The sequence below is a fragment of the Ursus americanus genome, chromosome 13 (assembly GCF_024610735.1).
Source record: "Ursus americanus isolate L20-20 chromosome 13, mUrsAme1.1.p, whole genome shotgun sequence".
Lineage (NCBI taxonomy): Eukaryota > Metazoa > Chordata > Mammalia > Carnivora > Ursidae > Ursus > Ursus americanus.
The window spans coordinates 54,291,221-54,363,309 of NC_142139.1; the positions used below are offsets into that span (position 1 = coordinate 54,291,221).

Consider the following 72,089-nt stretch of genomic DNA (forward strand, 5'->3'; position numbering starts at 1 on the left):
ATTGATATTCCTACAGAGATATGATTAGAATAAAAAATATCTGCAAAGGCACTAAAGTAGACTATGTTTCATGTGTGGGTTTTTTTTATAATTTTTATTTTGTTACATTAGTCACCATACAGTACATCCCTAGTTTTTGATGTAAAGTTCCATGATTCATTATTTGCGTATAACACCCAGTGCACCATGCAATACTTGTCCTCCTTAATACCCATCACCAGCCTACCCCAATCCCCCATCCCTCTCCCCTCTGAAGCCCTCAGTTTGTTTCCCAGAGTCCACAGTCTCTCATGGTTCATTCCCCCTTCTGTTTACCCCCTCTTCATTCTTCCCTTCCTTCTCCTACCGATCTTCCTGTTTCATATGTTTAAAAAATACGAGGAAAAGTATAGATAAAATAAATGACCAAAGGAGGAATGGTAGGAAATAAGAACAGATACCTCTTATATGAGGCTAAATCATATAGATCTTAAGACATGGTAATGTTCCAGAGTCTGCATCTGTCATTACATTGCCATACTCCATATGTGTCTGTGTTTATGTCTATTCTCTTCTGCTTATAAGAACCCATCATATTGGTTGAAGTTTCACCCTACTCCAATATGATCTCATCTTAACTAATTACCCCTGAAACGACCCTATTTACAAATAAGGTCACATTCTGAGATACAGGGGGTTAGGACTTCAGCATATATCTTGGGAGGACACAATGTAACCCATAAAAATTATGTTATAAATGAATTAACATAGAGTCCATTCTTAATTTGTTCTAACAATCATCACTCAGATACTATTATAGCTTAATTTTTGTATGTGAGGTAAGTAAAAAGTGTGTTCATAATGTTTAGTATCATTTTCATTCCAAATTTTTTTTATATTTAGTTGGGATTACTCTCCATTTGCCTTAGATTTATTTTAATGACTTTTATAGTGTACCAGTTACTCTCAGATATTGAGGACAAATTATTATCTGACTAGATATACTTTATCTTATTCTTTAAATGAATATCAAGTTTGTAACTAAAGTAGATAAAATAAACCTAACACAAAAATAAATTACTTTCATTCTCAGGCAGTTAACTATTGCGGTTAAAAAAAACATTAGCTTTTTTGAACTAGAGATTGAAATTAAAGTTTCTTTACCAAAAATAAAAAATAAACGGCCTGAAGAGATTAACAAAAATATCAGTTCCCCCACCCTCTTAGGCTTATCAGTTTGGAAAGATGGTTTCTAATTACACCTTGAAATTAATTTGAATTGCACCATCAGATACACCTACCTCCCACAATCAACAACATGTGTACATTGCCTTCAAATTAGAACAACTATTTCATCTGGGCTAAAGAAATATTAATGTTAGAGTATAATGAGCTTATTTACCTGTCCTTACACTTACATAAAGTATACCCAGTGCTACTTTTTTATACCCCTAGGTTATAAATGTGTACTCATTGTTTAATAATCCTACACAATTAGAAAACCAGAATGCAATATTGGTACGAGTTAAAAATAATATGGTCAATTATTAAAACTCACTTAGAGATGAGAAAGACCACAGTTCAACATATTAACATTTTAATGAAATCTTAAAATGAAAATAACCAAAAGCCAGATTGGAAAAGTCATCCAGAAAAAGTGGCATTAGTTTGATGAATTTCTTTAATCCTGGATTGCAGAAATGATGAGTGTCATTCAGCAACCTTCATTTATGATGAGTGTTACTTCAACACGAGAGTATGTCAGAAGACTCAGTCCCCTTTTCTCCAGAGGAGTTCAATTATCTATTGGGGAAAAAACATTTTCTGCATTGCCACTCAGTGAATTGCATGCTTACATTTTACCTGTAACATAAGTCAATCCTAAGTCACTCCAAGTGCCTACTTTAAATATATACTGCTTTTTCTTGGGTTGTTTTTAAATGGATTTACTGTTGCCATTTGATATAGTAAACCACAGCAGATATGTATTGGTCTTAATGGTTAATTTGTAAAGCCTCATTTTGGACATACAGTCAGGGACAGGAACAATGCTTTCAGATGAAGTGAAGATTACAGCTATATTTAACATTTAAACTACATTAATTAAGCAATCTTTGCATTTCAGGAAAATGACCATTAGCTGAACATGCAAAATGTGCCGACAACAAGCTGCACAGGCAGTGTCATTGCAATGTATATTTCCAATAATTCCATAGATAGTTGTCTTAAAAATAGGCAGATTTGCATAGTACTTTTTATAGATGGAGATGGGTCAAAATAACAAGCATCATCACAAAATCTCTCTTAAATTACATTCTCTGTTTTATGAAAAACTGCTGTGAGCTTTTAATATTTTTTAATGTTTAAATGAAATGCAGTATCTTCTAGAAACCTCAGAATTAAGAGAATGGTGACAGGTTGCTTGCACAAGTAAACTCAGATGCTTGAGCCAAATCTTTCTCTTCTCTGTCTAACCTTGACCACTTATATTACTCTTGTACTTACACTGTTATTGTATTACTCAATAGATTGTCCCAGCATAATTTGAAACACACAGGCTAGGAAGTGGCAGCTGATCATGAAACCCAGGCAATGCATTATAGAGTTTCAGAGGTAGCTCTTGCTCTTCTTCTCTTTCTCTTTCTCTTTCTTTCCCTTTCCCCTTCCCTTTCCCTTTTCCTTTCCTTTCGTCTTCTTTCTTTTTCTTCTCTTTCTCTTTCTCTCTTTTTTCTTTCTTTTTCTTTCTTCTCAAAGGCATAAGTAGGTCCTTGATCAGCCAAAAGAAGTTAATGAGAGAAAGTCTTTCTTTCTATCATCTCCAAGATCAAATGTGAACACAGTGGGCCTTAGAAGGTGCTCCTGAGCTGTGTCCCACCAATCATACACATAAAATAATAATAATAATTTTATAAATAAAATAAACAATTATTTATAAATAATTACAATATATAAAAAATATGTGTGAATATATTAATATACAATATATAATATACCTAATTTAATAATATATGTAATATATTATATATAATATATATAATTTAAAATATATTATTTATATTATCTATATTATATTTATATTATATTATATTTATTATTTATATTTTATTTAATATATTATATATTATATATTATGTAATATATAATTATATATGATTATGATATTATATATAATTATATATGATATATAATATATTATATTATATATTATAATTATATAATATATCATATATATTTTTAAATTAATAAGCCACTGTGATATAGCTTTTGGTTACTTATATATATAATTTAATATATTATTAATTATTAATATTATACATATATAATTTAATATATTATATATTTATTTTATTTTTATTTTAATATATTATATATTTATTTTCATTTTTATTTATGTTTATTAAAAATATATTATTTACATATTCATACATGTATTCATATATTTACATACCTACATATGTATGCATTGTATGTTTACATATGTTTACACATTTATTTATATTTACATGTTTATATTTTATATATATTATATGTATTTATATATTATATATTATTTATCTATTTTGTATATTAATATATATTAAATATATATAAATATCTATTATATCTATAAATGAAATTTATGTATATTTTTATTTTTATTAAATATATAATATATAATTTAATAATATATATTTAATGTATTATATGTATTTATATCTATATAAATATATAATTATAAATAAAATATAATTTTATAATAAAATATTATAGTATAATAGTTATAATAATAAAATGTATATTTTATATAATTATATAATAAATATAATAGTAATAAAATCATTATGATTACGATTATGATTATTTCCCTTCTGCTAGACCCTAGTAGGATAATGTTGGCAGAAGTCATCTAGAAGATGTGCCCCCTGGTTGACCATTGAGCTAAATATGGGCAATTGAAGGCACCCGCACCCCCTTCCCTGATAAATGTGCATTCTGCTTGCCTTCCCTGCTCCCAGAAACTGCCCCAAAGATACAGCCTTGAGATAGAAATGTGGTGTTGAGATTATTCGGATAGCATACACATCTGAACATAGTTAAGGCTTTAATATAAACTTTTGAGATTTGGGTGGATAGGTATGGAGATCTGCTCATCTTGGGGCCACCCAAGACAAGACTGGTATGTAGGTTCCCTTGTTTATTAAAACTGCCACCTCCCAATCTTGAATGGCCTGCCTCTTCCTCCAGTCAGTCCTCCCTTGCCCTCCCCATACAGGACCAGATTCAGATTATACCTAGGGAGCTCCCAAGGAGTTTGCGACCCAATAGATGAGCAAACAATGACGATACTCCTTACTTGTTCTCCTTATTTTTGTTGTATGTGTTTAGAGTATTTGTTTAAATTTATAGTTATCTGTTTGTAGTAAAACTTCATTTATTCTTCACTGTGGTAAGTAAGCCATTTCACTTGTGGCAATTCTTTGGATAAGTGGAATGTGCTTCTGCGAACAGCAAATGTAAAAGGGATAAAGAAAGGGGGATAATCAGAAGGGGGAATGAAACATGAAAGACTATGGACTATGAGAAACAAACTGAGGGCCCCAGAGGGGAGGGGGGTGGGGGAATGGGATAGACCGGTGATGGGTAGTAAGGAGGGCACGTATTGCATGGTGCACTGGGTGTCATATGCAACTAATGAATCATCTAACTTTACATCGGAAACTGGGGATGTACTGTATGGTGACTAACATAATATAATAAAAAATCATTAAAAAAATAAATAAATAAATAAATAAATAAATAAATAAATAAATAAATAAAATAAAATTATTTCCTAATTAAAAAAAAGATAAAAAATGTATTTTGATAGACATGCTTCTAACATATTATATGTACTATACACTAGTCTGCCTTTGAAAACAGTATGCAGTTTAAGGAGATCTCAGAATTTTTGGAGCAGTAATAGCCTATCTTCTTGAAAATTCTTCTTATTTTCTTGCTTAAATTATTACCATATAAAACAAGGATAGGTGGGGCTCCTGGGTGGCCCAGTCAGTTAAACATCTGATTCTTGGTTTCAGCTCAAGTCATGATCTCAGAGTTGTGCGATCAAGTCCCGGGTTGGGCTCTGCGCTTAGTAAGGAGTCTCCTAGAACTTCTCTCCTTCTCCCTCTGCCCCTCCTGCTCGTGCTCTCTCTCTCTCTCTCTCTATCCAATAAATAAATAAATCTTTAAAAAAAATAAAAACAAGGATAGGGAATTGCTGTGACTAGTCTGACAGTTTTCTCTGCCTAATCACAATCTTGTTGGGGATGAGAGCTCTCACTGGTTGTGTGGGCTTGTTATGCATGATGGATGGAGTTGGGCATGAGGAGAGATGGAAGCCTGACATGAGTAAAGAAGCCATATGCACTTCTACTTGAGCAAAAGAGAAAGAGAACTGCCTTCCCCCACATATAAGTCTGAAGAAACAGGAGCATGAATAGGCATTTTCAAATTCAAAAGCTTAAGTGAGAATTCTGTGAATGAGTGATCATAAGCCTCTTCCTGACTTAAACCCCAAGGGAGCTTAACTCATTCCTGTGAAAGTATATCCCCCCAAACCAATGAAACCATCAGTAGCATACAAACTAATACAAAGAAGGACTGATGAGAAAGAAGCAAACATAGCACTTACAAAGCTCTCATATTACTGTCAATGGCAAGGTAAGGACAATATATCAACATATTAAGGATGTGGCCCATTCAAAACCACAAGGAAGAAGTAATGGATACGAAGTTCTAATAATTCTACTTTTTAAATCTTAGAAGCATGCAGATCCTTTTTTTTCTTCATCATTTTAGGATGAGGCAAAAATCTGAATAGTCTGGTTTCAGGTTAGTGGAAACTGTAAATCAGCTCTATTCATGTCCCTTGTCACATTCAAGCATATTTGAATCTCTATGTATATCACAAGCTAAAAATCTCCTGCCTTCTCATTCCTGGCATATCATGTCTCTCCAAAAAGCTAGTATTATTCAGAGACAAGATTATTTATTGAGAAAAGATATAAGGGACTAAGGCTCTTCAACAAAAGATAAACAAAAATTTTATAAAACTATTTTAAAGGTTTCAAGTTACCAAAAAAAAAAATTGGTTTGTTATCAGCTCACCTCTGACTTTTCATTTAGGGATTCTAATTTTAGAGACAAATTCTATTTCCAGGCTCTTGATTGCTTTATAAATCTTGAATTTTTTTTCCTGTCAACAAATTTGGTTCTTTGAATTTAACTTATCTGTCTTGAGAGTTTCATGTTGTTTTACAAACCTCAGCGGTCACAAACACCTACCCTCATACAGACAACAACATCTGGTGAAGAATCAATTTGGGCAGTTTAATCATTCTACTCGAGAGATGATGCCTGTAAATCTATGTAACCAAGAGCGTTCCAATCACACATATACACACAGCAGCTTTATCTTGTGAGGTGAAGTTGAGATCTCTTACATATTGTCACGCCATGACAAGTCAATTGAAAATTAGTTCTAGCATGGGAGGAGTTAAGAGGGTGGAGGAGTAGGAGACACCTTTTTCAGCCGGTCCCCCGAGTCGAGCTGGATAGGTACCAGACCAGCCTAAACAACCATGGAACCAGCCTGAGACACAGGAAGACGCATCTGGATCTCTACAAATGAACATCTCCAGCGCTGAGTATTGAGGTTCGAAGCGGGGAGCCGTGAAACCGCGCACAGATATTAGAAGATAAACGGAAGGGGGAGGGAGCCGCCGCGTTCAGGCGCCAGGAAATGGCAGCCACCTGCACGGGGGAGCAGGCCGGACTCACGGACAACACCCGCGAGAGAGCGGACTGAGACCAGTGAGCACTGGTGAGCCAGGAGCGCGCCACCAGGCATCTCGCGGAACACTGGAATCCCGGTGCGTTCACTGGATCCAGACTGAGACCGGGAGCTTCCGGAGCGCAAGCGGGGTAGCTGGCGGCTGGCAGCGTTAGAAACACAAAGCACAGAGATGCACCGGCCCTGGAAGTGAGGGCTGGGAAACCGGGTGTGGGGCGCACATCCTGGGACGCTGCAGAGTTGAGCAGCACCAACAGTAACAGAGTTACAGTGGCCAGAACATTAGTAGAGAACAGGCCGCAATCCCTCTGTTCTGTGACAGAGGCTGAAATTCGGCCGCTGCCGCTCTGACTCTCAGAAGAGGCACAGCAAACCGCCAGGGAAAGCCGCCAGAGAACAAAAGCCTGGAAATACCGGCTCAGGGAGTGCCCATCCCCATCCCCCCTCGCAGGGGACGCCGAGACTCTACCCAAACAGGGTTGCCTGAGTATCGGTGTGGCAGGCCCCTCCCCCAGAACACAGAAGGCAGGCTGAAAAATCAAGAAGCCCACAACCCGGGTGACTGGGTGGCACAGTCATTGAGCGCCTGTCTTCAGCATAGGGCGTGCTCCCGGCGTTCCAGAAAGGAGTCCCTCATCGGGCTCCTCCACTGGGAGCCTGCTTCTTCCTCTCCCACTCCCCTGCTTCTGTTCCCTCTCTCGCTGGTTGGCTGCCACATAAATAAATAAATAAAATCTTTAAAGAAGAAGCCCACATCCCTAAGATCCCTATAAAACAAGGGGCACGGCCTGGGACCCAGTCAATAATTTGGGCTCTGGAAAACCCCACAACCTCTCCTCATCAGAATGACAAGAAGGAGAAGCGCCCCCCCCCCCAGCAAAGACAAGACAGTGAGTCTGTGGCCTCTGCCACAGAAATAATGGATATGGATGTAACCAAAGTATCAGAAATGGAATTCAGAGTAACGATGGTCAAAATGATGAGTAGAATTGAAAAAAGTATTAACGAAAAGGTTACTGAGAATATAGAATCCCTAAGGACAGAAATGAGAGCGAATCTGACAGAAATTAAAAATTCTATGAGCCAAATGCAGGCAAAACTAGAGGCTCTGACGGCCAGGGTCACAGAAGCACAGGAACGGGTTAGTGAATTGGAGGATGGGTTAATAGAGGAAAAAATGAAAATAGAAGATGGTCTTAAAAAAATCCACACCCATGAATGTAGGATACGGGAGATTACTGACTCAATGAAACGATCCAATGTTAGAATCATCGGCATCCCTGAGGGGGTGGAGAAAAACAGAGGTCTAGAAGAGATATTTGAACAAATTGTAGCTGAAAACTTCCCTAATCTAGCAAGGGAAACAAACATTCGTGTCCAAGAGGCAGAGAGGACCCCTTCCAAGCTCAACCACGACAAACCTACGCCACGTCACGTCACAGTGCATTTCGCAAATATTTGATCCAAGGATACAGTATTGAAAGCGGCCAGGGCAAAGAAATTTCTCACGTACCAAGGCAAAGGCAACAGAATTACGTCAGACCTGTCTACACAGACCTGGAATGAGAGAAAGCGTTGGGGGAGCATATTTAAAGCTCATTCAGAGAAAAACATGCAGCCAAGGATCCTTTATCCAGCAAGGCTGTCATTCAGAATTGATGGAGAAATAAAGACATTTCAGAATTGCCAGTCACTAACCAATTTCATAACCATGAAACCAGCCCTACAGGAGATATTACGGGGGGCTCTATAAAAGTAAAAAGGCCCCAAGAGTGATACAGAACAGAAAGTCACAGCCAATACAAACAAAGACTTTACTGGCAACATGGCATCATTAAAATTCTATCTCTCAGTACTCGGTCTTAATGTGAATGGCTTAAATTCTCCCATAAACGACACAGGGTTGGAGATTGGATAAAAAGAAATGACCCATCCATTTGCTGTCTACAAGAGACTCATTTCGAACCCAAAGATGCATTCAGACTGAGAGTAAGGGGATGGAGTACTATCTTTCATGCAAATGGACCTCAAAAGAAAGCTGGGGTAGCAATTCTCATATCAGATAAATTGGATTTTAAACTAGAGACTATAGTTAGAGACGCAGAAGGGCACTATATTATTCTTAAGGGAAGTATTCAACAAGTGGATATGACAATTATAAAAATATATGCCCCCAACAGGGGAGCAGCAAGATACACAAGCCAACTCTTAACCAGAATAAAGAGACATATAAATAAAAATACATTAATAGTAGGGGACCTCAACACTCCACTCTCAGAAATAGACAGAACACCCTGGCAAAAACTAAGCAAAGAATCAAAGGCTTTGAATGCCATACTCAACGAGTTGGACCTCATAGATATATATAGAACACTACACCCCAGAACCAAAGAATACTCATTCTATTCTAATGCCCATGGAACATTCTCAAGAATAGACCATGTTCTGGGACACAAAACAGGTCTCAACCGATACCAAAAGATTGAAATTATCCCCTGCATATTCTCAGACCACAACGCTCTGCAATTGGAACTCAACCACAAGGAAAAATTTGGAAGAAACTCAAACACTTGGAGACTAAGAACCATCCTGCTCAGGAATGACTCGATAAACCAGGAAATCAAAAATCAAATTAAACAATTTATGGAGACCAATGAGAATGAAAATACAACAGTCCAAAACCTATGGGATACTGCAAAGGCAGTCCTAAGGGGGAAATACATAGCCATCCAAGCCTCACTCAAAAGAATAGAAAAATCTAAAATGCAGTTTTTATATTCTCACCTCAAGAAGCTGGAACAGCAACAGAGGGACAGGCCTAATCCATGCACGAGGAAGCAGTTCACCAAAATTAGAGCTGAAATCAATCAAGTAGAAACCAGAAGTACAGTACAGCAGATCAACAGGACTAGAAGCTGGTTCTTTGAGAGAATCAATAAAATTGACAGACCACTGGCAAGACTTATCCAAAAGAAAAGAGAAAGGACCCAGATTATTAAAATTATGAATGAAAAAGGAGAGGTCACGACGAACACCATTGAAATTGGAAGGATTATTAGAAATTTTTATCAGCAGCTATATGCCAATAAACTAAGCAATCTGGAAGAGATGGAATCCTTCCTGGAAACCTATAAACTACCAAGATTGAAACCAGAAGAAATCGATTTCTTAAACAGGCCAATTAATTATGAAGAAATTGAGTCAGTGATAAACAACCTTCCAAATAACAAAACTCCAGGCCCGGACGGTTTTCCTGGGGAATTCTACCAAACATTCAAAGAAGAAATAATACCTATTCTCCTAAAGCTATTTCAAAAAATAGAAACAGAAGGAAAGCTACCAAACTCATTCTATGAGGCCAATATTACCTTGATCCCCAAACCAGGCAAAGACCCCCCTCAAAGAGGAGAATTACAGACCGATTTCCCTAATGAATATGGATGCCAAAATCCTCAACAAGATACTTGCTAATAGAATCCAACAGTACATTAAAAGGATTATCCATCACGATCAAGTGGGATTCATACCTGGGATGCAAGCGTGGTTCAATATTCGCAAATCAATCAGCGTGATACATCATATCAACAAGAAAAGACTCAGGAACCATATGATCCTCTCAATCCATGCCAAAAAAAGCATTTGACAAAATACAGCATCCTTTCCTGATTAAAACCCTTCAGAGTGTAGGAATAGAAGGTACATTTCTCAATCTCATAAAAGCCATCTATGAAAAGCCTACTGCAAATATTATTCTCAATGGGGAAAAGCTGGAAGCCTTTCCCTTAAGATCAGGAACTCGACAAGGATGCCCACTCTCGCCACTATTATTCAACATAGTACTAGAAGTCCTTGCAACAGCAATCAGACGACAAAAAGGGATCAAAGGTATCCAAATCGGCAAAGAAGTCAAAATGTCTCTCTTTGCAGATGACATGATACTGTATTATGGAAAACCCAAAAGAATCCACTCCCAAACTATTAGAAGTTATAGAGCAATTCAGTAACGTGGCGGGATACAAAATCAATGCTCAGAAATCAGTTGCATTTCTGTACACAAATAACGAGACTGAAGAAAGAGAAATTAGGGAATCCATCCCATTTACAATAGCACCAAAAACCATACGTTACCTTGGAATTAACTTAACCAGAGACGTAAAGGACCTATATTCTAGAAACTATAAATCACTCTTGAAAGACATTGAGGAAGACATAAAAAGATGGAAAGATATTCCATGCTCATGGATCGGAAGAATTAACATAGTTAAAATGTCCATGCTACCCAGAGCAATCTACACTTTCAATGCTATCCCGATCAAAATACCGAGGACATTTTTCAAAGAACTGGAACAGAGAGTCCTTAAATTTGTATGGAAACAGAAAAGGCCCCAAATCTCCAAGGAACTGTTGAAAAGGAAAAACAAAGCTGGGGCATCACAATGCCGGATTTCGAGCTGTACTGCAAAGCTGTGATCACAAAGACAGCATGGTACTGGCACAAAAACAGACACATAGACCAACGGAACAGAATAGAGAGCCAAGAAATGGACCCTTGGCTTTGGGCAACTAATCTTTGATAAAGCAGGAAAAAACATCCGGTGGGAAAAAGACAGTCTCTTCAATAAATGGTGCTGGGAAAATTGGGCAGCTACATGCAAAAGACTGAAACTTGACCACTATCTCACACCATACACAAAAATAAACTCCAAATGGATGAAAGACCTCGATGTGAGACAGGAATCCATCAAAATTCTAGAGGAGAACATAGGCAGCAACCTCTACGACATGGGCCAAAGCAACCTTTTTCATGACACATCCCCAAAGGCAAGAGAAACAAAAGATAAAATGAATTTATGGGACTTCATCAAGATTAAAAGTTTCTGCACAGCCAAGGAAACAGTCAGAAAAACTAAGAGGCAGCCAACGGACTGGGAGAAGATATTTGCAAATGACACTACAGATAAAGGACTGGTATCCAAGATCTACAAAGAACTTCTCAAACTCAATACACGAGAAACAAATAAACAAATCAAAAAACGGGCAGAAGATATGAACAGACACTTTTCCAATGAAGACATACAAATGGCTAACAGGCACATGAAAAAAATGTTCAAAATCATTAGCCATCAGGGAAATTCAAATCAAAACCACACTGAGATACCACCTTACGCCAGTTAGAATGGCAAAAACAGACAAGGCAAGAAACAACAATTGTTGGAGAGGATGTGGAGAAAGGGGATCCCTCCTACATTGTTGGTGGGAATGCAAGTTGGTACAGCCACTCTGGAAAACAGTGTGGAGGTCCCTTAAAAAGTTAAAAATTGAGCTACCCTATGATCCAGCCATTGCACTACTGGGTGTTTACCCCAAAGATACAGACGTAGTGAAGAGAAGGGCCATATGCACCCCAATGTTCATAGCAGCAATGTCCACAATAGCTAAATCGTGGAAGGAGCCGAGATGCCCTTCAACAGATGACTGGATTAAGAAGTTGTGGTCCATATATACAATGGAATATTACTCAGCTATCAGAAAGAACGCGTTCTCAACATTTGCTACAACATGGACGGCACTGGAGGAGATAATGCTAAGTGAAATAAGTCAAGCAGAGAAAGACAACTATCATATGATTTCTCTCATCTATGGAACATAAGAACTAGGATGATTGGTAGGGGAAGAAAGGGATAAAGAAAGGGGGGATAATCAGAAGGGGGATTGAAACATGAGAGACTATGGACTATGAGAAACAAACTGAGGACCTCAGAAGGGAGGGGGGTGGGGGAATGGGATAGACTGGTGATGGGTAGTAAGGAGGGCACGTATTGCATGGTGCACTGGGTGTTATACACAACTAATGAATCATTGAGCCTTACATCGGAAACCGGGATGTACTGTATTGTGACTAACATAATATAATAAAAAATCATTAAAAAAATAAAAAAGAAAAAAAAAAGAAAATTAGTTCTAGTGGACAACTGCCAAAACTACCATTTTTCGTTTGCATTTTAAAACATGAAAGAATTGACTTTTGTCATTCCTATGAGACAATATTCACTGAAAATTTTAATGAAAACTGGAACTAAAATCCATAAAAACTCAGAAAGTTTCAGGTGATCTATGCAGGTAAATAATTGATGGAGGTTGTCCTTTGACTCCTGTTTCTTCGCCCCAACAGCCTGATTGGTGCATGTGCTCAAGCTTGCATGGCTACTAGCCACAACAGCTTTCAAACTACCCTTCCCACTTGCATCTCTCTCCTTTCTAAGTTTCTCCACAGACTATCTTTTAGACCCCATGAAATTATTTTCCTGGAAAACATGTTGAAAATGCCAAATTGCTGCTCAAAAACCAGCAATGGCTCATCATTTATTAGGAAAATTTGTTTCCTTCATCACAAGAGTCAATGTAACTTTCCATTATGACAATCCTCTGATATGGAATGTTCTTTCCCAATTTTTTCTGCCAAACCAAAACCTATATGTTATTCACTGTGCACCTCCTGCATTAGACTGTTCCTCTCAAAATTAATCTGATGGTTGTAATTTCTCTCATTTACATTCCTTGAGTACTTCTTTTTTTTAAAAGATTTTATTTATTTGATAGAAAGAAACACAGAGAGAGAGGGAACACAAGCAGAGGGAGTGGAAGAGGGAGAAGCAGGCTTCCCGCTGAGCAGGGAGCCCGATGTGGGGCTTGATCCCAGTCAGACGCTTAACGACTGAGCCACCCAGGCACCCCTCCTTAAGTACTTCTTTCTGCTACATGAGTCTCACTATCTCACAATTTTAGATTTTGGAAACATTCTATCAACTTGTATTTTCTCTCCCAATTTAAATTGGAAATTTCTTCACATCAAAATCACTATATGCTTTTTTAATTTTGCTTTAGGTTTGCCATTTCTCAGTAATACAAGGAGATGTTAGCATGATATATATATGATCCATTTACTTTCAGTCTTTGTCTTTATATTAAAGTGGGTTTCTGGTAGACAACCTATAATTGGGCTGTGTTTTTTATCCACTCTGACAATCTCTGTTTTTTTCAGTTGGTGCATTTAGACCATTGACATTCAACGTGATTATTGATATAGTTGCATTAATAGCTACCATATTTGTTATTCTTTTCTATTTGTTGTCCTTGTTCTTTGTTCCTGTTTTTGTCTTCCATTCTTCTTCTGACTTTTGTAGTTTTAATTAAGGATTTTATGTGAGGCCATTTTCTCTCCTTTCTTAACAAGTGGGTTGTACTTTTTAAATAATTTTTTTAGTGGTGCCATAGAGTTTGTAATATGCATTTACAGCTAATCCAAGTTCACTTTCAAATAACACCATACCACTTAACAGGTGGCATAATTTATAATAACAATAAACCTAATTTCTTCATCTCATCCCTTGTATCATTGCTATCATTCATTTCACTATATATAAGGATAAATAAATAGATACACACATACATACACACACATAAGCATACATAATCAAATACATTGTCGATATTATTTTGAACAAACTGTATATGTTAGATCAATAAAGAATAAGAAACATAAAAATTTTATCAACACTCAGTCCTTCTTGAATGTTCTCCCTTTCTTTCTTTCTTTTTTTTTTTAAGATTTTATTTATTTAACAGAGAGAGAGAGAGACAACACAAGCAGGGGCAGAAGGAGAAGGAGAAGTAAGCCTCCCGCTGAGCAGGGAGCCCAGTGCAGGGCTTGATCCCAGGCCCCCCGGATCATGACCTGAGCTGAAGGCAGATGCTTAACGACTGAGTCACCCAGGTGCCCCTAATGTTCTCCCTTTCTTATGAAGATCTGAGATTCATGATGGGAGTTGCATATATATATTGTTTCATTTCTTATAAGGATTTCTTATAACAACTTTCCCAGGGCAACTCTACTGGCAACAAATTTCCTCTTCTTCTTTTATTTTTTTCCCTGGAAAATATTTCTCCTTCACTTTTGAAGGATAATTTCACAGGATATAAAATTCTGGATATTGTTCTGTTTTTTTGTTTTGTTTTGTTTCTCTCAACACTTGAAGTATTTCACTCTACTCTCTTCTTGTTTCCATGGTTTCTGAGGAGAAGTCAGATGTAATTCTTATCATTTTCTTCTGTAAGTAAAGTATCCCTCCTCCTCCCACTCTGGCTCCTTTAGGGTTTTCTTTTTCCCCCTTTATTCTTGATTTTCTGTCACTTGAAATTATATGCCCATGTGTATGTAGTTTTTTTAGTATATATTCTGCTTGGTGTCCTCTAAGCTTCTGGGATCTGTAGTTTGAGATCGGGCATTAACTGGGGAAAATTCTCAGTCATTTCTGTTTTAAATATTTCTCCTGGTCCTTTCTCTCTTTCTTCTCCTTCTGGTATTCCCATTTTGCATACGTTATACCTGTTCTGGTTGCCCCATAGATCTTGGATATCATGTTTTGTTCTTTTTCAGCCATCTTTCTCTTTCCTTTTTAGTTTTCAAAGATCTATTTATCTTCTAGCTCAGAGATTTTTTTTTCGCCATGTCCCATCTACTAATAATTAGCCTATCAAAGGCATTCTTTGTTTTTGTTACAGTGTAATTTATATCTGGTATTTCTTCTTTTTAATTTTTTGTCAGGATTTCTATCTCTCTGCTTACATTGCCCATGTGCTCATGCATACTAATTTATTCATCAGTGTCCTTGTATATCATAGTTGCTTTAAATTCCCAGTCTGATTATTCCAACATCCTTGCCCTGTCTGGTTCTGATGCTTGTTCTGTCTCTTTGAATTATGTTTTTTGTCTCTTGGTATGCCTTGTAATTTTTTCTTGGTAGCTGGGCATGATGCACTGGGTAAAAGGAAATGCTGTAAATAGGCCTTTAGTAACATCATGATTAGATGTGGGAAGAGAAGTGTTCTCTTGTCCTTTGTTTCAGTCTATCTTTGGGTGAGCCCATGCCTCTGGACTGTGAACTTCACAAGTGTTTCTCATATCTTTCTTCCACATTAGATGTGATAGACCGGACTAGACTTAAGTATTTTCCCATCTCCAGGTCAGTTAGGCTTTGCTAATACCCCATCAAGTTAGGCTCTGGTTAACTAGTTTCCACTGAGGGCAGCCCATGTTAAGAAGAACAGAGGGCTCAGACATATTTTTAAATGGTTCTTCACCCCCCAACCCCTCACACCCACCCAGTTGAATCTGGAGATTTTTCTCCGATATTTACCATAAGAACCTGGTTGGACCTCTGGAGGTAAATCTCACAATATTTGGGGGTCCCCTGTGACTTAGGTCTCCAGGAGTTTTTAATCTCAGACTTGTCCACACTGAGCCTCCAGCAATTCAATTACCATTCAGGTTCTCCAACCTGGCACTGCTTCATGTAGCTCTCACTTCTGGTGAGTCTCTGCTCTGTTAAGCAGTGACCCAGTATTCACCTGTCATTCACTCCAATCCTGTGTCTTCCCTATTCTTATGGATTGCTGATTTCTTAATCTGTTCACTTTCTTAGTTACTGTTAGGAGGGAGTAGGTACTTCCAACCTCCTTACATGGAGAGCCAAAACCTAGAATTTCCCCAAGGGAATTAGTATAGCAAGGAGCATAAAATCAAGCATCCAAAAAAGAAAGATAGCTAAAACCACACCTTAGGTGAACTATTCTGGGTGTGTTGGTAATGTCAAATCAGTGGGTTACCTGAACTGTATTAACCAGTAGGTGTCTTTCAGGGAAAGACAAAGATAGTCAAAAATTCAGGATTCTGATCTAAGGTAAGAGATAAGTCTAAGATTAGAGTTAAGTCTATGCATTTAATTATAATTCCACATTTAATCAGTGCTAAGATATCAATGAGTTTCTAATAAAATTATTTTAATTTTTTGTTTTAATTTCTAATAAATCAACAGATTAAATTATGATTCAGTGACACTGGGATATATATGTTGTATAATAATACATTATTATTATTAATAATAGTATGGTAAGTTACCACATCTAGAGCTCAATATTGTTCACATTGAATTTCAGGCCAATGTTGTTCTAACCCTGTCTGTACACACAGATAAGGACTTTTTCTATGTGACAGCTGAACACCATTAGGAGGCAGAGCAAGAAGAGGAAAGAAAAGGGTAGCATACTCAGTGAAGAAAATAAATTGAACATAAAATATTTCAGGACCCAGGGACAAATCGGAAACTTCTAAATTCTTAACTGAGCCTGTTTTTCCCTAATGATCTACTCCACTTCAAGTTCAGCTCTTGTGACCAAGCCCTCTTTCCCATACTGTCTCTCATTCCATTTGCCTTTTTTTTTGACATATAACATTATATCAGCTCCAGATTTACAACATAATGATTCAATGTATTCATATACTGTAAAATGATCACCACAGTAGTCTACTTAGCATCCATCACCACATATAGTTATAATTATTTTACTCATGAGAAGAACTTTTAAGTTCTACTTGCTTGGAAACTTTCAAATATGCAATACAGTATTATTACCTATAGTGATGCTGTACATTACATCCCATTTGTCTTTAGTTTCTATTCAGAAAAATAAGCTTTAATACATAATAGCCTAATGTGCTTGCCCACAGCAAAAGAGGATTTTAATTTAAAGAGAATTCTAAGGCAACCATTAGTAAGAGAATGATTTCAATCATCTTGTCTTCAAAACAAATACATAGCACTATGAAATGAGTTGTCTTTATATCACACATGCTACTGGGAAAAAATTTGCCATTGGATGACTATCATTTAAAGGCTATATCTTTGCTCAAATGAAATAATTTGGAGTTTGAAAGAACAAGAGATAATTTGACAATAAAATTTAGAATTGAGTTTGTTCTGAAATGTCCTTATCACACTTGAGAATAATCCTCTCCATCCACTTGAGGTAAAAGCTTCCTTCCACACAAAGAAAAGAAATGGATTTTAAATAAGAGGATTTTCAGACTCTGCTATATCCCATTCTTAGAGAGAACTAAGCAACTACATTAGCACTACAGATTTGGTTCGTTCAAACCAAAGTACAAAAAAAGAGAACAGATAATCAAACAACTTAAATAAACTTCTTAAATAGAAGCAGCACATTTGTATAACTAATTTATTTCTAAAAACAAGCATACAATTAAAACAACACATAAATGACACTTCTATTACTCCTTCAAAATCACACTCATATATTAAAATGATAGAAAAAGACCCATAGACTCACCTGAATCCAGATTTCTTTTTAATCCAGTTGCCCTTGACTTTATAAAACTTTTATTTCAGAATAACTTTATCTTTAAAGATCTATAGACTTTAAGTCATAAAACCATAGGTTTAGACTACACAGGTCCTCATACATTGTATATTTAACGCAAATAGAAGAAATGTCATTTCTCAGTGTTTTAGACACTACAATTGCATTAATCATATACAACCAAAAACTATGAGCTTCTTCCATGTGCAAATCACTGTTTTTGGTGCAGAAATTGTCTTGGTTTAAATTAGTTTTATTTTTACACTTGAAAAGGTATCTGCATAGCTAAATATAATTCAAGACTAAACAAACAAGTGCTGTCATAAAACCATCCACTACTATGGAAGGACAAAGTACTGGAAGTCATTTAAGATACAATTTTTAAACTAAATTGAGCATTTTTCTATGTTTTGGTCCAATTTGCCTTTGCAGTTACATAAATTCTAAGTGTGAACCATTTCATGGATACCTCCTAACACTTACTAGTATTAGGAATGGCCAATTTATCTTTAAAACAACACTAGGGACCTAGAACATCACTCATTTAGCCTCCCTAGCATAAGTTCTTCTACTAGATCTTACTATTTATTAATCTCTTACTTCAGTGTTCCAATGCTTAGCTGAGAATATATCATGATTAATCCTGGTAAACAATCTCAGAAAATATATCATAAATAAAATGCTTATATATACTTATGGAAAAGTGTTATGGACTGCCATTTCAGAAATGGAACAGTACAAAGTAACAAATTAGCCTTTTCTCTTCTGGAAAAAAACAGCCATTTTTATTTATAATTATAATAAAACCTATCTTTTATGGAGTCCTAGGGGCCCTATATGCTTAAAATCAAGCATCTAAAAACCTCAAAAATTTCCTCTTTTTTTTGGACCCTGGAAGGAAAATAACTCTTTCTCTGCCTCTGTGTACCCCATGTTCTCCTGTGAATTTAATCTTTGTTGTCTCTCAAATTCTAGAAGCATTTTATCGGGGTACCTCTCTTATGACATGTGTTTTTTTATTGAACGTTTATTAAATATCTATAATTTTCCAGCAATGTGTTATAGACAGAAACAACTGTCAGAGAATTTTGAAGATAATTTTCATGGTTCCCCTTTGCTAGGATGGAATAAAGCTCAGACACAGTTTAAGTAATTTACTACAGGTTACATAGATAGCAAGCAAAAGACCCAACTATTTAGACATATCTAACACAACATCCTGTGCTCTTCAAAGCTCTATTTAAGAAAAAATACATATCTCCTGAAACATTTGCATATGTGATATCAAAGAGACCAAAGTCTATGGGGATCCTGTCTGTAGGACAAAATGTTCTGGAGGAGAAACTAAGGATCAGACTGTGTCTTACTTGACCACTTCTCCCCAAGAAATAAGCTTTTACTTCAAAGCTAAGGAGGAATTAGAAGTCAAAAATCACAGTGAAGGGCGCCTGCGTGGCTCAGTCGGTTAAGCATCTGCCTTCGGCTCAGGTCATGATCCCAGAGTCCTGGGATCAAGCCCCACGTGGGGCTCCTGGCTCAGCTGGGAGCCTACTTCTCCCTCACCTTCTGCTTCTCTCCACTGCTTGTGCTCTCTCTCTCTCTAATAAATAAATAAAATCTTTTTAAAAAATAAAAAATAAAAATCACAATGAGTAGTAAAAGGTGTGTATGTGTGTGTTTGACTTAAACCTAACCCACAGGTCATTCATAAAAGCCTAGAACCATACTAAATGCCACAGACTGAGCATTGATTAAAGCAATTGTAGCCTTAAGGCTCAAACTACAGTATGTTTACCTATTGAAAGGCAGTGAATGTAGCCAATGTACAGTGAGTGTTATAGCCAATGTACCCAGAACTAGGTTTGGTATTTCAAGTATTCAATAAATAGGTTTTGCATTCAGTTGAATTCAGTGGAATTAAATTTAATATCAAAGTCTTTTCTCCACAACAGATTTTAAAAAGCACCACATTAAATATTTTATTTCTATCAAACATCGAGACATTCCCTATTTTATTATGATGGCAGAAAGTTATAATTTAATTTGCCAGCTGAACACATAGCAGTTTTTTCTTCCAATGCGAGAAGGAACTGCATTGCTAAGTACACTCAAAAATAAAGCAATAATAAGTAACAGAGAATTTTGTGTTTCTAATCGCAACACCTAATTCTTCCCATGCTGAATTTCATTCCATGGGTCTAATATGCAAATACTTCTAGTAATGAGAATATCATTACATAAATTCCTTTTTTTTTCCTGAGAATAATTTAATATGCTAACTTCAACATATGACTATATTCTAATATAATTATTTTAATGTAAAGAAATGGATCCTTACAAGACCAAAATAAGCCAGAGGCCATGAGGTTGGTTTTTATTTTTTCATTTTTTTGTTTAAGTAAATGTGCACCATGATGGTTCAACAAGTAAGGCAAATGCCATGAATGTGAAAGCTGCAGGGCGCCTGGGTGCCTCAGTAGGTTAAGAGACTGCCTTTTGCTCAGGTCATGATCCTGGAGCCCCAGGATCATGTCCCGAGTTGGGGGGGGGGTACCTGCTCAGTGGGCAGTCTGCTTCTCCCTCTGACCCTCCCCCTCTCACGCTCACTCTCTCTCTCTCTCATTCTCTCTCTCTCTCAAATAAATAAATAACATCTCTAAAAAGAAAGAAAAGAAAGCTGCAGTTTCCAATACCCCATCTAGAACCCAGTGGAGGTGAGTTTATACAGAAGCGGTAGTCATTCTAATTAGACAATCAGGTAACGTCATGACAAGTTAGCTTGCAGCAACGAAACTGTCCATTTAAGTTTCCTTTTTCTTAATGATTAGAGGTCCCATGTTGTCTCCAGTATCTTCATTGTGTTTTGTGTTAGATCCATCACAGAATGGAAACTTCCTGGACCTCCAACAATGGCAGTACACAGCTTTGTCTCCCAAATCTTCCATGTCAAAATTTTAGGTTTGTCTTTCTGGATGTGAAGGTTTACCATAGATTTGTTGCAATGGTCTTTAACATAAAATCTTCTGTAAGCTAGATAACCAATCACAGCTGTCCCAGCAGCAATGTTAACTGCTGCGATCCATTCCTACACTGGAAATCGGTCTCACGGTGCCATCGCTTGCAAGGTGTGTGCACAGGACTCTCATGAGGGGCTGGAGTCAAGGTGCAAGAAACAGCCTACTTGCACCGACTCCAGGCTGCCCACCATTACATAAATTCTTACTCGTTCGTCTGAGGCTACTATCAGAGAGGGTAACGTGGCTAGAGGAAAATAAAAGTCTTTGAAGTCAGGGGGCTGGTAGTAGGAATCTCAGCTGTGTTAATTACATTCTTCATGTGTCTGCGCTAATATTCTTTGGGATTGTTATTATTTTATAAATTAATTCTCAATGCTGATCTTTCTTGAGACTGGTGAAATTTGACAGAATTAACAATGAGGTGGTTTAAGACAAAAACAGCCAATTGAAATGGAATCAGAAGAAAGAGCTCCCTGTCACAGAAATCTAGGACTCAGACACACCTTATGTCAGACACTCACCAGCATTCAAGACGATGGTGCTACACTGTCATGGGCATGCTGAGCTCATCCCAGTATTAACTCACACTGTGACAACATTGATGATGTCCTTGGGGATTATACATATTTAGATTCCATCCTTACAGTTCACACTGAATATATAAGAAATATACCGTTTATAAGATGTAGATCTTATTGAATCAGAGTGAGAGATTGTTTTCTTATACATCAAGCACCTGTTTATATGGTGCCATTCAGTGCAAAGTCTATGAAAAGAACTTAGGAGTAGAAACATGATTATTTCCTGTGCCTTCTTTGCTTTTAAGAGGCCATAAATTCCTTTATGGAGGGCTATATTTTCAAATGAACATTTGTTTCATTTTTCTTCTTTACTGTGTGGTGTGATATTTGAGGCATATCTATGAATGAAAGATTCCCAGACAATCATATACCCTTTTAGCCATAGAAATGGATTTGAGTTGCAAAATCCACATCACTAGATACATTTCACAGGATTTTTATGTTTTTTTCCCTCAGTTCTCATTTTAGTCATCCGTTTTGATAACTGAATACTCATCCTTTGTTTTACTTTCTGATTAATGTAGTTGTAACACTTTTCTTGGTGACAGATAGTGAAGCTGGGGAGGACATAAATGTTTTCTCTTCAGCTTTTGAAAGGTAGACATCTGTAAGGAAATTTCTCTCCAAATACTAATATGTATTTTCCAGATGTTCTTTGTTCTATTACTAAAAACCTATATAATTCAATATGTAATCATTTTCCATGTGTTCTATAATTTTTAAACAACAGCCTTGTTTTAGGACTGATGTCAATCCACATCTGACCCACAAGGATCACAATAACTCAAAATATATTTGGTGGTTCCATGTGCCTTGGTGTAATTATGATTTGTATAGATGAAGATAAAGCAAGTGAGCACCCTGCTGTTTAACCTCTCAGCCTCCTATCTGCTGTCCAGATGGGCAACTGATCCTAAACAACAGGCCTAATCTCTCTGGAAGCAAAGTGAACTTCCAAAGAGTTATACATTTTATTTCATTATATCACTTATAAAATAAAAGGCTAATATGTGGAATAATATTTTGTGCAATGAACAATTCTAGGCGCTTTCTAGGTAAGTGTCTCACATTTTGCACAAGATAATAATGTAAATTAGAAATTAAAATCCTGGGCATATTGTTATGCATATAAGAACACTGAAGTTCATGGAATTTAAATAATACAAGATCACATAGTATGAATGAAGAGAAAAACAGTTGGATTCAAACCTAGACCAGTGGGAAGTCAAGGCCTACAGTTTTTCCTGATCAGATCACCACTTCCCATTATCTTACAGTGAAACCTGAAGAGAAATTTTAAAAGAAAATTACTTTTATAAATGTTCTCATTGCTATCATTAACAGGAAGTTTAATAATGACAATATAATTAAAACCTAATTATCTGGCTCTGTTCTCCCACTCCTGTGAGCTTCTGTTCTAGTCTCATATCCTCCAATGCCTTGATGAGCCTTGAAGACTAGGGTTGATTCAAATTGAAAGTGGAACTTAAGATTTAGTCATTATATCTACAAGTGAGCCATAGTGTTGTCCAGTTTTAAGTCTATATAGTAAGTACACAGAGCATAGAGGACCAATGGTGGAATCAAGCTTTATGATTCTGTTCATGGTGGGGAAATTGAACTTCTATTTAAAAAAAAATGTAACCATGACTATTAACACCTGAAATATGCTCAAAATTAATTCAGGGGTATAAATGTGGAGAGACAGGCTAATTTGGGCATAACATCAGGAGACACTTAAGGTGTAAGGTGCTTTATTTTAGTAACATGGGGATTAGAATCATTGCAGGAGCCCTGTGTTTTCCAGGGCTCTGTGAGACATTCAGTTTAATTAATTATACAACTGAACTTGAGGTGAAACCTGACCTGAACCTGAAAACAAGCCAGAATCAATTGGAACTGCTACATTATTTCAAAAGAGCAATCAATAGAAGAGAATTCATCTTTCAAAACCAAGGTTCAATTGTGAAACTAACCTGTTTCTAGTGATTGATAAATTAGAAATTGGAAAGGCAAAGTTCCATTTAACAGTTGGAAAAACAGTAATTTGGAAGATATTGATGACTTTTATAGTTTCACAGATTAAAACCCTGAAATTTTGAGTTGTTTTATGTTGCTACCCTTAAGTAAACATCATGTGACATTTATGAAATTCTAAGTATATCTAAAGATGGAAGTCATAAAACCAAGATAAACATACAGGTTTTGTTCATTATTTAAAAAAAATGAAATACAGCAAGTATGTTTTTACCTACTAATAGAAAGTGGAAACACTTCAACATTGGAGAATAATGATTAGTATTTTAAAAGCACAAAAGGAGTCAATTATCATTTTTTATAGTTTAGAGCAGTAAATTGAAGCTAAAACAATATAAAACAATAATTATCCCGCAGTATCATATGAAAAATAGGTCAAATTGCATTTTAAAACTGACCTTGGATTTCCGAGGAGTTAAGATGGCGGAGGAGTAGGAGACACCTTTTTCAGCCGGTCCCCCGAGTCGAGCTGGATAGGTACCAGACCAGCCTAAACAACCACGGAACCAGCCTGAGACGCAGGAAGACGCATCTGGATCTCTACAAATGAACATCTCCAGTGCTGAGTATTGAGGTACGAAGCGGGGAGCCATGAAACTGTGCACAGATATCAGAAGATAAACGGAAGGGGGAGGGAGCCGCCGCGTTTGGGCGCCGGGAAGCGGTAGCCACTTGCACGGGAGAGCGGGCGGGGCTCGGGTCAGCACCCTCAAAACAGCAGACTGAGACCGTGAGCCGGGTGCGCGCGCCACCAGGCATCTCGCGGAACACCGGAATCCCGGTGCGCTCACGGGATCCAGACTGAGACCGGGAGCTTCCGGAGCGCGCTCAGGGCGGCTGGCGGCTGGCGGCATTAGAAACACAAAGGACAGAGACGCGCCGGCCCTGGAAGTGAGGGCTGGGACGCCGGGTGTGGGGCGCACATCCCGGGACGCTGCAGGGTTGAGCAGCACCAACAGAAACAGAGTTAAAGTGGCCAGAACATTAGTAGAGAACTGGCCGCAATCCCTCTGTTCTGTGACAGAGGCTGAAATTCGGCCGCTGCTGCTCTGACTCTCAGAAGAGGCACAGCAAACCGCCAGGGAAAGCCGCCAGAGAACAAAAGCCTGGAAATACCGGCTCACAGCGTGCCCATCCCCATCCCCCCTCACAGGGGACACGGAGACTCTACCCAAACAGGGTTGCCTGAGTACCGGCCCGGCAGGCCCCTCCCCCAGAAGGCAGGCTGAAAAATCAAGAAGCCCACAACCCGGGCGCCTGGGTGGCGCAGTCATTGAGTGCCTATCTTCAGCTTAGGGCTTGATCCCGGCGTTGCGGAAAGGAGTCCCTCATCGGGCTCCTCCGCTGGAGGCCTGCTTCTTCCTCTCCCACTCCCCTGCTTCTGTTCCCTCTCTCGCTGGTTGGCTGCCACATAAATAAATAAATAAAATCTTTAAAGAAGAAGCCCACATCCCTAAGATCCCTATAAAACAAGGGGCACGGCCTGGGACCCAGACAATAATTTGGGCTCTGGACAACCCCTCAACCTCTCCTCATCAGAATGACAAGAAGGAGAAGCCTCCCCCAGCAAAGAAAAGACAGTGAGTCTGTGGCCTCTGCCACAGAAATAATGGATATGGATGTAACCAAAGTATCAGAAATGGAATTCAGAGTAACGATGGTCAAAATGATGAGTAGAATTGAAAAAAGTATTAACGAAAAGGTTACTGAGAATACAGAATCCCTAAGGACAGAAATGAGAGCGAATCTGACAGAAATTAAAAATTCTATGAGCCAAATGCAGGCAAAACTAGAGGCTCTGACGGCCAGGGTCACCGAAGCAGAGGAAAGGGTTAGTGAATTGGAGGATGGGTTAATAGAGAAAAAATGAAAATAGAAGATGGTCTTAAAAAAATCCACACCCAAGAATGTAGGATACGGGAGATTACTGACTCAGTGAAACGATCCAATGTTAGAATCATCGGCATTCCCGAGGGGGTGGAGAAAAACAGAGGTCTAGAAGAGATATTTGAACAAATTGTAGCTGAAAACTTCCCTAATCTAGCGAGGGAAACAAACATTCGTGTCCAAGAGGCAGAGAGGACCCCTCCCAAGCTCAACCACGACAAACCTACGCCACGTCACGTCATAGTGCATTTAATAAATATTAGATCCAAGGATACAGTATTGAAAGCGGCCAGGGCAAAGAAATTTCTCACGTACCAAGGCAAAGGCATCAGAATTACGTCTGACCTGTCTACACAGACCTGGAATGAGAGAAAGGGTTGGGGGAGCATATTTAAAGCTCTTTCAGAGAAAAACATGCAGCCAAGGATCCTTTATCCAGCAAGGCTTTCATTCAGAATTGATGGAGAAATAAAGACATTTCAGAATCGCCAGTCACTAACCAATTTCATAACCACGAAACCAGCCCTACAGGAGATATTACGGGGGGTTCTATAAAGGTAAAAAGGCCCCAAGAGTGATACAGAACAGAAAGTCACAGCCAATACAAACAAAGACTTTACTGGCAACATGGCATCATTAAAATTCTATCTCTCAGTACTCAGTCTTAATGTAAATGGTTTGAACCATCCCATTAACGCCACAGGCTTGCAGATTGGATAAAAAGAAATGACCCATCCATTTGCTGTCTACAAGAGACTCATTTCGAACCCAAAGATGCATTCAGACTGAGAGTAAGGGGATGGAGTACTATCTTTCATGCAAATGGACCTCAAAAGAAAGCTGGGGTAGCAATTCTCATATCAGATAAATTGGATTTTAAACTACAGACTATAGTTAGAGACGCAGAAGGGCACTATATTATTCTTAAGGGAAGTATTCAACAAGTGGATATGACAATTATAAAAATATATGCCCCCAACAGGGGAGCAGCAAGATACACAAGCCAACTCTTAACCAGAATAAAGAGACATATAAATAAAAATACATTAATAGTAGGGGACCTCAACACTCCACTCTCAGAAATAGACAGAACACCCTGGCAAAAACTAAGCAAAGAATCAAAGGCTTTGAATGCCATACTCAACGAGTTGGACCTCATAGATATATATAGAACACTACACCCCAGAACCAAAGAATACTCATTCTATTCTAATGCCCATGGAACATTCTCAAGAATAGACCATGTTCTGGGACACAAAACAGGTCTCAACCGATACCAAAAGATTGAAATTATCCCCTGCATATTCTCAGACCACAACACTCTGAAATTGGAACTCAACCACAAGGAAAAATTTGGAAGAAACTCAAACACTTGGAGACTAAGAACCATCCTGCTCAGGAATGACTCGATAAACCAGGAAATCAAAAATCAAATTAAACAATTTATGGAGACCAATGAGAATGAAAATACAACAGTCCAAAACCTATGGGATACTGCAAAGGCAGTCCTAAGGGGGAAATACATAGCCATCCAAGCCTCACTCAAAAGAATAGAAAAATCTAAAATGCAGTTTTTATATTCTCACCTCAAGAAGCTGGAACAGCAACAGAGGGACAGGCCTAATCCATGCACGAGGAAGCAGTTGACCAAAATTAGAGCTGAAATCAATCAAGTAGAAACCAGAAGTACAGTAGAGCAGATCAACAGGACTAGAAGCTGGTTCTTTGAGAGAATCAATAAAATTGACAGACCACTGGCAAGACTTATCCAAAAGAAAAGAGAAAGGACCCAGATTATTAAAATTATGAATGAAAAAGGAGAGGTCACGACGAACACCATTGAAATTGGAAGGATTATCAGAAATTTTTATCAGCAGCTATATGCCAATAAACTAAGCAATCTGGAAGAGATGGAATCCTTCCTGGAAACCTATAAACTACCAAGATTGAAACCGGAAGAAATTGATTCCTTAAACAGGCCAATTAATTATGAAGAAATTGAGTCAGTGATAAACAACCTTCCAAATAACAAAACTCCAGGCCCGGACGGTTTTCCTGGGGAATTCTACCAAACATTCAAAGAAGAAATAATACCTATTCTCCTAAAGCTATTTCAAAAAATAGAAACAGAAGGAAAGCTACCAAACTCATTCTATGAGGCCAATATTACCTTGATCCCCAAACCAGGCAAAGACCCCCCTCAAAGAGGAGAATTATAGACCGATTTCCCTAATGAATATGGATGCCAAAATCCTCAACAAGATACTTGCTAATAGAATCCAACAGTACATTAAAAGGATTATCCATCACGATCAAGTGGGATTCATACCTGGGATGCAAGCGTGGTTCAATATTCGCAAATCAATCAGCGTGATACATCATATCAACAAGAAAAGACTCAGGAACCATATGATCCTCTCAATCCATGCCAAAAAAAGCATTTGACAAAATACAGCATCCTTTCCTGATTAAAACCCTTCAGAGTGTAGGAATAGAAGGTACATTTCTCAATCTCATAAAAGCCATCTATGAAAAGCCTACTGCAAATATTATTCTCAATGGGGAAAAGCTGGAAGCCTTTCCCTTAAGATCAGGAACTCGACAAGGATGCCCACTCTCGCCACTATTATTCAACATAGTACTAGAAGTCCTTGCAACAGCAATCAGACGACAAAAAGGGATCAAAGGTATCCAAATCGGCAAAGAAGTCAAAATGTCTCTCTTTGCAGATGACATGATACTGTATTATGGAAAACCCAAAAGAATCCACTCCCAAACTATTAGAAGTTATAGAGCAATTCAGTAACGTGGCGGGATACAAAATCAATGCTCAGAAATCAGTTGCATTTCTGTACACAAATAACGAGACTGAAGAAAGAGAAATTAGGGAATCCATCCCATTTACAATAGCACCAAAAACCATACGTTACCTTGGAATTAACTTAACCAGAGACGTAAAGGACCTATATTCTAGAAACTATAAATCACTCTTGAAAGACATTGAGGAAGACATAAAAAGATGGAAAGATATTCCATGCTCATGGATCGGAAGAATTAACATAGTTAAAATGTCCATGCTACCCAGAGCAATCTACACTTTCAATGCTATCCCGATCAAAATACCGAGGACATTTTTCAAAGAACTGGAACAGAGAGTCCTTAAATTTGTATGGAAACAGAAAAGGCCCCAAATCTCCAAGGAACTGTTGAAAAGGAAAAACAAAGCTGGGGCATCACAATGCCGGATTTCGAGCTGTACTGCAAAGCTGTGATCACAAAGACAGCATGGTACTGGCACAAAAACAGACACATAGACCAACGGAACAGAATAGAGAGCCAAGAAATGGACCCTTGGCTTTGGGCAACTAATCTTTGATAAAGCAGGAAAAAACATCCGGTGGGAAAAAGACAGTCTCTTCAATAAATGGTGCTGGGAAAATTGGGCAGCTACATGCAAAAGACTGAAACTTGACCACTATCTCACACCATACACAAAAATAAACTCCAAATGGATGAAAGACCTCGATGTGAGACAGGAATCCATCAAAATTCTAGAGGAGAACATAGGCAGCAACCTCTACGACATGGGCCAAAGCAACCTTTTTCATGACACATCCCCAAAGGCAAGAGAAACAAAAGATAAAATGAATTTATGGGACTTCATCAAGATTAAAAGTTTCTGCACAGCCAAGGAAACAGTCAGAAAAACTAAGAGGCAGCCAACGGACTGGGAGAAGATATTTGCAAATGACACTACAGATAAAGGACTGGTATCCAAGATCTACAAAGAACTTCTCAAACTCAATACACGAGAAACAAATAAACAAATCAAAAAATGGGCAGAAGATATGAACAGACACTTTTCCAATGAAGACATACAAATGGCTAACAGGCACATGAAAAAAATGTTCAAAATCATTAGCCATCAAGGAAATTCAAATCAAAACCACACTGAGATACCACCTTACGCCAGTTAGAATGGCAAAAACAGACAAGGCAAGAAACAACAATTGCTGGAGAGGTTGTGGAGAAAGGGGATCCCTCCTACATTGTTGGTGGGAATGCAAGTTGGTACAGCCACTCTGGAAAACAGTGTGGAGGTCCCTTAAAAAGTTAAAAATTGAGCTACCCTATGACCCAGCCATTGCACTACTGGGTGTTTACCCCAAAGATACAGACGTAGTGAAGAGAAGGGCCATATGCACCCCAATGTTCATAGCAGCAATGTCCACAATAGCTAAATCGTGGAAGGAGCCGAGATGCCCTTCAACAGATGACTGGATTAAGAAGTTGTGGTCCATATATACAATGGAATATTACTCAGCTATCAGAAAGAACGCGTTCTCAACATTTGCTACAACATGGACGGCACTGGAGGAGATAATGCTAAGTGAAATAAGTCAAGCAGAGAAAGACAACTATCATATGATTTCTCTCATCTATGGAATATAAGAACTAGGATGATTGGTAGGGGAAGAAAGGGATAAAGAAAGGGGTGGTAATCAGAAGGGGGATTGAAACATGAGAGACTATGGACTATGAGAAACAAACTGAGGACCTCAGAAGGGAGGGGGGTGCGGGAATGGGGTAGACCGGTGATGGGTAGTAAGGAGGGCACGTATTGCATGGTGCACTGGGTGTTATACACAACTAATGAATCATCGAGCCTTACATCGGAAACCGGCGATGTACTGTATGGTGACTAACATAATATAATAAAAAATCATTAAAAAAAAAAAACATTTCCAATCAAAAAAAAAAAAACTGACCTTGGGATTCAAGTGTTTTGTTAGTACTACTATATTATAAGAAACGTAGTTTATTGTTAACCTGAATAAGATCTAGTTAACTAAAGAGCACCATTTTAGTTTTAATACACTTGCAATTTTATCTCAATAAGCAATATTAAGAATATTCTATTTAAATAATTTACTTTTTTAAAGATTTTATTAATTTATTTGTCAGAGAGAGAGAGCACAAGCAGGAGGAGTTGCAGGCAGAGGAAGAAGTAGGCTCCTTGCTGAGCAAGGAGCCCGATACAGGACTCCACCCCAGGACCCTGGGATCATGACCTGAGCCCAAGGCAGACACTTAACCAACTGAGCCACCGAGGCATCCCTAAATAATTTATTTTTTAACTCCTTACTTAGCCTTGAGGTATTAAAATTTTGATACCATCAATTATGTCTATAGCATAATCAGTATGATTGTGTAAGAATTACAAGCTGTTTAAAAACTCAGTTTGAATTTATTAAAATTTGCTCAAACATCTATGACCTAGGTTCTTCTAGAGGACAGTCCTCTGTCTCAAAAATTCAGCATGTTAGATGATTTCTTCTTCTTTCTATTTTTTTTATTTTTCTGCTCGCCACTGGGCTATGCCAACAATGCCAGGTTGTGAGTCTTTTTTCAGAAATTTAAAATTACTAACATTCATATTCCTAACAGTACTTCAAAATTTTATACATTTTTTCCATTGGTTACTACCAACATTTAGCTTATCTGAATGCCCTCTGCTAATGTAAATTCAAGATTCATTCATTAAAAATCTTTTGTTTACAAGGGACAAGCGCTCAACTAATGCAGGTTTAAGGAAAAAGGAAATATTTTTTCCCCAAAATTAAAAAGCCAGGGGATAGATCTAGATTGAGCCCCTTGCTGGATTCAAGACTCAATCAAGTTCATCAGAAATTTTTCTGATCAACCTTCAGCTGCATTATTTCTCTGATTTACTTTAATTTTTAAGCCTGCTCTCCTTTGGTGATAGCAAGGTAGTTATATGTACAAAGACTCACATCAAAAAGCTTACTAACACTCATGGTAAGATACATGTTCCTTTCCAACAGTTCCAGAAAATGCCCAGAATTTAATCCCTTGCCTGGCTTAGATCATTTGTTTCCTTTGAAACTAAGGCCACATGCACACCCATAGGCTGACTGTGAGGAGGAACATTCTTACAACACAAAATAAAGTTTATCTTAGAAGAATTAGTGGAAATGGAGGCAAGGCAGTACAACATATTGTGCTTTTTTGTGTATCTAAAAGGGTCACATAAACTTCCAAAAGTTTGCTTCCTGGGCATTACTGACATCTAGGTCTTCCAAAGGACCACCACTGTCCCTAAATTGAAAAATGCATACTACATACGACTTCCGTCCAGAGCTCTCCGTACACATGTGTTTTGTAAAGAAAACATCCATCAACTTCTACTATCTTTTCTTTCTAGTATCATTTAAATTCTAGAACAGAGGACTCAAGCCTTCAATTTATAATCCTTCTACTCATAAGAAAATGAAATTTTCTTGTCAATCAGACAGTTTTTTCCCTAGATCCTCAGTCTTCTCCCAAGTCTTCAAATCTCATCCTACCTCACCTCAAGTCAGTAAAGGACACAATCAATTGATTCCCACCTCGACCATCGGTATTTGCTTTTTAAAGTAAAAGTTAGTAGATAAATCGAGAAAATGGATCTCTATCTATGAAATGTCAACCTTCAGATGGGGAGAGGAGGGACACCGGGGGATAAGAGTATATAACATTTATTATTACATAACAAAAACTTCTAACACTTAGTGGCTTAAAAACTAATCATAAAGCAATTCTGATGTAAATATAGTTTGCTTGGACGGATCCTCTGGTCTGGACCAAGTTCGACATATTTAGTACAGGTTTGTTCATATGTCCATAGTCAGTTTGTAGGTAGGCTAGGAGTAACTATTCCGAAATAATCTCATTCACTGATTTGGTGATTGACTGGCTTTTGTCCGTAATGGAATGACTAGACCACATGCCTCAACATCCAGCAGGCTAGCAAAGCTCTGTTACAAAAGGGAGGGCAGAAGAATCAAGGCCTATGAGGCCTAGGCCCAGAACCGGCAGGCACTCATTTCTTCCACTTCTTATTGGCCAAAGCAATTCACAGACCAGACTCTATCCCATGATGGCTGAAAAGTCACATTGCTTGTGGATGTGGAATATAAGGGAGAGAGTTGGGCCACCTTTATAAACAATTGAGCACGGTCCTCTTTTTTTTTTTTTCTTTTTTAAGATTTATTATTTTATTTAAGAGAGAGAAAGATAGAGAGTGGTGCGAGGGGGAGAGGGAGAGAGAGAATCCTCAAGCAGACTCCCTGCCAAACGCAGAGTCCCACATGGGACTCCATCCCAGGACCCTGAGATCATGACCTGAGCTGAAATCAAGATTCAGCTGCATCACCGATCGAGCCACCGAGGCACCCTGAGCACAGCCCTCCTTCTTAACCAGCTGACACTTTCAACATTTCTCCTTGAAATATTTTTTTAGCCAAATTCAGAGTACATGAGATCTGTTTTCTATCTTCCTAGTTATTGTATGCAATTGTTTTGATAATTATTTTATAACTATATAATATAGGTTATCATTTTCCTAGCCTCTAAGAACAATTTCTTCACTGTGTCTCAAACTTCGCTAAAAATTTCTTCTCCATTTTTCCAGCCTCAACTGGCTCTGAGGTTTTTATTATTGCAATTACCCAGTTCAGGAACCAATTTCTATATCAATTATCTATTGTGTAACAGACTATACAAAAAAATAGTAACTTAAAAAATATTTATATTATTTATAAATATTTATTGCTCACATGTTTATGCATCAGACAGTTGTACTAATCTGGGTTAAGCTCTGCTAATCTCAGCTGGGATCTGTCATGTGCTGTGGTCATACAGCAGGTTGGCTGGGGACTGATTTTCCAAGAAAAGCTGCATTCACATGTCTGTTGATTGGCTGGCTGGCAGTGGAGGCAATGATGGTGATGGTGTCATATGAGTAATGTCATGCACAGTCTATTCATATGGTGGTAGCAGAGTTCCAAGAAAAACAGTCAAAGCACAAAAGCTTCTTGAAGCTTAGGCTCCAGAGAGGTACACCTTCAGTTCTGCCACATTTTATCAATAAAAAGAAGTGACAATGTCAGATTGGATTCAAGGCGGAGTCAATTATACTTCACCTTTTGGTGAGAAGAACTGTGAAGTCTTTATTCAAAGGGTGCAGACTTAGGTGTGAAGAGTCAGGTCTATTTTTGTAAGCTGACTATTGCTAAGATTACCAACATTTGGAACATGAGTTGCTATACACGTTTATTTTACAGCTATTTCTTTTTTGTTGTTATTTTGTAGGTGTTTTGTTTTTTGGGTTTTTTGTTTGTTTGTTTTTTGGGTTTTTGTTTTGTTTTGTTTTGTTTTTGTATTTGAGTATAGTTGACATGGTGTTTACATTAGTTTCAGGTCTACCACATAGTGATTCAACTTCTCCATACATTATGTTCACACTACCATCTGTCACCATACATATTATTAAAGTATCACCGATTATATTCCCTATGCTGCCCCTTCTACTCCAATGACTTATTCATTCCATAACTGGAGCACTTTCTGTTTCAATGAATCATTCTTTAAAACATTTTGTAGTTTATGCTCAACTTGTCATTTAGGATTTGAGAATAAAACCTAATATGTTTTAGATATTCTAAATTTTGTTATGAAGTTAAAATTAAAAGTAGGCACTCAAGAACAATATTCAAAGTATGAACTCAAAATACAATTATTAAGAGTGATAATCTAAAAAATATTTTTTATCTTTTTTTTCGTGGCCTTGAAGAAGTCAGAAAAATCATAATTCTATTATTTGTTCAAAATATATGATATAGTGAAATTAAGGATAATCAGTATTTATCTTCAAAACTAACAAATTATCATGATCATTGCTGGAATAAATTGATCATGGTTAGAAATGAATAGTCCAAATCTAGTAAATATACCCGTTATTTTGAATTTTATCATTGGACTAGGGAGGAAAGGTAGTGGGTCCTTGCTCTGTCAGTTACTCTAGGATATAGGTGGTCCTATGGCAGAATGAGTAGTGAGAGCTTTGGTCAGTTACAGACTCCCTTCATCCTTGCACCAGGATTTTTATCTGTGGTCTACCCAAGATAGAATATGGCACTGGAGGTTTCTTTTTTAGCTACAGGAAGATACAACACAAACACCTGACTCTGTCAGACAGCTTTGTTTCAGACAATTGGTCTCTGCTGTCCTCAGAAGGTTGCACATTAATACCTCTGAAAAAAATAAAATAAAAAAGCCTTCTCCCAGACTGTGCAATGAGGCAGGAATGCAACTTAGTGGATCATAGAGGAGTCATCTGGGAAGGGGTAGAGGAAAGCAGCCTTTCGTCCCCAGTCAGGAATAATGGGGCCTGGAAAACTGCAAGTTTCCCAACAAGGACAACATGTGAAAAAAGAACTAGAATAAATCATCAATGTGTTTGTATTTCTTGAGTCTTAAATTTCTTGGGAGGGAATCCCAAGAGAAGAGTAGATTTGCTGGGAATGCAAAATCATATCACATATATTTTAAAGATTAAAACAGTAGTGACCTTTTTTTATAGATCCCAAGCAGGTGAAACGGGTCATATCAGTAAAAATAGATAATGGAATATTTAACACTAAAGTCATTTTCTTGTTTGCAATGCTCTCATTCCTAAATGGGAATGCCAAGTGGAGGAACAATGAAGTAAACACAACAGTGTATAGATAGTGTATAAACACAATAGTTATAGATAGTGTATAGACAGTGAGTGCAAGACAAGATACAAACACCTAAACAGCTGAGAATACTTTGAAACAATGAAAACTTCAACTCATGCTATTGTACCTATTTAATAAAACAATTGGCATGTAAAATTTTAAAAAATAATCCATAATTTGCTATTAACTGAGATACCAAGATGAATCCAAAGTAAGCACCCTTTCCATAATGACACATAATGCCAATGGAAGCACCCTGTTGTAGGGTTGGACATCATAATACAATTTGCTTTTCCCTGCCCAGAGCAGAATTTGGTCTGCAAAACGTTGTTGTCCAAGATTGCTTACACTGTAGAAATTGAGCAAGAAAATAGAGTTAAACTTTGTGGGCAGCAATTACTCTTGCTGTCAGCAGGAGCAAAATTTACCACCAAAGGAAAATCTGAAGAGTCAAATGTACTGTCACGTAGAAGTCAAACAGCCCTCCTGAGTTTTTCTCAGATTCCTAATAAAAGTCTTTGGCAAGAACTGCCATAGCTTACAGTTCAATGAATGTAGGTGAAAACAGATCCAAGTTGCAGCTTTTGTGTGGGAATGGAGTATTATTATTTTTTATAGAAATTCAGCTTGGGGGAGCTATGAGGAGTCATCTACTCCTGAGCTATCCTTCTGGGATATCTACTCCCTTTCATACATATTTTGAGAGGAGATATGTCATCCTACTGACTCCTGTATGCCATATATCTATTGTGTGTGTGTGTGTGTGTGTATATATGTGTGTGTGTGTGTGTGTGTGTGTGTGTGCGCGTGTGTGTGTATGACCTGGAACTATATCTTGGCCATTTATCTTCTGGCCTACCTATTAATGAAGGGACTACCTTCCTTTTGAGAGAAATTCCTCACTAGGCACATATCTTTGATATATTCAGTCTTTCTCTCAATTTCTATATCCTTAATAGCTGCCCCACAGGGAACTAGGAAGATGTAAGGAGGAGCAGCTACTGATCCACAACTAAGCCAGCTTATTAGCAATGATTAAGGCAGGAGATGTCCTGGCAGCTACTTCTGGCTGTGCACTTTCCACCTCAAGATGGCCACCTGGCAATATGCTCATTAGCTTTGCATCCTCACTCATACTGTAGTTCTCACTTTCAGAAGTCAGAAACTGTCCTCTATATTTTTAAGCAGTGAATGCCACAGATTCTCTGGGATAGCCCTTTTGCCTTTCAAAAAAGCACGAAGACTGTGCTTTTGATACAAAAGTGTGTCAGAGTTCTCTTGCTAAGAAGAGGTATTTGCCTTATTTCCCTGAAACTGGAGATTTTGTTGGCATACCATTTCTTTCAATTTTAATTTTGCACTTTGCACTTGACAGTTAGGGCCCAGGAAACAGACAGAGATCATTGGGCACAGGCTACACTCAAATTAAAATCTGTTATTATTCGGGGCACATCAGTGGTGCTCATCTGGAGACTATCCCACATAGATTTTAGAAGGTTTAGCATTTGCTAAAGAAGATTTCAGTCAGCATGGGCAGCAAACCAGCACTACAGAAAGCCCCAGATAAAGAAGCATCTGTAGTAGAAGAGGGGGACTAACAGGCACTAAGTGAGGGGGCTGGGGATGGCAGCAGCTTCTGCATCCGCCATGAGAAAAGACTCCAAGGGACTGTCAAAGACAGATAAGCATGCATGCATGGAATTCAATTTGTGCTGGTCCAGAAGTCAGCGGGTGCAGTGAATGACACCCCCCAAGAGCCTCCTTGAATAGTTTGGAAATTAAACCTCCCTTTCAGACCCTCTGATAAATAGCAGGCAGGGCAGCTCTGCTATGGAAAAGAGGAGGAAGAACAGAAAGTGTGGGCTCTCAAGGGAAACTTCTATTTTGGGTATAAAAAATGTGTTCGGTATATGAAGTCAAGACACTGAATTTTATGTACTAGAAAACCTGTCTTGGGCAAAGGTGATGCCATCAATGCTCTAGTTACTGCAGTTTGGGAAGCCATGAAGCAACACTCTCAGAGGGAGCAGGCAAGTGCCTGTTCAGATAAAGGAAGTCTGAAGGATTAGAAATGCACAAGTGCTCTGAGTACTATAGTTTCCTGCCAGTAAAATATTCCTCCTCCCATTTTTTCCCCACCCACCCCACAACCAGCCTTCCTGCCAGGAGCAGGAAATAGTTGCATTTTGGCCACTGAGAATTCTCCCACTGTACTCCCTCACTGATGCATACATAGAATATTAAAGACAGGACAAATTATAGCAATTATACAGCTTCCTACCCCAAAAGAATTTGTGTTCTTCTTAGGATGGCAATATATGCATAGTACAATGAGACTCATCTCTGAATCCTCCCTCCTGAACCAGTCTCTGGTCCCACCAGGCTGGACTAATTCAGGCTCTTAGCCAAGCCATGCCCTGTCTATTGCTGTTCTTTCCTCTGCCTGAACTTTCCCTTCTCTCCCCACTGTTTCTTTTTCTTTTTTTTTTTTTAAGATTTTATTTATTTATTCGACAGAGATAGAGACAGCCAGCGAGAGAGGGAACACAAGCAGGGGGAGTGGGAGAGGAAGAAGCAGGCTCATAGTGGAGGAGCCTGATGTGGGACTCGATCCCAGAACGCCGGGATCACGCCCTGAGCCGAAGGCAGACGCTTAACCGCTGTGCCACCCAGGCGCCCCTCTCCCCACTGTTTCTAACCAACACATACTCCTCCTTCATTTTGGACCTTAATTCCTCCAGAGTCCTTTCATGGTTCCTTTAATTTGGATAGGATGTGCATCCTCCCCTAACCATACAAATATTCACCTGTGTCCTGTCCCTACCATAACATCTACTGCATTATATTCTTTTTCCAAGACTACTTCTCTGTAATCCATCCCCTAGATAATACATTTAGTGGCTGAAGGGACGACATTAATCTTGTTCACTATTACATCTTAGAAAATAGGCTTATACCTGGCATATAGTGGAAATTCAGTACACAATCTCTGCCTAAATGAATTAAAATTATGATAAAGAGCATACAATATTTTTATAAATTTCTTTTTCCTAGTTTGAGTAATACCAGGAGTTGACTATTTTCAAATGTCCAAAGAAGTAGTAAAGATTCATTCATTCCAGTTGTCACAAGAGATTAAGAAAGGATTGTGGTACCAATAAACTGAAACAAGGTGCTTGTCAAGTTCTTCATTGTCTCTTTCCGGGATTCTTGCACTAACCAGCAAACAGTTCTTCCTTTCATCTGCTCTTTGCATTACACACCTGCATAATCCATTCTTCATTCTGTAGATAGAATGGTCTTCCTAAAACAGAACCCTGAACATATTACTTTCTACCTAAGATCCTTCACTGGTCATCTAACCCAAATTACAGGAGAAATTTGAAACTACTCCATACAGAACAAAAGTTCTTGTACCATTTGTCCCCTGCCCACCTTTTCATCCTCTTATCAATCCATGCCTCAAAATTTACACCCCAGCAAGGCCAGACACTTCTTGTATTGCTGTCACCAATTGATAAGGAAATAAAAGTACAGTACAGTAAAATAAAATAAAGGAAAAGAGCAGGCATAATGTTGAGTTACACCTTTTTTTTAAGATTTTATTTTTTTTTTTATTTGTCAGAGAGAGAGAATGAGCACACAAGCAGAGGGAACAGTAGGTAGAGGAAGGAAGCAGGCTCCCCACTGAGCAAGGAGCCCAATGCGGTACTCGATCCCAGCACCCTGGGATCATGACCTGAGCCAAAGGCAGACGCTTAACTGACTAAGCCACCCAGGCATTACTGTTGAGTTACATCTTTACCTAAACCATAATCTCTACCACCAAAGCAAAAGTACAAGAAATTATACTTCTTCTTTCTGTATTCTTCTCAGTTTATAGGCAGTCCTAAAGTTGATCTCTTTCTCACTTTTAAGGCTATTTGGTGTTCGTTTCACACTTATGTCACCTGTGTAGGATCTTTTATTTTATTTTTTATAGATTTTATTTATTTATTTGAGAGAGAGAGGGGATAAGAGAGAGAGAGAGCATGGTGGGAGAGGGTCAGAGAAAGAACAGACTCCCTGCTGGGCAGGGAGCCCGATGCTGAACTTGATCCTGGGACTCCAGGATCATGACCTGAGCTGAAGGAAGTTGCCCAACCAACTGAGCCACCCAGGCGCCCTGTGTAGGATCTTTCAAAACTTATTTCATCTGTGCAGAATTGTCAGTAAAGGAAGAAGTCAGTGTTTAGTGCTTCAGTCTCCAGTACACTAGGGATTAACCTAATTTAAGGGCTGAGGAATCCACAGCGTGGTCTTTTTCTTTTTTAATTATTATGTTATGTTAGTCACCATACAGCACAGTCTTTGCATATAATGAACGGAGTTAGAGTGTGCGTGGCCAGAACATAGTAACCCTTCCCTATGGGCAACAGTTTGTCCTGTATGCACCTGACTGACAACCTGCATCCCACAGGGTGTGCTATTGTACAGATCTGATTTTCACTGTGATAGCATATCTCCAGTAGAGAAGATAATAAAGAGTGCTGTTTTAGTGCAATTGCTAAATATTTCAATCAAAACTACATTGAAATAAAAACCTACCCAGAATCGTCATGTCTCAATGCATGTTTAGAGAATTGCATACATTTTGGGAAATGATGCACAATGGAAAAGGACTAGCCACTGGTAATGCAGCTTTGAATCAAAGGTATGCTTGATGTATAAATGCATTACTTTTAACTACATTCGGTGAATATTGCTGAATAACGCAGATGTGCCCCAGCTGTGCTGCTAGAGGGTTTCATCACCTTCTACATAAAAGCTATTTATTTCGAAGGGTGACTTCCTTGACTTAGGCTGCAATCATCATGACAACAACAAATACATCTTGTTAACTTAGATCTTTATATTATTTCAGTTTAAATTTGGCCATTACACTTTAAAACATACTAAATTATTAATAATTTTAAGAAATGAATACTTTAGCTGCTTGACATTCTATCTGCTACTTAACATATTCAAATATCCCTTTTTAATATTATGCTAAGTATACTAGAACTTATTTCAGACCCTTTTTCAACTAACTTATATGAAATGGAGATCCCCATACAAGAAGTCCAAAAGGTAGAAAATGATTTTTCATAAGTTCAAATTTAAAGATTAATTTTTTTCCTCCTTTCTATAAGACAAGCTCAAATGTCAACACATCAGCATATCATTTGCTTTACATTGAGCTGTTTGCTTGGTATTCACAAATTCAATTACTTTTCAGCAGCATCAAACAAGATTGTTACATGATTTCATTCTGCAACTTTGAATTTCCTTTCTGCTGCTTTTTGCTTTGCTTGCTTAAAAAAAATAAATAATCTGCCATTTTTTGGTGATCTATCAGCAGGTTTCATCCTCATCGTGGGTGAAACAAATACTCATCCAAGAGGTGAACAGCAGTCTTGCTTCACACTTTGAATCTAGTTAAGATGAGATATTCCTGTGTAGTTATTTTCATGCCAAGGATAAGGTTTAGTTTATGACTGATACGAAACACAATTACCCACTTAACAGTTTATTTTTGTGAAGTACCTGAATCTAGATTTTCTTAAAAATTAAGACTTCTTAACCTTCAAATTCCACCCCCTTCCCCATTTTGCATCATATTTTTATACTTATTCACAGAATGCATATATGTAAAAATCACCCTTTCTCCTATTTTCAGAGGGTCCTTGCTTCAGTTTGAAAGTGAATTTGCATCCATTGTTTGCCATTGGTCACAAAGCAAACATGATGAGAAGAGAGAATAGGGATAGATTAACTCAGGCACATTTAGAATAGCAACTCATCAGTATTTCAGTTGTCTCACAGTTATGTCTATGTATTAGAAAGTGTTCTCCAGAAAAACAGAAGCAAACCCCTTACATATAAGATTTATTAGCTTACCTGATTATTTAGGCTGAGAAGTCCTACAATCTGCCATGGGCAAACTGGATAACTGGGAAAGCTGGTGGTATACTTCAGTTGAAGTCTGAAAGCCTAAGAAACGGGAAGCCAGATGTCCAAGCGTAAGAAAAGATGCATGTCCCAGCTCAACAGAGAACAAAACTGCCCTTCCTCCACCTTTTTTTTTTTTTTCTAGTCAGGACCTTAAAAGATTGGGTGATGCCCACCTGTATTGTTGAGAATGATCTTTTTTTCTCAGTCAACCTACTTAAATGCTAATCTCCTCCAGAAACACCCACACAAATATACTTAGAGATAATGTTTTGCCAGCTATCTGGCCAGTATATCCATTAGCCCAGTCAGACTGACACATAAAATTAACCATCACAATGTACCTTTGTAGGTTTTTCCTATAATTGAGTATATTATTATTTCAGAAATGCATAAGCTGAAAATCTCCAAACAAATGAATACTGATGGGAAATTCAGAGACTTGACAACATCATTTCTAAACTACCTCTCTTAACGCTCCTGGAACATGAACCATGTATACTGGGCCACTCTATGACATTAGCAATGCACTCTGTGGCCAAGAAGAAAGATTAAACTAGGAATAAATCTATTCTTTCTTCCAGATGAAGTTAAAAAAAAAAAAAAAAAACCTTTAAAGTGACCTATAAGGCATTTTGTGGTCCAGTCCCTCATGCATTCATCTTGTATTACTCTCTCTGTGAACTTAACTGACAAAAATTTTGGTGCCATGATATCAGTGTGCTAACTTGACATAGCAACCAGTACAGTTTACACTTGGTATTACCCTTCCACAAATATTACTTCAATTGATTTTCTTAACAACCTTATGACAGATAACAGTACCTATTTTAAAACTGTGGCTATGGGATCAGAAAGGTTTTAAAAAAACTTTATAACAGTCACATTATTAACTGGTAGAGCCATGATACAAACTTGGGCGTTCTAACGCCACACCACACGACTTTCCACTTTGTCACTGCTGTCCCACTACAAGCAAAGTGACTATACCACTTCCTGTAGGAGATAGTCCTGTCCCTTACTTATCTAGTTCTTCTGAGCTTTGTTCTTATAGTAGCATCCATTTTTAAGCTGCAGATTTTGATCCATGTATCCTGACTTACATTTAATTATGTTTCTACATGCTTTCCTAGCCTCAATGATTAATTATTTCTATGCCTGACACCACGGGAGCAGGCCACCCAGAAATTTTGAATATGGAGCTCTGCAGCCTATTTAATAACGGTAGTCAGCCTCAGGTGATACATTGTAAGGACAGTAGAATTCTTTATTTCCCTTGTTAACTTCAGGAGGATAGCAATTGGGAAAATGTTATGTAATTAGTCTCCTTTCTGCCTTAGAAACAAATTTTTCTTTGAGATGTCTGAGATAACTGGCTGATTATTTGCCTATGGGCCCTAGAATTACATTTTATAGAGGTAGAAGCAGACTCTTTTTAAAAGATTTTTTTTTTTTCGAGTTCCAGATACTTTTATTAGAGGATTGGGCAGTCCTGCTAGGAGACACAGGTGATGCTCACAGCTGGTGAGGCTGCGTGATGTGCCCTTCCCAGTGCCAGGAATCCTCAGGCTGAGTTGGATGCCCCATCCCCATTCCCAGCTGTCTAAAGCAATACAGGAAAAAGATCCTGCTGCATAAAGCTGGAGGCAGTGATGGCAGAGAGAAGCTGTGACTGAAAATGGCTCCTGACTCTCCTCACAGTGACTCAGTGGTTTGTGTGCCTTTCACCAAACCTCAATTAGTGACATTTCTTTTTTCTGCCTAATGTCTTTTTGTTATTAAAAAAAATCTTTTTTTTGGTCCTTCTTCTGTTAGATTATAAACAATTTGAAACCAGTGACTCTGGTAAATTGCATTAAATTTCTAATTCTCTGTTGAAGTTTGAAATCCTTTCACTGCCCATCCCTACCCTTGGTAGGGGTATATTTCCTCACACCTTGATTTGGCCATGGAACTTATTTTAGCCGATAGGCTGTCAGCAGATGTAATGCAAGCAGAGGTTTGAAAAATTCTTGCTCGATATAGCTTTCCTCTCTTGAAACACTGCCATCATTATGCTCACCGGTCACACGAGGAGATAAACACACGGAGCATAGCTAAACCTCCCCCGCTGAGCCCAAACTAGATCAGCCAAACCTCAGACACCCCTCAGATTTGTGAAAAAATTAATTGTTGTTTAAAGCCACTGAGTTTTGGGTTGGTTTTCTAGGAAACATTTTTTGTGGCATTGGTTAACTGGCAAATACTGTCTTTTTTACTGTTATGTCACAGTTTAAAAAATGAATATACCACCATTATTAAGAGAAATGTTGACTACATTGAGTTTTATACTAGGATAAAATATTATACATTATATAATATCCACTATAATGCTGAGTTAATTATCTTGATTTTATTAATAAGGAAACTAAGACTCAAAAGGATGCCACTCTTCACAAAACTAGAAAGAGGGCAAGATGGAATTATGACCTCAGAACGAAACCTTTTAAAATCTGTTGTCTCTGGTTTGAAGGTGATTTGCCAAAATTTAGGATTCTTGCTAGTCAACTAGTCCATCATAAACAACACCATAAAATGCATAAGTATAATAAATCCATTAGAATATTAGTCACACTCTTAGGATTCATGACCCTAAACTGAACCATACCTGCAATTAGGATATAATAAGCTTTGCAGATAGGTGGACTGCTGTCATATTTTCCATTTCTACCCCCACTGATCATTATAAACATAAAAGTGGCTCAGCAGTAATGCAATCATAGCTATCAAAAAAAATCACCACTCTTGATACTATGACTTAAAAATCCAGCTATATGTAATTAAACTTTAATTCCCACATCTCTAATTCATTTATATTTAAGTCAGCAGAAATTTCTAATTGCCCAGGTATCATGGTCCCAAAATTTTCATATATACGTACACATACATATGTGTGAGAGAGAGAGATTAAGAGAGAAAGAGAGTTATATGTACTTTATGCATCAATAACAAATTCAGATTAAAAAGCTTCAAGAAAAAATTACAATATATATGATAACATGAGGGTATGCCTAATATGAATTTTGATTTTTTTTCATTACTGAAAGCATTTCACATATAAAGAGGAAGAATAAATTTCTATCACACCTTGGAAAGTTTGTGGAATATAGTTTACTGTCTGTCATGAAGATTTTAAAATTCAAATGGATCCCCAGATTACATAATCTTGAAATTCCAACAAATTCAGCAATGTAATTCATAAGAAGAGCTTTTCTCTAGAAATTTCCATGGCTCTTTGTTAATAGCTGGGAGAAAACTTTTAGGAACATATATAGACAGAGATATACCTATAGATATATAAATCTTTTTAATTGGTCTAGGCACTTGGGTTTTTGTTTTTGTTTTTTGTTTTTTTTTTTACTTTTCAAAACAATAAGGGAAAAGTCTTAAAGGTGCATTTTTGAAACACATGAACTACATATACTGATTTAAGTCCCTAAAGCTGATAAAGCTGTAAGCATAGGAGGCTGTGACTTTGTTTTTGTTTTTGATTTTTTTTTCAAGATTTATTTAGTTATTTGAGAGAGAGAGAGAGCAAGCATGAGCAGGAGAGGCAAAGGGAAAAGAGAGAGAATCTCAAGCAGACTCCATGCTGAGTGTGGAGCCTGATGTGGGGTTCAATCTCATGATCCTGAGATCAAAACTCTGAGATCCCGACCAAGCCAAAACCAAGAGTTGGACACTTAATCTACTGAGTCGCCTAGGTGCCGTAGGAGGCTGTGACTTTGAAGGAGTTTATCAGATTTAGATTTTCAGTCATTAAATTTATATGGTTCCACATTAATGATGGAAACAGGGCCTTAGAAAAGTCTCTGCGGTGTCCTGTTAACACTCAGAATACAATTCCCTCCACTTCCTTTCCCTGTGCTGTTCTTTCTCCTCCTCGTATCCCCAAAACTATCTTCCAGTGAAACATTCAAGAGAAATGGATACTTGTGATACTCACACCAAGGTCCTTGTGTCAGGCCCTATAATAGGGAGCCTCCTTATTCTCTAGACCAGAGCTTCTTAATTCATGGATCCATGGGTCCAAGGAGACTTCACAGATGGGGATCTTAGGTCTGTGAACCCCTTAAAGCTGTATGTGGCATTATAAATGTGGTGTATATATATACAATGGAACATTACTCAGCCATAAAAAAGAATGAAATCTTGCCATTTTCAATGACATGGATGAAACTAGAGAGATTTATGCTAAGTGAAATAAGTCAGTCAGAGAAAGACAAATACCATATGATTTCACTCGTGTGGAATTTAAGAAACAAAACAAAGGAGCAAAGGGGGGAATAAAAGAGAGAGGCAAACCAAGAAATAAACTCTTAACTATAGAGAACAAACTGATGGTCACCAGAGGGGAAGTGGGTGGGGGGATGGGGGAAATAGGTAATGGGGAGTAAGGAGGCATTTGTGATGAGTACTCGCTGTTGTATGAAAGTGTTGAATCACTACATTGTACACCTGAAACTAATATAACACTGTATGTTAACTAATTGAAATTTAAATAAAAACTTAAAAAAATAAGTGGGATAAATTACTGGAGTCATCATTACATATTTAGATAGAGAACATAAAGAAATATGTACTTTGCCTCATGCAAAATATACCAAAACCCAAAAATAATTTCCCAGGTAATATAAAGATGTAAAAATCTCTCTTGTATTTTTGAGGCATCTATACTTGCACACAAAGTTTGATTTCTAACTCCTGTGGATTTAAGAAAGTCAAAAATCTTTGAAATACCAGGGTGGACTTTGAACTAAATCTATTCTCTGGCTCAAAGCATCAAACTGAAGTATCTCCAAAGGAGGTCTGCAATGGAATCTACAATTAACCTACTTACAAGATCATTAATGTCATGCTATAATGAAATATTTGAGCATATTACAGCTATTTTTAAAAAGTTTCTAAAATCACGCTATTGATGCAGAAAGAGAAGTAAATTGAAATTCAATTATCCTCTACTTTTAGAACTCTTTTAATTATCAGGTTGGAAACCTGCACCAATTGAATCCCCATTTATTAGGGACATGAATTTTCAGGACTCTCCTACATTTAACAGGTACAAATAAACCTTTTGCTGTGAAGCACTTGGAAGTATTGTTTCACAAATGGAAAATAACTGGGGCAACGTGAGTAGCCAAAGTAAAAGTGGTAATTTTCACACAGATAGTATACTAACTCACACTGCAGAATCTTGGATTTCATTTTCCCCCATTACCTGCAGAGAGTACACATGTTCCAGCTCTCAGGAGCTGCTGAAGAGCAGACTAACAGGAAGAGGCAGATGACTAGCCACAAAGGCAAAAGCTGCTTGCACACTTTGGCCATGAGCCTGCTCTGATGTGGACTAAATCATGTTTCACTAAGTGAAGTGAAACACTAAGTGAAATACTTTTCCATCTGATTCACAGCTTCTTTCCTTCACCAACTTTTTCAAACAGAATCTGATGAAAGACTATTTCCAAAATCCGTAAGAAAATCCTACGAATCAATTTTTAAAAGTCAAGCAACCCTCAATCACATGGGTGACTCAGTTGGTTAAGCATCCAACTCTTGATTTCAGCTCAGATCTTGATCTCAGGGTCGTGAGTTCAAGCCCCATTTTGGGCTCAACACCGGGCATGGAGCCTACTTAAAAAAAAAAAAAAAAAGCAAAAACAAGCAACGCAATTTAAGAAGGTGAGCAAAATATTTGAACAGTCACTTCACAAAAGAGTCTAATTGTGCAGTAAGAAAATGAAATCATCATCGGGAATACAAATTAAAACCAGAAGTACATTTTACTACACTCTCGTCTAAATGACAAAAACAAAAATCTGGAAAGAATGAGGAGCAACTAAATTTCTCAAGCAACATGCATTAATAAAACCATTTTGAAAATCGCTTTAAGTTTCTAATAAAGTTGAATATAATATACACCCTATCACCAAATGATTGCATTCTTAAATATATATCCAACATTAATATATATTTGAATCAAAAGACATGTATAAGAATGTTTTTAGCGACATTATTTACAACTAAAAACTAAAAATAACCAATATGTCCATCCACAAAATACAATATTATACAGTGATAAAAAAGTTGTTGAAATGTGCCACCACACTGATGCATGTCATGTGCATGGTGTTGACACAAAACATCCAGACTCCAAATATTATATATTTTTCTTTTGCTCTACTGAGGTACAATTAACAAACGAAATTGTAATATATTTAAAGTATACAATGTGATGATTTGATATACATTGTGAAATGATTCCTACAGTTGAATTAATTAACACATCCATCATCTTACATATTTACCTTTTTTTAAAAGATTTTATATATTTGATGGAGAGAGAGACAGCCAGTGAGAGAGGGAACACAAGTAAGGGGAGTGGGAGAGGAAGAAGCAGTCTCCCAGCAGAGTAGGGAGCCCAATGCGGGGCTCGATCGCAGGACCCTGGGATCACGCCCTGAGCCAAAGGCAGACGCTAATGACTGCGCCACCCAGGTGCCCCCATATTTACCTTTTTTATGAGAACACTTTTAGCAAATTTTAAGCGTACAATACAGTATTATTAACTATAGTCACCATGTTATACATTAGATCCTCAGACTTACAATTAAAAGTTTGCACCCTTTTACCAAACACTTTCCAATTTTCCCCACCCCCTACCCTCTGAAAACCACCATATACTCTCCTGGTTTCTATGAGTTTTACTTGTTTTTTTGTTTTGTTTTGTTTTTTGTTTTTGATTCCACATGTAAGTGATACTGTGCAGTATTTGCCTTTCCTGTATGCATTACTTCACCTGGTATAATTTCCTCTAGGTTCATCCACATTGTTGGAAATGGCAGGATTTTCTTCTCTTTTAAAGCTGGATAATATTCCATTATTCCATGATAATATCCCAAAAAAATGTATATATATTGTTATATATAGCTTTATATATCCATTCATCTGTTTATGGAGACTTAGGTTGTTTCCATACTTTGGCTATTGTGAATAATGCTGCAATGAACATAGGAGTATATGTCTTTGAGATTCTGATTTTATTTCCTGGATATATAACTAGAAGTGGGATTGCTGGATTATATGGTAGTTCTACTTATAATTTCTTGAGGAATTTCCATATGATTTTCCATAGTGGCTGTAGCAGTTTGCATCCCCACTAACAGTGTACAAGCGTTCTCTTTTCTCCGCATTCTAACCAATGCTTGTTATCTGTTCTCTTTTTGATAACGGAGATAGGTATGAAGTGATATCTTGTGATTTGATTTGCATTTCCCTGATGATTAGTGATGTTGAGCGTCTTTTCATGTACCTTTTGGCTGTTTATATGTCTTCTTTGGAAAATGCCTTTTTTGGAATCACGTCTATTCAGGTCCTTTGCCCTTTTTGTTTTGTTTTGTTTTTCTGGGTTTTTTTGTTTTTTGTTTTGAGAGAGAGAGAGAGAGAGAGAGAGAGCACATGTTCACATACACAAGCATGGGCGGGGAGGGGCAGAAGGAGAGAGAGAATCTCAAACAGGCTCCATGCCCAGTACAGAGCCCAGCATGGGACTCAATCTCACAACGCTGAGATTGTGACCTGAGCTGAAGTCAAGAGTCAGATGCTTAACTGACTGACCTCCCAGGAACCCCCTTTTTCCCATTTTTAATTGGATTATTTGGGGGTTTGCTACTATGTTGTATGAGTTTCTTATATATTTTAGATATTAACTCCTTATCAGAGATGTGGTTTGTGAATATTTTATTCTATTACACAGGATGCCTTTTCATTTTGTTGATGGTTTCCTTTGCTACATGGAAGCTGTTTTAGTTTGATGCAGTCCCACTTGTTTTTCTTTTGCTTCCTTTGTTTTTGATGTTGAATCCAAAAATATCATTGCTAAGACCAATGTAAAAGAGTTTACACCTATTTTTTTTTTTCTAGAAGCTTTATGGGTTCAGGTCTTACATTCAAGTCTTTAATCCATTTTGAGTTAATTTTTGTGTATGGTGTAAGATAGAGGTTGGGACACCTGGGTGGCTCAGTCAGTTAAGAAACCAACCTTGATTTCAGCTCAAGTCTAATCTCATGACCGTGAGATCGAGCTCTAAGTCCAGCTCTGTGCTGGGTGTGGAGCCTGCTTAAGATTCTTTCTCTCCTTCTCCGTCTGCCCCACTCCATCCCCACTCTCTCTTTTTCTTAACAACAACAACAACAAAGATAGAGGTCTAGTTCTATTCTTTTGCATGTGGCTTTCCAGTTTTCCCGTCATCATTTAGAGCCTATCCTTTTGCCATTATAATCTTGGCACCTCTGTCAAAAATTAATTGACCACATATGTATTAATTTATTTCTGAGTTTTCTATTCTATTCCATTGATGTATGTCTGTTTTTGTGCCTGTACCATACTTTTTGATTACCATAGCTTTTTAATATAGTTTGAATTCAGGAAATATAATGTCTCCAACTTTGTTTTTCTTTCTCAGGATTACTTTGGTTATTCGGGGTCTTTTGTGGTACCATACAAATTTTAGGATTGTTTATTCTATTTCTGTGAAAAATGCCATTGATATTTTTACTGGGATTGTACTGAATCTGTAGATTGCTTTGGGTAATATAACATTTTAAAAATATTAATTCTTCCAATCCATAAACACAGATTATCTGTTCATTTACTTGTGTCTTCTTCAATTTCTTTCATGATTTACAGTTATCTGTGTAGAGAGCTCTCACCTCCTTGTTTAATTTACTGCTAGGTATCTTAATCATTTTGATGCAATTGTGAATGGGATAAATTAGATTGTTTTCTTCTCTTTCCAGTACCTCATTGTTAGTGTACAGAAATACAAATGATTTTTACATTTTGTATCCTGCATTTTATTTATATATATATATACACACACACATATACATATATACATGTGTATATATATATATATATATATATATATATATATATATATATATATACATAGTGTGTGTGTGTGTAATATTATGTAATTTGCAAACAGAGACTATATAGTTCTTCATTTCTGTTTTGGATGTATTTTATTTCTTTATTTTTCCTAATTGTTCTGGTTAGAACTTTAAGTACTATGTTGAATAAACATGGTGAGAGTGGACATCCCTGTCTTGTTCCTGATCTTAGAGGAAAACCTTTCAGCTTTCACCATAGAGTATGTTAGCTCTGGGCTTTTCCTATATGCCCTTTATTATATTGAAGTACGTTCCTTCCATGCCTTGTTTGTTTAGATTTTCTATCACAAAGGGATGTTGAATTTTGTCAAATGTATTTGCTGCATCTATTGAGATGATCATTTGATTTTTATTCTTCATTTATGTGCTATATCACATTGATTAATTTGTGTATGTTGAAATATCCTTGTATCCCAATAAATCTTACTTTATCATGATGTACAATCCTTTTTGTGTATTGTTGAGTTTGGCTTGCTAATATTTTATTGAGGAAGTTTGCATCTATGTTCATCAAGGATGTTAGCCTATAATTTTCTTTTCCTGTAGTGCTTTTGGTAGTGGGTAATGCTTGCCTTGAAAAATGAGTTTGAAGAATTCCTTCCTCTTCATTCTCTTCAATTTTGTGAGGAGCTTGCAAATAATTGATATTAAGTCTTCCTTAAATGTTTTGTAGAATTCACCAGTGAAGATATCTGGCCCTGGACCTTTGTCGTTGGGAGGTTTTTGATTAACCGATTCAATCTCCAGAGGGAGATGGCAGGGTACCACCAGCTCTATTAGGCTCCTGGAGGATCCCAGTCAGCTTCCACAAGCTGGCTGATTAGAAGGTGGAACCTCAAGCAGCAGCTGAGAAAGTATGCTGTCAGATCTCTTCCAGAGAGAAGCTGGGAGTTTTGCCTGTTTCCTCCGTGCTGAGCCCAGATATAGAATCACAGTGAGTGCTCAGGTGCCTGCCCGTTTACCAACTGCTTCTTTGTTCTCTGTAGTTCTTTGGGACTCCTGAATGAAAGCCCTTCCAGCTATCAGTGATCAGTGATTTGGGACTCATCTCTCAGGTGGCAGTTGTGAAAGCTGGGGTGCCAGATTGTGGATAAGCTCCTTCTCGGGTGAAGCTAGTAATTTGATTTTATTGTTGGAGCAGGTGACAGGGAGAAGGTGAAGTATCCACCAACTCTTTGGAGTTCTGGGGAGGTTCCCAGCTAGCACCTAGATGTGAGCTAATTAGAAGCCTGACCCTCAGACAGCAATTGGTAAATATGAGGTCAAATACCTTCCAAGAAAAAACGCAGATATGGGTATTTTTGCCAGCAACCTCTGTGCTGAGCTCAAGGAAACAGTCACCAGAAGTACTCCAATGCTCATTTAACAACAGTTTCTTTATTTGCTATAGTCCTGTAGGACTCCTGAATGCTCATTTAACAACAGTTTCTTTATTTGCTATAGTCCTGTAGGACTCCTGAATGCAAGCCCACTGGCTTTCAGAGCAAGGTAATTTGGGTGCCCATCCCTCAGGCGGTAGCCTTAAAAGTTCAGGTCCTATATGTGGTGTCCAAACCGTTTACTCCTCAGGGAGAAGCTGAGAGTTGGGGTCCCCTATTGGTTTTAAGGTGCTATGCCAGGGTAAGGGTCATAGCGAAAGTATATCTCAGCCTATCCAACCCATTTTGGTGTATTTTCTTAGATGTCCAACGTAGGAGTCCAGGCAACTAGTTTCTGGATATCTCTCAGAGGGAATCAAATAGGAGTCTCCTATTTTGCCATCTTATTGACATCTCCAAATAGTATATGCTTTAAAATTCCATTTAAAAGCATTCGAAGATGTGCAAAACTCGTTTTCGGTGAGAGATTGAAATAATGGTTACCATTGGAGTTACTGACTGGGAGGGGTCCCCAGGAAGCCTTCTATGACACTTTTAATGTTCTATATCCTTGGTGATTACAAGGGTATGTAATACGTAAAATAAAAAATTATGTATGTAAAATTAATATGTAAAATGCATCAATTTGAACATTCAAAATTTGTTTTAAATATATATACATATATGTATATGCATATGCACATTATGCTTCAATCAAATATTATGCATGTGCATTTCAAGCAAATTTTTGGGTGCTTTATATAGTACTTAGTAATGTATCAAAGAATTTTAGGTGACTAGTCATTATTTTCCTCTCTTCCAGTATGGGATGCAATGAATATTCTGAAATAATCACTAATTAAAAGATCCTGAATAAATGAAAATTTTAAATAGACATACTTTTTAATGCTTTACTATTTCTGCTCAAAGTAAATGTATTTTTTAAATAATTACAGAAAGAAAACAAGGAATTGTGACATAAACAAACAGCAATCAAGACTTCAAAGGGGCAACTGGCCACATTTGCCTAGGATATGTGGACAAGTACTTGGATGTACGTGTAAAATTCCCACATTAAGCCAGGATCATTAAAAAGCTTAATATAGTCCCAGGTTGGTATCACTCCACCTCACAAAGTACCAAGTACAAATCATCTTAGAAAAAACATTCCAAATTTAGGCCCTTAGATCTGCCACAAATTGAAATAACTCAAACATGAGCTCACAATTAAAAATTATCAAATAGACAAGGAAAGGAACAGCAGATGCAGAACAAAAAACAGAGTAGATCTTCTCCAAAAACTTTTGATATTAAACTTATATACAGGTTTTATTTTGCCTACTCTGAAATGTGTAGAGAAAGAAATAAAATCAGGAAAATGAGAGATCAAGAAGTAAATATAAAAATGACTTGGCTTATTTGAAAAAGAACCAGATTGCACTCTAGAAATGAAAAGTATAGTCATTGAAATTAAAAAAAAAAAAATCAGTAGATCTGCTGAAAAACAAGTTAAACACAGCAAAAAGAGAATTAGTGATCTAAAGATAGATCTGAAGAAATTACATGGAGCACAGAGAGAGAAAAAAAACATGAGAGTAGTTAAGAAACATAGAGGAAGATGGGGAGCCTGTGTGGCTCAGTAAATTAGGCATCTGCCTTAGGCCTCAGGTCATGATTCCAGGTCCTGGGATCTAGTCCCAAGTGGGGCTCCCTGCTCAGGAGAAGCCTGCTTCACCCTCTCCCTCTGCTTGCCTCTTCGCCTGCTTGTGCTATCTCTCTCTCTCTCTTTCTCTCTCTGACAAATAAATAAATAAAATATTAAAAAGAGAGAAAACGGGCACCTGAGTGCCTCAGATGGTTAAGCGTCTGCCTTCAGCTCAGGGAACCTGACACGGGGCTGCTTCTCCCTCTCCCTCTACTGCTCCCCCTGCTTGTGCTCTCTCGGTCTCTCTGTCAAATAAATAAATAAAATCTTTAAAAAGAGAGAAAACAAAACAAAACAAAAAAGAAACATAGAGGAAGACAGAGATTTAAAAAAGAATATATACAGGGGCACCTGGCTAGCTCAGCTGGAAGAGCATGCAACAGTTGATCTTGAGGTTGTGAGTTCAAGCCCATGTTGGGGTAGAGATTACTTATTAAATAAGAATTTTTTAAAAAGTGTATATACACATAAACACTTAGAAGAGAGAGAGATCTCAAGATTTAAGAAGCTAGTAACTTGCTTTTAAACATGAGAATTCTTCCTCCTCACCAGGGCTCGGAGCTTAGACTCAATGAAAAGTCAATTCTCTGAATCTACCCTCAAAGTATTAGATGTAAGTGATGGATTTCTAACATTGCCAATACCCTTGTAAAATAAGTCACAGTCTCATCAGTATTGAAAATCTGCTCTTCCATACATGCTTTTCTGAATAACTCGTCTGTAGCCTTAGCCTCCAGATCTTCAGAACCACCTCCACCTGCACATTTAATATTTTTCATGCGATACTGTCTTTTGAAATGTGTGAGTCAGCCTGAACTAGCTAAAAAAGGTTTAACATTTCCCTGTCCCTGGATGATGTGATGGCAAATTTCTTTGGCCTTTAGCCTCACCACAATGCTGTTACTACACTTTTTCATTAGTGGTCATTTCACAAATTTACAAATTTAGCTGCTTTTCCATAGCTTTATCACACATCATAGATGTTATTTTCTGGAGCGGCCTCAAGTACAGATTGGAGAATTTCCTCTCCCATTCCTGGATGCATCATTTTGTTAATTTATTAGCACCAAACTCACTGCCACCAGCCCTGTAACTCATGCCTGAAGGAAGCTTATTTAACACATGTATTTTCTCTGTAAGGCACATCACAGCCTTCCCTCACTTAAAAACACTAGATAACACTTCAGCACTGTGCTTGGGGAACATTTCAAGCAGCAAAATCACCCACAAAAAGCACAAAAATGCAAAACACGTGGCATGAAATAGACTGCCAAAAAGGATACTTATTTATAGCATGAGAGCTGAAACAAGAAGACGGAGCGTAGCCTGGTTTGACCTCTGCTGGGACTGTGCTCATTAGGCCACTCAAATTTTTCCCTTCTTTGTGCATTTCCATAAATGACCACAAAAAGTTCCACGAGTATTGATTCGGGGCAACAAACACGTTTAGCAAGTAAGTGAATTTGCAAATATGAAATCTGCGAATAGGGAAGATACACCGCACCTCTTGCAGTTTGTATTCATTTTCTATTGAGGTGGCAAAAAATGTACCTCAAGCTTAACAGCTTAAAGACAACGCGCCTTTATTACCTCACATTTCCATGGGTCAGAAATTCAGTCACAGCATATCTCAACTGGTCCCTCTGCTCAGAACCTAACAAGACTGAAGTAAAGGCGTTACCTAGGCAGGACGTTATCTTGAAGCTCTGGAGACAGTTCTGCTTGCAAGCTCATGAAGGCTGTTGGCAGAATTCATTTCCTTTGCATGCTTTCCACATGGTCACCTCCATCGTTAAGCCACCAACTGTACTCCAGTCCCTCTCAGCCCTAATAAGCCCTCTAACTTTCCTTTCTGCTAGCCAGAGAACGATCTCTGCTTTTTAGGGCTCATAGGATTAGATCAGGCCCACCTGGAGAATACAGCCTAATTCCAGCCTATTACAAGATTAGATGATTAATAACATTAATTAAGTCAGCAAAGTCCCTTTTATCATGTGATGTAATGTATTCAGAGTAACATCACCAGGGCCAAAGTTCTGCCTACCACATAGTATCAAAAATAGGGAACTAAAATACTAGACAGAAATAGTCTGTAGGTTTGAAAATTTGTAAGACTTAAGCCTCTAGATGTTATAGAGTTTTGGGGGGAATGTTAAGATACTAGTTAACTTTAAACTTTATTAAGTTTAATATTAAATATACAGATTACCATGTCAGATGTCAGTGACAAAAACAGTAAAAAGAAAAGCATAAGAAAACATAAAAAATCAATTCTAATCTTCAAAAAAATAAAAAAGAACAAAAACATCAGGGCATTTATAAAGTACAAAATAAGATTTTAGAGAGAAGTCACAATCACAGACTCACCAATTAAAAGAAACGGTCAGATTTGATAAGAAGAACAATACAGCTATATATTATTTTCAAAAGATAAACCTAGGAGCTAACGATACAGAAAATTTGAAAGTAAAGGATAGAAAAAGAAATTTCAGGCTAAACTAAAAACCTATTTGGGGATAAATTTAAAAGCCTTCATTCACCAGGACTATGCAGCTACTGTAAATGTATATGCTAACAGCATAACTTCATATTTTACAAAGGAAAAAAAAAAGTGTTGTCAGGGAGAAACCAACAGATTCAACAATACAATATAAGAGTTCAAGACAAATTTTTCAGCTACTGATAGTAAAAACAAATACAATGTAACAAATATATGGCTTTAGGTGATACACAGACACACATTCCTGTCCCAAATAATTTTAAAGCTGAACATTGTTCTCAAGGGAACATTTATAAAAATTGGCCATGTTCAGGATCATGAAGCAAGGTAAAACAGATACCAAAGAATCGATAAAATATATTTGTGCAATTAAGAGAATCAATAAATAAAAAATAATTATTTAAAAATGTCATTAAGGGCACCTGGGTGGCTCAGTCAGTTAAGTGTTTGCCTTCAGCTCAGGTCATGATCCTGGGGTTCTAGGATCGAGCCCCTCATCGGGCTCGTTGCTCAGCAGGGAGCCTGCTTCTCCCTCTGCCTGCCATTCTCCCTCTTGCGTTCTCTCTCTCTCTCTCTGGCAAATAAATAAATAAAATCTTTAAAAATAAATAAATAAAAATTAAAATTAAAATGTCATTAACCTGAAAATTTAAAAACATGCTTTTATTATTTTTGTTTGTTTCAAGTTTTTACTTAAATTCTAGTTCGTTAACATATTGCGTAATACTGGTTTCAGGAGTAGAATTTAGTGATTCATCACTTACCTATAACACCCAGTGCTCATCACAAGTGCCCTCCTTAATACCCATCACCCATTTATTTATTTTTTAATTAATATTTATTTTGTTATATTAGTCACTATACAGTACATCCCCAGTTCTTGATGCAATGTTCCATTATTCATTATTTGCATATAACACCCAGTGCACCATGCAATATGTGCCCTCCTTAATACCCATCACCGGCCTATCCCAATCCCCCACCCCCCTCCCCTCTGAAGCCCTCAGTTTGTTTCCCAGAGTCCACAGTCCCATCACCCATTTAACACATCATCCTACCCACATCCCTCCATCAACCTTGTTTGTTCTCTATAGTTACTCAGTCAACAAAAAGAATGAAACCTTGCCATTTGCAATGATGTGGATGGAACTAAAAACATGCCTTTAAATAAAAAATTGAAGACATCAAAGTAAAAATGAAAGTGAATTTTAATTTCAGATATTCTCAGAAATGTTTGCAAATCTGAGAAAATCAGAGTGGTGATGTCATTTTTATAAAGCTCAAACCAAAACAAAACAACATATTGTGTAGAAAGCATGAAACTGTAAAAACTGAAGGAAAGATAACCAAAATATAGAAAATAGCAGTTTCCTCTGTGGAGGTGGCAGGGTCAGTGAGAAATTCAAATGGTGTATCACTGGTGTACCATTGGTAGCTTTACAATCAATCGGTGGTAACCTCAAGAATGTTTTATTGTTATGTTTTTTTCACAACTTAAATATTCATTATAAATATCTCCATGGATACATTAAATAATACATAAAGTTAAAATGACCAGAAATATAAGAATAGATGTTATTTTCTGACAGAAATAATGAAGCTGAACAGAAACCCTCCATATATGCACTTAGCAGGATTTTAAAAGCTGTAACAACATGAGCCACAGAAACAAATGATAATGTGAAATGTTCTGAACAGTGTGGTGTTGTGAAGGGCTCTGGAGAGCAGCCTTTCCCTTCTCCTCCTCCCGAAACACACTCCAGTCTTCTTCCATGACCTGTGTAAACAAGCTATGTGAATTTTTCCATCCCACAATTATGCTGCTCAAAAGAAACATGGACAGTTTTGTATCTCATACTTATTCTTGTTTACTGGACTTCCTATCTAATATATTCCTGTGGTGTGCTTTGTCAGGTTAGCTAAGGCATTCCCTTTTGGGATTCCTGATTTTTTTTTTCCCTATCCCTTTAAAGCTCTGTGCATGCACAATACGCCATAGCCGCTGCTACCAACATGGGACTCCCTCTCTCACCTTCACACTAAGCTCTCCTTTTCTTGTTTTGTTTTTATCTGCTTTCTGGAATGATGCAGAAGTATTGTTTCCTTTTTACTTGAGGCACTAATGAAAGTGTTTCGTGGCTTCTGTCAAAGCAGCTGACCTTCTGTGTTTACCAGGCTTCATTATATACCTTGGGTCTTGTTAAGTTATCAGCAGTGGTGATGGGTGGGCCTACATGCGTGACTCTCCAATTAGGACAATCAGGAAAATACCGAGGCAATGTTCAACAGAGATCAAAGCTACCCCAAATGCTACTTAGAGCTCCCCCTTATACCACTTTGGGTTTTGTCAAAACATTGGATTAAAATGGTTTCTGCTTTTCCTTACTCTCTCTTAACATGAAAAGAACGGAAAACTCATTTGAGTGAAGTATAGACATCCATACACATAGACTCAGTGCCAAGTATGATTTCATAATTCATATTTGCACAAAAAGTTTTCTAAAATACACATTATTATTTTTATTTTTTGTTTACCATGAATTTAGTGGCTTAACATTCATTCTCTCACAGCTTCTTTGAGGAGTCCAGGCACGACTTAACTAGGTCCTCACAGCTCAGAGCCGTATTTCCTCACAGCTGTATTCATGAAGGCCTCCGTTTCTCACTGGCTCTTAGCTGGAGGCCACCTTCAGGTCCTGGAAGCCACTCACGATTCCCTGCCATGCGGCCAGCCTTCACAGGCAGTCATGATAAGACCGTGTGCTTTATCAACAGGAGACTCACAGTAGGCGAAGATGGAAAAATTTTATATAACACAAAATCATCACAGGAGTGGCGTCCCATTATCTTTGTCATATTGCATAACCTAGTCAAGAAGTGATATCCCATCACCATATTCTAATGGTAAGAAGCAAGTCACAGGCTGCACCTGAACTGAAAGTGATAAAATTGTACAAAGGCTTGGCTACTTCAGAGGAAGGAGTTACCAGGAGGGACCCTAGGATCCGTCTGTCACTCCGCAGATATTTAGTAAAATACTACCTATTACAAAGGAGTTACATCACGTGTTTTGAAAATATTTTGTAAAAAATGATTGCCTATTCTTAGTCATTTAAGTGCAAATCAGAAAGTTACTATTATATTGAAAGCGCAATATATGAAATAGTTATGCTTTCTTATTTTCCTTATATACTTCCTCATTTATTGCTTATTTTCCCCTTCATATTCTTTGGAAGAATGTGACCACAGTTTTTGTTATTTTCTTTGCCCCTCAAAGAGATTAATTATAGCAAATGCATTTTTATGTGTCTCATTAAAAACATAATCTTTATAAACTCATATAATTGAAGGAATAAATCAAATTCTAACTATCCCACTTCTATAAAATGTAAAAGTAGAGTATTTTCAACAAATAAAATCTAATAAACAGAAAACGGAGGAGGTGCATCTGTCTTCTTCCGGTTTTTTCCACATCCTTAAAAGTTTTTCCATTGTATGTGTTATAATATCTTATTGCAAGAGATAATCTCAAGTATTCACTCAGAGGTGAGTCTGCCCACACATACGAAGAATGAATGGTACTTTAAAATTTTTCTTGTCCTTCTTACAAGTTCCAGGCCTGCATAACGGTTCTTTCCTGAATGTGATTCTACCGCAGAAATAAAGGCCATCAGATAACACATTGGAATATGCCTGACTTTTCTATATAGAGTCTCCATGGTAGTACTTTTGCCTCACACAAAGAGGCAGACAAAAATGAAATATTTCTGCACAGAGTCCATTTCATTGTTATAAGTTACTCCCTCCTAACAAAGCAATACTTTGTAAATCAGATAAAAAATGAAGGTATCACATACATATGGTTTTCACATATACGTATATTCAGTAAAATAGCAGTTATGGCTTATATATCGACTCCAGTGGTTTTACAGACTAAACAGCTTTTTAAATTAGCCTTCCCAAGAAGTGGAGCTGCTCTATTTAAGCAGCCTAACCTATGCCATCATTGTGAGATGATTTTTCTTTCTTGTTTCCTCAGTTAAAACATGTGTCCTTACACTGCTCAAATCCTAGGAAAGAAGGCTGAGAACTGATATTAGGATATTAACATAAGCACATGGGTAACTTTTTTCTGGTTGTCACTAGTTTTGAATATGTATAATGGGAATAGTAATAATGCTTCCTTTGTGGGGTAATTTTGAGGATTAAATAAGTCATTACATAGAAAGCAGTTGGAACAGTGCTCCTTGTATAGTAAGCACTCAGTAATAGTTAATACTATAGTAAATTATGACTTTGAGGGCTCAAATATTTTAAATATCACAAAATTCCAAGTACAGAATCATAAGGATGAGAACTGAAATGAAAATGGGAAGGATATTTAAGTTGATTTGTGTAAGAACAACTATAAACAGGTTAAATTCTTTCCATCATCTCTAGATTTTAATTTACTTATGTGGATGGCAAGAGGTGAAGAAAAATCCCTAGCCCATTTCAAGAAAGAGAATATGTCCCAGGCTGTGATCACAAATTGTTGAAACAGGGTTCTAGTCAATATACTTGTAAATCGAAAGTGAGTCTCTTTCAATGCCTTGTGCTTTGTCAGGTGAAAACTCAAAGGTATCATAGATACATGTAACTCCATCTTTCTGATGATTGTTAAAGGTGACAAGTGAAATGACTTCTGGCAGTTTCACTCAGATCCCCAGAGAGCAAGAGTCAAATTCAAGATACAAGCAGTAGAAGAATGTTGTATGAACGTGATACAGGGCTTGATGGATTGAAACACAGTCCAGTGGGACTAGGAGGAGAGAATAAAGCAAGTTCAAGTCCTATTAAATTGTCTACACGGCTCAGAGATTATATTATTCAAGTGGCAAAAGTGATAGAGCATTGGGGCATTGGCTCTTTATATCAAAAGTTCAGTTAATTTTTTTGATGTTGGGCAACTTAGGGTCTCCAATCTTGCAGCAGCTGTGCCAATTGCTAACTGAACAATAGTCAACAACATTAAACAAACCGGGAGTGAAATTTCTTATTTCATTTGCCCACGTGTGTGTGTCTGTGTGTGTGTGTGTACAAATTTTAATTCCTAAAGGCCAGATACCAAATTAAGAGTTTTCTGAGAAATTAAAAGACAAATGTTTTTGTTTGAAGGAGAGTGCATTTCCTATGTAGATTTTTATTACTATTATTATGTAAGCAGCACAAATTAAACTGAGGAGAAAAACACTCACAAGTCTTTTATTGTGGGAATTATTGTAATTTTATGTATATGTGTATATTTCTAAGCTTATTTGGTACTTTAGAGCCTTCTCTTTTCACCATTAAAGGTTTTTGGTTTTTGTTTTTGTTTTTTCCCCTTTTTGGAGGGGAGGGAGAAATTCAAATTGTGTATAGACTGCATCAACATTCAGTAGAATCCACCACAGTTATGAAGCTGACTTTTGAGAAAATTCCATAAACAATTTTTACAGATAAGCATCCATTCTCTCTCCTGGAGGTCAACAACAAAGCTTTTTCGGTGTGCACAATTGCCTATTCTTATGTTATTTCAGAGGAGAAACTGTTGTTCCAGTTTGATATTAGACTCTGCAGTCCAACCGCTTTTATTTTATATAGGTCTGCCTCTGTAGCTATTCTAAAAGTCTTTAGGGAGCAGTAGAGAGGAGTAAACTATACAACTAAAGAGGCATTTACCACAGGTGAACTTTTAATTAGTCTCTTGTTCAACGGGATTGACCCTCACTATGGATCTGCTATAAAAATTTCCCTTTAATAAAAACTGCATTTAATCCTGTTCATTTTTGTTTCAGGGAGGTGCTTCAGATTACACACAACATATCTTGGGGATCAGAGGGAAATAGTCTACAGTGCAATAAAGTATTCCTGATACATTGCCATTTCTTTTATCAATGTAGTTTCTGTGTTCTCAATTTATATGCTAACCTTATGCAATAAACTACCTGAGATAAATTTTCCTGTGTTTAGACACTAAGAAAGGATAATATTTAAAAGAAATTATAATTTTTGACAGAACAAGATTAAACAACTAAAAACACTGTAATAAAAAATATTATGATCAAATGCTTGATATATATACTCTGACTTAGTTTTACACACATATATTTTGTTAGTTGACAATAACAATACCACTTGTAAGATATCCACATTTAATTAATTATAATCAGCTATACATTTGGCAGTATAGATGTTGGAATATTAAGAGAAAGACTTCTGAAATTTGGCATCTCCTTGTCGTTCTATTAGTATGAGCCCTCTGAGAAGCTGATCCCAAGGTGATATTAAATGCAAATATTTGAGGCACCTGAGTGACTCAGTCGGTTAAGCAACCAACTCTTCATCTTAGTTCCGGTCTTGAACTCAGGGTAGTGAGTTCAAGCCCCACATTGGGCTCCATGCTGGGCATGGAGGCTACTTTAAAAAAATAAATAAAAAGTGCAAATATTTTATCAAGTAAAATGACTGTGTGAGAGAAAATAGGGACAAAGCCAATAAAGAACAGGAAAGCCATCAGACCACCATGCAAGTCTGACCCTGTTGGAAGGAGCCTATTGAGCACTAGACTATTGTGCATTCTGAGATCAGGATGGCAACGTCATGGTGGAGTCCCCATGCCAAGGTCTGCAGCCAGTTGTAAGATTTCAGGTAAATTACAGCTTCCTGTGCTCAGTGCTTTCCTTTATAGAATAAGCAAAGTATCTGTTACCTGCTAAATGTAATTGTATCTACATAGTTTCTACCTTACATAAAATCCTATGTTCTATTGCTACAATTAGCATAGAAAAAAATGTAAAAGATCCAATTAGTAAAAATCAAAGAAAATTTTGCAAACTCATAAGACCATTAGTGTGGCCTGATATCAAAATCATTAAGTTATTCTTCTAACCATACAGGTTGCTCTAATCTTTTCAGCTCTCAGTCTATAGCTCTCAATTTGTATGCATTTTGGGGGGGGAGGGGGGAGTGCAAAGACAGTATTCAATTGAGAAAAATGAACTATTTGTTTGATTTAAATTATGTAATTCAATAAGGATGATTATTTTTTAACACCTAGTTAAAAATCATAATAAACATTCACATTCCAATTGAAAAGCTAGTGAAACTTTGGGAACATTGGATGAATATAGTATTTCTAAATTTTCCTAAGAATGCTTTTATAATTCTTAGCAGGCAAGAATTGTATGCTATTTTAACATTAAGCTAATTACTTAGCTTTTCCTATATTATTAGTTTTTTGTTGTTGTTATTGTTCATTCATACTCATTTATACAGTTTATTCTTCCAATTGTATGATTCAATGACCATCTTATATATGGGGTATGAGCTTTGTCTTGCTCTACTAATTATATCGTTTTGATAGTATTTAAAACTTCAGAAACCATCTTGAAGTGTGTGTATACATACCATATATATTATATATATAATATACTTATTTTTTAAAAATATTTTGTAGGGAAGTATTACAAAATATCTTTTCTTTTTGAGTTTCTTCCAGTGTCCCTTACTTAAGGAACTCATTCATATAGAAAAGTGGTCAGTTTTCAAAAAACTTTAAAAAAACTCCCAGTAGTTGGACAGGTTCTCCCTCAGCCAAACATAAACCTCATTTGAAAAGAATCTGGCCACAATAAGTGAAAGTACCAGGTTTTGTTTCTCTGTTTGATCACAATCAAAGAAGCATGGCATGATGCAGAAGAAAGAATAAGTACTGAGTTTTATTTCCAGGTCTTCTAAGGAAGCTCTCTGTTTTTGAGCAAGTCCTGGAATGTTTCTGAGTCTTGGCGTTTCAACTACAAAGCTACAATGATAAAAGCCCAATGTTATTAATAAGGCAATGTAGGAAAGATCTGATAACAGTAAAACTTTGAGCAGTTATAATGAGGCCTTCTAGCATTTCATTTCTGTAAGAAACAATGAATTCTATAAAATCAACCTGGAGCATTCACAACAGAAAAAATCCAACTATATTAGTCAATATCAATAAGTAATAATATGTTATTCTTTTTCTTGCTTATAATCATTATTGTACATACATTTACTAGCAAATACACAAATTCAGGGCTACGCCTCTTTGTTCAGAAAAGTGGTCAAAATATGCTTTTGTGTCAACAATTAAAAAACACCAAAATTAATGCATTTTCTGTGGTGTTTATGAGTCTACCTTGTTAATTTTAAGCATCTTCTCTACCATTCATTCCTTCTTCAGCGCTTTATCTATCGCAATTCCACTTGACTTTCTCAAGGCTTAATGTAATGTGCTTTATTTAAAAACTGTCACTGACATAACACAGCTGGTGCCATCTGCCTTATGTGACAAATTTGCACTAAACAGTTTTATTGAGGTCTCCTCTATCCCTGAACGTACCATATATTATTTTCATCCAGGTGCACTTTAAAATGCCTAAGGTGGAGTATAAATATTTCTACTAGCTCATCAGGTTATATAAATGGATTGAATCTTATGCTAAAACATGTCATACACCAGAAACAGATGAGAAATTGAATGAAAACACACACATAACTTGTTATTTATAAAGACTAACACATACATTGTCAAATAATTTTCTGATCCTTTGCATACATATTTAGTATGACTGTGGTGTGTGTGCATGTGTGTCATCTGGCAGGTACGGGGCTGTTTATTTCTTGTATGGAAGAAGTTTAAGTGTTTGAGCTTTGCCCTTTTATTCTTGTAACTGGAGCAAAAGTCCTTTACTGCCATCACCTGGAATAAACAAAATCAGGAAAAAAAAGGAAAAATAATGGGAGAGCGTTGTATTTAAATTCCAAGTTTGTTCATTCAGTAAACATTTATCAAGTGACTATCAGCAGTGCACTGTCATAGCCCATGGAATACAGACAGATACAGAAAGAAAGGGAGAGATAGAATCTCGGGTATAAGAACTTACGATCTCAAATACAAAATATATAAGCCACCATGTAGAAATAAATACATCTCATAATCCTGCTGAAACATTAACTGTAGAAGCAACAATTTTACTGAATAACTTCCTTCTCTGGACCAATTTAATAAGAATATTTTTCAATAATTTTGACCATGCATAGAAATGGGGCTGGAAACAGCAAGAAGCAAATATAGAAGTAATCATATATTATGAGAGAATTACTTCCAGCTCTGATATGAGGTCCACAATTCACTATTTTCCAATTGTATAAAAAATTATAATTGTGAAAGACCCATATTAATTGACATACAAATATAGAATAAAGCTATAGTTTGTTGGGAGACAAAAGCACCACTGCAAAGATAACTTTCAGTTTTGGCCAAGCTCCATTTGTACAAATAACAGGCGGAATCATTTCTCCCTGTTATTGAACCCCCAAAACATTAATTTTTGGAAGCTAGATGTAAATAGCTATAGACATCTATTGTAAATTTTAGTAATACCACAAGCTGGATGATTTCTTAAGTAGCCACAGAAATATATTACAGAGAACTATATTATTTGTCTTTTTCAGTAATTCTGCAATAACAATATTAAAAATAGTCTCCTAGATGAATGCTATATTTGGTATATGGATCAAAATGAAAAAAAAAAGAGAAGAGAAGAGAAGAGAAGGGAAGGGGAGGGGAGGGGAGGGGGGGAGGGGAGAGGAGAGGAGAGGAGAGGAGAGGAGAGGAGAGGAGAGGAGAAGAGAAGAGAAGAGAAGAGAAGAGAAGAGAAGAGAAGAGAAGAGAAGAGAAGAGAAAGACGGGAGGAGGAAGGAAGGAAGGAAGGAAGGAAGGAAGGAAGGAAGGAAGAAAGGAAGGAAGGAAGGAAGGAAAAAGAAAGAGGGTCAGAGGGAGGGAGGGTGAAAGAAAGGAAGAAAGAAGGAAAGAAAGAAGGAGAGGCAAGATGTCTGGCATAAATAAAAGATAAGTGATACAAAGCATGGATCATCTTTTTGGGAAATTTCACAATAAAGGGAAGGAAATAATTAGAACAGTATATAGAAAACTCAGTAGGATTATGAAAAACTTCATTTTGAAAGAAGTTTTACATATTTTTACAGAGGGAAATAAAAAATTGAAGTTGGAAAAAATTAACAGTAAGAGATCTTGCAGAACCCCAAATTACCTTTTTTCCCAGAGGACAAAAAGATGACAGTCTAAGATTGCTAATGTTCATTGTCTTACTCTCCATCTTGAAATGAGGAATAATTGAGAAAGTAATTTGACTGTATAAAGTGAGGACTAAATTTTGAAACTTTGCTTTTAGCATTAAAATTGAGAATTTATATCATACAAGGAGGCTGTGGTTCCAGATTATTAATACTTACTATCTATTAAACATTTTTTTATTTTTAAAAAAAGAAAAATAAATTGCATCAGAATGTCTGCTCAATTTTCATTTGAACTTTTTGGAAAATTTAAAGCTGAAAAATATGTTTTCTCTAATGTAGAATGTTTTTGTTTTTAAAATGTTCACTGAAGCAGCAAGCGAATAGTTGAGAAAAGGACTGTAGTACATACTACCAACAATCACCCCCACATCCTGAAATAAAAGTTAAAACATCACATTGAAATCCCCAGGTTGACATTTTTACTGAATTTGTAAGAATCGACGTTTGTCTGAGGTTAATCGTCTTGGCTGTTACTACAGGCCATAAACATAGTCAGCAAATCATTAATTATAACAATTGTCTTGGGAATCAATTATTATTGTTTGGACATTTAAAATTAGTTTCTGCGTTGATTATCTTCGATAATTTTTAAAGCCTGGGAAGAAAAGGCAGTGAAGGTTTTGGAACATACTTGACAGGCAAATAGCTAACCCTGACTCACAAGCAATATACCAAACATCCACAATTCCTCCACTACAGCAGCTTACTGATTCTAGTTCTAAGTCAGCGGAGGAAAGCTGATTGACAGAAAATGAGGCGACCACTGGCTTTGAGGAGCTGATCTCATGGGAAATAAGCACAGCTAGAGGAGAAAACGCAAAAGAGAGCAAAACAGATTTTATACTTTGGTTCTGATGTCATTCTGGTTGGAGCATCTACTAGGTCATTTTTTTTTTCAATTCAGTTAAAGCTCTTATAAATTAATTCTGCATCAGAACACCAATAAAGTACATGTGAAAATGACATACTTCATCCTTGAGCACCCTTGGTGGAAGAAAATATAAAACTTCCTTTTCTGGAAAGTAAAAAGAGCAAGATAGAGGAGATTTTGTATTACCTAATGTGTAGCAAAGCCTATAAATGATTCTTAACAGAACTTTGTTTTCCATAAGAGAAATCCCATGCCTTTGAGTTTCAACAAATCATCACGGGGCAATATTAATCTGGTGAAAAGTATTTTTGAAATTTTTATTACAATTTGAGTGATTAGCTATTACTTTTTAAGGTAATAATAACATACTGTCTTACAATATATATTGTTGAGGGTTTCCAATGCAAATTCACATAAATTATCTCTTTGATTCTTGCAAATTATGTCCATTATTGTATGATCCAAATCAACTAAATTATGAAATATGATATTTATAGAGGTTAAGTTCACATAACTGAAGGGGAAAAAACTGATTAGAATTTTCTGCTTACATGCAGTGTGTTAAATAATCAATTAAAAATTTAAGATCAAATATCCATTTTAGTGCTTGAATTATTAAATGTAATAAACTGATGGTGGTCAAAAAAAAACTGTCTCCAGTTTAATTAGACATTTAAGATTGCTTTTAATGAGCAAAGTATCATTATGCACTATATGAAGTATATGAGTAAAATGTTATAATCTGCCCAAAAGCACTTACATATTTGTGCTGGAGAGACATGTGTACATACATCATGGGAGGCAGTAAACATTATGGTTAAGACTGAACTCTGAAATCATACTACCTGGCTTCGAATACTGGAACATAGCAGGTTTCAATAATTGCTCCTTGAATTAATTAATTAAATTGTCAGAACCAGGAGAAAGGAATGCAGCAGTGACTGGCTATTACTTAAACATTCAGTATGTGTGTATGTGTGTATATATATAAATTGACATAAAATTTGATTGTTTTATCTGAAAAATCTTTAGTTTGCCTCCTTTAACCAATAGCTCCTTTTTTTCCAACATCTTACATAAGACCAGAGTTCATTTCCTCTTATTTGCTTCTCACTTATCTTTCTTTTACACTTTTGATCTTGGAGAGATGAGGAAAGATAATGAAAGTGAGACCAATAATCTTGTGTTTTAGTATACTGTATAGAATGGCATGGAAAAAAAGAAGGAAGAGAAATGAGTTTAACCTTAAAGAAATGGAAATCTTCCTGGAATCTAGAGAGGACACATTAATATAGACCCTATCATCAAATTCTGGAAATGATGAAAGTCTACAGGCTGTAGGGTCAGAGTGAGACTGGGAAGATTTGAGTGAATAAACTGTTACTTATGAACAACATAAAGAGAGTTGTTTGCAGAAGAGATTTCCATTTCTGTCTATAAACTACATTTTAGAAGTATAGAAGCCTGTTCTTTTTTTTTTTTTTTTTAAAGATTTTTTACTTATTTATTCGACAGAGATAGATACAGCCAGCGAGAGAGGGAACACAAGCAGGGGTAAGGGGAGAGGAAGAAGCAGGCTCATAGCGGAGGAGCCTGATGTGGGGCTCGATCCCATAACGCTGGGATCACGCCCTGAGCCGAAGGCAGACGCTTAACCGCTGTGCCACCCAGGCGCCCCTAGAAGCCTGTTCTATCTTATGTTAGAAAGTCCTTTTCTTTCCATTAATGCTGTTATTTTGTTGACAATTTTTTAGTTGCTTCTACCTGATGTTCACAGAGAAACTGTTAGAACGCTGCCTTCCAAGTTTACACTGACAGAAGCAAAGATTTTATTTATTTATTTTTACCCAAGAATTTACCCTGGGTCTTGTACACAACCAACAAATATATTTTATCTCATCTGGACAGAGGTCATTTACCAGTGTGAAAAGTCAAAAAATGTATTATGTTACAGAAAGGAGAAGAAAGTGAACTCCTCAGTGTCCGTAATCAGATCATACACATACCTGGCAACCACTGAACAGCTTCAGGTAAACACCCTCCAAGGAAGAGAGGAGATAAACCACCTTCCCTGAGCAAAGACCTTGTGTCTGTTATTCCATTGAGTCAATTACATGTGTTATCCATTTTAAACACTACAACAGCCCTGTGAGTGAATTTGCATCATAGGACCCACTTTACTTCTGAGGAACCAGAAATACTGACAAGGTGATTGATTTGCTCGAAGTATCACATTCTGCAAGTAACAAAGGCTAATAATTGTAATTAAAATAAAAGCAGTCACAATAACAATGATGTTAGTAGTTGCAGGAATGTCTACAATCTGTAAAGTTCTTACTGTGAGAAAAGAATGTGCCAACATTTCACGTGTACTATTTAAGCCTTATAACCTCTAAGACAATGGTAGGAAACGGTGGTTTAAAGAAATAAGACATTAGGTACTTAAACAGTATCATTGGAGCTAATAACTGATGATAAAGGCTTCTTGTATGCTGGCCAATTGTATTGTTCCTCCCCTTAAAAATTGATCTTACACGAATTCTGGAAAAATGTGTTGAAATCATCCTAGAAAAACATGGGCTTTGAAATCATGCAGAGGCTAAAATTCCAAATATACCAATTACCAATTTTTAAATTCTGGACAAATAAGTTAAATAGTCCAAACTTGTTTTACATTTCTGCAAAATATACATAATATCCTATAATTCTCAGAGTCACTATAAAGATTAAGTAACCAAATATGTACTCTATACTAATATAGCACATGTGATGTAGCAGATAATAAATGGTAGCCATCAGTATCACCAAGCAGCCAGAATGAGCAAAAACATTCACTCCTCTAGTTTCTAGTGGGATAGCGTAGAAGAGTAAGCACAAAACACTAAATATACTTCATTACTTCATTTTAAAGAGGACTTATTGTTAATTGAAGCCAAATGTGTCTGAGTATAGATTTTGCAGAGTAAAAATTAGTAAATAAATGCAAAGGGCTATATTTTAAAATTATGCTTAATTATTTAAAAGCTCACAGATTAAGACAATGAACACAGATTTGCAGAAAGTATTTGCAAAACACATGTCTGATAAAGGACTTGTATCCAAGGTTTTAAAAAAAAATTAAAGCTCAACAAACAACAAAAACTAAAAACAAACAGCACAAATTTTAAAAAATGGGAAAGGATCTAAATACAAGTTGCATTGTACAATAGGAAAAGAAGCTGGTTAAAAGTGGAAAACCTCTGTAAAGCGTATTTCACTTTGCCACTTGCAGCCCTCTTCACTCCCCAGTTCCTTCACCTACTGCCCCCAATCAACATCACATATGCAATGACTTTATGGTTTCGTGTATATGCATTACTATAATTTTTAAATTGCTTTGAATGTGTGAGTATCCATGGTTCCCTAAGACATAACTTAATGCAGATTTAGGAAAAACAACTAGAAATGTCAGGCTGAATTCTGAAAATGATGCTCACTCTTCAGCTGATTCTTTCACATAATATTTAATTATATGCTGAAATATTAATGTTGCACTGAACTGAACATTTTCCTCTTCTGAAATCTGAAAATATTATAAAAATAGATTTATAATATAAAAATTAGATCTATATAGTACATATCTATAATAATAAAAAGTTTGTGTTAAATACTAAAAAATTCAGTATTCATTATGGTGTGCTTTACCCAACTAGTACTAATTCCAATGAAATAAAGTGGTACAAGAGTCTGTCATATGTTCTTTAATAGTTTTTGTAATTACTTAATGATAATTAATGCATCATTAAAATGTGTGACTGATATCAATTTGAGATAAGTTGTCAGATATTATTAATTAATCTAGTACTCATTATACTTGGCATTAACCATGTTATTGTGGATGTAAAATATTCTTTCAGAGATGGTCATTGGTAAATCTGAATTAATTAAAATGCTTTAACATCTCCATTCTATAAAGGCACATAATTAATAGTTTTTCTTCTCTTGGAATATATGTGCACATCAATGAACGGGCATAAATTTTTTATTGCATTGTATCTCCTTAAGTATTCTTACAGGAGGACTAATGTCATTAGCATTCATTAACTTGCAGTTGACTCTTTATAATGGTCCTGCTGAGAATGAACTTTCCTTCACACATTTTAGATAATTTGTTCTTTTCTCATTGGAAGATGTGACTGCATTCTAAATTTGCTGTAGACATTTCATTCTGTTTGCTAGTAAGCTTGAAGCCATTTTAAAAATGTGTTCTGTATCTCTTAAATATCCTTCTACTTATGTATTTTTGTTTATTACTTATTTACGTATTCTTATGTATTTTTATAGTTCATGATGTTTTTGATAATTATAATTAGAGATGATTTTTTGTTGTCCACAAATCAGGAGGCTAAATCACTACATGATTTCAACTGTAAAGATTTGTAAATTTTTATCTCATGAATAGTTTTACATCAGAAACTCAGCATATTTTTAAAGATTTTATGTATTTATTTGAGATAGAGCAAGAGAGAGAGAGCAAGAGCGGCAGGGGGGAGAGGCAGAGGAAGAGGGAGAAGTTGGCTCCCCGCTGAGCAGGAAGCCCTCTGCAGGACTCAATCCCAGCACCCTGGGATTATGACCTGAGCCCAAAACAGCTGCTTAACCGACTGAGCCACCCAGGCACCTCTCAGCCTATTATTCATAAAGCATAAATAAAAACAACACTATATATTTTATAATAATACATGAATTTACAGAACTATTGGGATTGAGGAATAGGGATTAAAATGGAAAAAAATAAGAAGTCTCTAAAAGATTCAACAGTGATTGTATGCCATGAAATACCTCATAGAAGACACAATCATAATCCCTAGGATTCGTTAATATTTTATATTTACACAACGTCTCCATTTAATAATTTAAACTTTCATATCAGAAGCTAAATGCCTGACTGTTGGGTATGTTAAACTTGGGAAGACACAGACCCATACTGGCTCTAGTGTTGTTAGATCAAGCGTTGTTTGATGATTACAATCTATCTCCATACGCCAGCAAGTAAAGAAACCAGGTAACTCAATTAATTTTATAATATCTTCAAACCAAGAGTCACTAAGGAGCAATTCCCAAATGAAAATTTGAATAGTATTGTACTTTTCGTAGATCTGTATCTAGTGAAGACATTCAAAAAATATATAAATCCACCAAACTAAGGTACCAGTAGTGCTGAGAGCCATGGTAGCATGTTACTGGCCTTCATCTGCGAGTGACATGAGCACCACCTGCTTTGTTCAGATGCCCAAGACTGGATCACTCCCAATTTTCCATAGGCAAGCGATTGAGTCTGTTCAACTGAAGTTTATAGTGCCAGCACTCCTCATAGAGTCCCTCCAATGCTAACTTAATACTGTTTTCTCTTCATCTACTGGATTACCTAGGGATGAATCTACACCTATAGCACCTGCCAGAAGAAGATG

The 72,089-nt window shown here is 36.8% G+C and overlaps 1 pseudogene; it reads right to left on the reverse strand.

The window, feature by feature from the left end:
• Positions 1–20,811: 20,811 nt before the first annotated feature.
• On the reverse strand, positions 20,812–37,973 carry LOC123793068 (CDGSH iron-sulfur domain-containing protein 1-like; annotated as a pseudogene).
• Between the last annotated feature and the right edge of the window lie 34,116 nt (positions 37,974–72,089).